This window comes from Mugil cephalus, chromosome 17 (assembly GCF_022458985.1).
Source record: "Mugil cephalus isolate CIBA_MC_2020 chromosome 17, CIBA_Mcephalus_1.1, whole genome shotgun sequence".
NCBI lineage: Eukaryota > Metazoa > Chordata > Actinopteri > Mugiliformes > Mugilidae > Mugil > Mugil cephalus.
In genome coordinates, this window is record NC_061786.1 from 12206057 (window position 1) to 12278145 (window position 72089).

The window sequence follows — 72089 nt, forward strand, 5'->3', positions numbered from 1 at the left end:
TTGACATTCACCATCAGCTTTGTGGCCATATGTGCGCATGGTGGTTGAGTGATGAAAAAGTTGCCCGTTTTCATATTCAAGTCTGACATATTGAGGGATGGAAAGATGCTCGTGGAGTGCTTGTGGGCAAAGACAGTGACATACGGACGCAGTTTCTCTCTCTCTCTCTCTCCTTCTCTCTCTCGTCAGATACACATGCGCACACAACTCTTGGTCAGCAGCACAGATGAGTTCTGGGAAAACAAGCAGCTGCAGGAGGAGGAAAGGACCATACGGCCGGACGGCTTGCCAAATTTCATCATCTATTATGGATTGCCTGAGATGCACACTCTACTGCACGTCTCGGATTCACACGCAATCACAAATTTGCGCGCACGCACATGCATGTTCACGCACACCTTTAGATGTTCTGTGGTGCTGCTTTTCAAACTCAAAACCCGTCGGAACCTAAAAGGTCAAACCGAAGCTTCAGCGCCACCCTGAAACATAATGTGTCGCTGAACGTCACCTTCTTCAACTTCTAAAGTGTTCTCCTTGGTAGTGTAGCATCCAAGAGCAAAAACTACTTCAGTTTTAGTTTCCACAACAAATTTCTGGTGTATTTATTCCCTTGAATATTTGTTTTTAACTTTTTTACCAGTCTACTAAGTGAGAAATTTTCATATTCAGATTTAAAGTAAAAATTAATTATTGCGATAAGTGACTCCAGCACAAAACAAATATGTCGAGACACGCAGCTATTCTTTTAGTGCAGCTGAACACCTGAACAGACCACTCCACAGAAAGACACCCACACGTGATAAAACACCCACAAAGCGTTTGTGCCAGATGTTAGCGAATCAAGATAATTTGACAATAAGTGAGTGACTCATGGATAGACTTGTTGCACTACTTCTGGGACAGCGAAGCAAATGAAAAGATAAATTAAACATACTCCACAAGAGGTGGGAACTATTATTACGTACAGTCAACAGAAGATTATCACTATTAATGGGGTACAGAAAATACTCTCCTTAGGGTGTTACTTGTGGGAGAAGTTGTGATGTGTGATAGATGCTAATTTTGCTTATTTCCAACTCGAGGCAGGTTTAGGTGAAAACTTTTTACTAATCTTAGTGCCGCGATTCGTCGTATGTCGGGAGCTGTTGTTCCACTGTTTATGTTGCTGCAACACAGCTGTGCTCATTGCAAACCTTAAAATTGCTCCTCGTTGCTACGTTACAATTAATGAGAAAAGTTTGTTTTCTCCAAGCCATGAACTGTAATGCATTTAATATCCTGACGTCTATAATCATTTGCTTTAAATCAGTCAATTGCTGAATGTCAGGTGTACAGCTGTGTTTACTGTTATCAATATCGGTTCTCTAGACTTCGTGTTGCCTGCCATGATTGGAGGTGCCATGAGTGTTTAATTCTCACATAAATAGGTGGTAGGTGGGGCCTAACACGACAGCTACACAGCGTACATATAGTAGTCTACAGCTGTGTCTGATTTAGTGGTTAGGTTTAGGTACTGGTGTCTTTGAAGCTCAGTGAGGTATGTGCAACCATTGTCATTTTGATGGTGCCTGACTCCACCAAGCTCTTGGTTTATCCCAAAAAGTTGAATGTCAGCTGAGGACGGATGACGCGCAGATCTTACTTTCCTCCAAAGTCAAACACCTGGTTATACAAGTAACATAATTTATATAGCATTTTTATAACGCCCAACCCCACAACCAACATGAAGACTTAATCAGAAGTACTTGTTTGGTGGAAATCCCTCCTGAATACTCTGTCGTGTGTCTATAACAGTAATAATAGCTCCCTGCTCTCTGTTTACAACGGCTATGGACAAGGTTGACGCTTCAACATGGTAGGATGTTAGTCTCGTTTCTTCTATAGTGTGTTATCACCATCCTGAAACCCTGAGCTTTGGTCCATGCATTTGCTGACTGGCAGGTTTTGACATAAAATACACTGTAAATCACTTTTTCGTGCGTCTTGGAAAAACAGTTTATGCGCGCTAGGTGTAGCACGAGTTCAGATTTTTTCTGTGTGATAAAATAACACAGGATAAAAACACAGGAGAAGGTAATGCTTTGCAACAATGAAATCTGTATTCTTGACCTGAATGCATACGCTGAGAACAGACAACTCATGTGCTACATACTGTGCCTTGTGGATGTGTATAGTCTGTATAAAACAGGTTGCAAATTAGCACCATTGATTGTATCTGATAGTACTCCACAGTGTGTTGTGGATGGGGCAGTGTAGCCGGGTAAAAAAAAAAAAAAAGAAAAAAAGTCTTCTCCATGTTGCTAAAGGTCGAATAACAAATTGTTGATTTAGAGATTTCTTCTCTCTGTTATCACAGGGCGTATTGAGAGAAGGCGTTGAGTGACTGCTGTCGAAAGGACTTGGACCGTTCCTCTGCTAGCGGCATTCGATATCTTTTCAGTGTGCATTGCAGTAGTACTTTTGTTGTATTTCAAGACTGACTCACATATGACTTACATATTTTGCATGTCACGGTACTATGGGCTTCATCCTTAGTGAAGTATTTCCATGCGCTCGATGAACCACTGCTAGTTCGCTGCAACGACTGATAGTTATTGTTATGCACCACCCTGGCTTTGTAGCCTAGCCGTGAAGTTGATAAACCGACTAGTCTGTAAAACCCCAAATGTGCAAATTTGGACTTGGTCTTGGTGGATTTTTATAGATCACTGAAGTACAGAATTGTTTCTTTTTCCCCCTTTCCTGTTGTAAACAATCCGTGAAACGTTCTTGCTATTTTATTCAGTTTTGTTAGGTCTAGGACATTCGACTTTGAGGTGTGCGCTAAAGTAGGTGCCTTGTGGGCCTCGGCAACACGATTGCTCCTCCTGTGTTTGGTCCTGGCATTCTTGGTCCCATCTTCAGAAAAGGAAATGGGATAACTTGTTGTTGTGCATGTTTGTGTATCTTTTCAGAGGGAACACTTTGGCAGGCACCATTACCGCCCAGCAGTAAATTGCCTTGTAAATTACAGTGCCGGGGTAATAAAGCCAGATTTGTATATCACCGGGAGTGGAGACTGTGTCTGTCTTGTAAATTTAATTAAACAGCAGGTGCAAAATCAGGTCATATGGCTTTGATGTGCCCCATGTGAGAATGACAACCAGACAAAGATTCTAATACGAGCAGCATTTACATATTTTTGCATGTGGCGGGCGGCTTGTACGGAGGTAGGGAGAGCCTCGCCTATCACCTTGTACTGTATTGAATCCCCCCTCCCCACCCTCCCCGCCACCCCACCACACACACACACCCCACCCCCAAAATTAAAGATTCAAATGAGCCTTCACCTTCAATTTTAATGGATTTACAGCAAAATAAGTGGTTAAGCTCTTCAAAAAAATCAGTCTATTGTTTGTTTAGAGTGCGCATAAATTCTCCCATTATCAACACCTCGTGAAAGCTGAAACACTTTCAGACTAATTGGCTCTTATTGCTTGTCTACTATACATTGCACGACACCAGAACCAACCTGTTAGAATGCAATTAAAATACTTATCAGGAGCTCCGGCTAAAGAAAACCGTGCCTGCATTTCAGTACATCAGAAAACGGATGAGATTCTCCAGCCAACTAGAATTGCATTTTTAATATAGATCTCCTTCAGGTTGATGTGCACTGAAGCCAAAAATCATCCTCTTATGGCCGTGCTTGACCTGTGACTCTGTCAACGTGCTGTCTGGGCTCCAGAAGGCCCTCCTCCGAACATCGGTTTGAGCGCTCTGCCAGAGAGCCTACGAACGTGTCAGCGGCATCAGTTGACCTGTCTGCAACACCTTCGCTTGTTTCCTTTCTCTTTTTTTTTGTTGGGAGGAAGTGGTTGATAATTACCACCTAGGATGTAGCCATCTGTGCCGCCCTTTCACGGCCTGTTAAGCTCGCTTTTCAGAAAGTTTACTGTTGACAGAGGGCACGCGAGAGGAGTGAACGCCAGAGCGTGTTAAAAAGACTGCACACTCAAGCAGTATTAAAAGCAGCGCTAAGGAGCTGATTTACTGGCAGAGGGTGGCGGAGGAGGAGGAGGCGAAAGATTACAGGGGGTGCTCAAGTAGAAGAGAGGAATTGTTGAGGTTGGGTACACTCATTAATAAACGCGCATCGAGAATCCTCGGTACATCTCCGAAGCGTTTAAATCAGACGAACGCGGGGTATTCTCGTTACTGAGTCGGTTTCACAGTGACCGCACACGGGTTCACAATCCGTATCTTGTTTGTGTCCCAGCATGCACACTTTCCTCTTGTTCCAGCTCCGTAACTTTTCATCAAACCCGTCCATCACTCAGAGCTGCCTATTGTCATCACCCGTGAGGGACACCTGTGTTTCTGCAATAAGGCAGCAGTTATCATCAAGCTGTCGGATATCTGTCACTACGGCAGGATCTATGTGGAAACCTTCACTGTCAAAACCTGTCAAATTTCACTGAGTCTTTAATGAGAAAAAGCCAAGTGGAAACCACAGGCGCAGACGTGTGTGTGGTGTGTGTGTGTTTGTGTGTGTGTGTGTGAGTGAGTGTGTGAGTGAGAGATAGAGCAGGCTGAGGGAACAGGTGCATGGCTGGAAGCTGTGGTGGTGGTGGTAGGAGCAGTAGGGGCTCGGTAAAGCACGTCATCTCAGATAGCTGATGATTTCAGTCCCACTAATCAAACACACATCAACTGCCAGTGACTAAAAGACACATGACCGACGTTACATAAAGAGCAATGGGCTGGAAATTGATCCAGCTCCATTTTGCTAAGTTCATGTCATAATCACAGATGAAAATACTTCTTTTTTTCTACCGTAGCCTCGGGTATTGTTTTTTTTTTTTTTTTTTAAAAAGAAGTTTCTTGCTAAAGCGAGTGTAAACTGAACAAAATTTCCCAGCAGTTCTCTTTACACCTGGCGATATCCTCATCGGTTTGCATTTGACTGCCTTTTCATTGCGCGCCAAATCCCTGAGGGGCGCCACCTTTCTCAGGTATGTCAACATGACAGAAAACAGAGTTTGCTAAGCTTTCCCCGCGGCCCTCAACAACAGCTATCCTCAACGGGCGGGCGGGCGGGCGGGCCTGCCGTCTCGGGAGGGCTTTCGGAGGCCAGGTGAGGAGGCTCAGGTGAATGACCCCGGGCAAACTTCTCCCAGATAAAAATCGAGACAAAGGAGGGCGAGCGGGGAAAGAGGCAGGAGGCGAGTGGATCAAGAAAAACAAAAACAGCCATTGGTATTGACTGTTGACATTATGCAGCAGCAGCAGCAGCAGCAGCAGCTTGTAATAAATCAACTAGGAGTGACAGAATAGTGTTTTACCTTTTGGCAAAATGGATTAGTCATCATTTTCATACGAACATGCCTTTTTTTGCCCAACAGTTTTCTTTCTCTGTGTTTATTCAAGAGTTACAGTGTAGGACTTCAATAAACGTGAACCTGTGACCAGTTAAATTAGCATAACGACTGGAAGCTGAGGGGAAAATCTATCATGTATCGGTCAAAAGATTTGAGAAAAAAATAAAAAACATTATTAATACACACAAAAATCTTGGACGGTGGCTCAGAACTATCCATTTGCCTGGCAATCTCACAGTGACGAAAAGCCTCCCTCAAGACACTGTGGTTTTTTGTACAAATTAAATTATTTATCATGTTGTCTAGTGAGCTGGCAGGCTGATTTCTCGAAAAACTTTCAAACACTGCCAGGCTAGCTGTTTAAAGTTTCCAGCCTTTGTGTCGAGCTGCGTTGACCGCCCCCTTCGTCGTGACCACAGACAGGAACACGCAGACCTCGGTAAACCTCCAATTATTCCTTTAATGTGATCGAATCTGCTAAAATATTTTGATTCACCCCAGATTCACTTCACCCAGTGCTGACAGCTACTTACTCTAATGGATTTTTTCCCCAGTCAGAATCTTAAGAGAGTGATTGTAAGACTGTCGACAAACGCGCCGATTGTTTTTGTTGATTTGACAGACCAGAGCCCATCTTGTTGAACCACGGGACGCTAATGAGAGCTAATAGGTGTCATAGGCTTAAGGGACAATGAGCAGTGCAACTACATGCTGGGATCGAATAGATCAGAGGCGGGACCCTGTCACGTCATGTCAGTCACTGGCTGACGTACAATGGCCCCTGGCCACAATTAGAGCCCTGTACGCCGCGTGCAAGTATGAGTGAATGCACATGCCTAATATTAACCCTTAACCCCCGTAGAGAGCTGGCAGGGAGCTCTTAGCTCTTAATGTCAACGTGTGTTTACTCCATTCCATCCGCGGTGGGGGCGAGCTCCACCCGTCAGCGTGACATGTCACGGAGGATGGAGGAAAGAGCCACTAGAGCTCAATATGTTTACATCTCGTTGTATACCGGACTGAAGAGTGTTTCCTTCCCCCCAGCGACACACGGGAAAATGAGGGTGCTGAACCATGTGGGGGTGATTTATTATTTGACCTGATTGCAACATTTCTGTCAAAAAACGGGCAAAAAAAAAAAAAAAAAAACTGAAAGGGCTGGGCTTCACGGTGGTATGAAGACGTGCGTGCGCGTGTGTGTTCCACTATGCACGGGCGGTGCTGTTTTATTGCAGCACTCTAGTTCCCTCTTCTGGCAAACGGATTTGAAACTGACATCGAGTGGATCGTGCCGTACTTCAAACGCCGTCACCAGACTTAGTGCTTTCTGAGTCTTAGCAGTAGTGCGTTAGAATTAAGAATAATCTTTACATAATCTGTTGAAACCGATTCTCAATTAGTTGATCTTGGTACTCAAGAAAACACAACTAAACAGAAGCAATTTTAATAAATCATGACTTCTGTCACTTTTTGACTATAAAGTATTCACTTGAAAGTTGTTCTGCATGTTGGACAAGGAATAAACGAATCTCCAAAGGGAACTGTTGCTAGATTCAGCACTGAAGACGTGCATCAAATATCCATTTTAATACTTATTCATACTAACAACGTGTGTCTAAAGCGGGTAGTCATCAGTCAAGTCATTGATTGTCACTTAAACCTATGGGAAACCTAACCTAACTCTGTGTGTCCGTGTTTTTTTTAAAAGGTGTCTTTCCTGTGCCGAATGCTGATTGGCTCCCAGGAGGTAAGGTTTCCGAGTCACTATCAACTCTTTCAATTCTCGTGAAGTGTAAGTGGTTCACAGCATGTACAGAACTCCACTGAAGGTCAGGCTAAGGCGTCATTTCATTCTGCTACACATGGTCTTTATTTGTATTTCAGACTTTTCTTCGTCTTGTCAAAATCAAGAACAGTTTTCGTAGCTTTGGGCGTCAAAAGAAAAATAACACAAAAATGCAGTTTAATCACAAAAAGCTGTCCGTTGAAGTCCGTCCAAAGACCTGAGCTGTGTCTTCAGTAGTCGGAAACTACCGGACTAACCACGTCCAGAGGATGTTTACTTGAGCCCAGCTCCTCGGATATTTTGAAGTCGACCAGGCACCCCATTCGTATCACTATTAGCGCTCTCATCTGCATTTCACTGGACTCCGTAATCATCATTTCAGTACATTCTTGATGTAATGTTAATTATATAAAGACTGAAAGGTTAGTCTGTCGGTTGGCGTAGAGCGGCGGAGGAGAGGATGCTGAGGACATCTTGGCAGCAGGGCGCTGGAAGGTAAAGCCGGAGCCGACCAGCCTGATGGGCCTGCAGCCAGCACACGTGTGATAGCGCAGCCTTGTGTTTTATACAGAGCAGGTGCAAAGGCCTTGTCTCTTCTCTTCCATCTCCTCCTCGGTGCTAGAGCTTGGCTTTCCGTCTCCGACCTCTCTGAGGTTCATCTCTTTGTCTTCCAGGTGATACGCTCTTCCCTGTCTCTCTGTCCATCTCTCCCTTTCCGTCCCCCCCTCCCTCCCTCCACCTCCACCTCCTGGCACCCCGTCCCTGCATCATACTTCATTTGCTCCAGATAACACATCAGCTTCCATGCCCATCCACAAACCCCCGTCACCATGGCGCCCACAGATGGTAACTTCCTGTGGTCCTGCCCGGCGATTGGTGGAGAGACCTCCAAACAGAGAACAGCTGGTGAGGGATGATATATCACCGAGCGTTTGCACTTTCATTTTCAGGGTTGTCTTGTTAATGCTCCCAATCCAGCATCTGGCAGGAAGTAGACACAAAGGCAGAGAGAGAGGGAGAGAACAACCTGTTCTTTGGCAGACCTTAACAAAAGGCTGACACATGTCTGATGAACACAAAGAGCAGCGCCGGGAACAGAGAGCTGCCGTGAATATGAAGGAAAGATGCCTGATGCAAGTTAAACAAAGGCTAGATGAGAGGGTGTGAATATTTTCTATGAAAGGTCATTGTATTAACGATACAAAAAAAATATATTTAAAAAGTCATTATATGATTTAAACTGTTACAATTGAACGTATTGTGCTTGGTGACAACATCAGTTTGTGATCTTGTGCTTGTTTTGCTTGCCTCTGTTTATGAATACTTGCAGTATTATTTTCTTGACTAAACAGCAAAACAATTCTTTTTTTTTGCAGACTGACTTAAAATAACTTATTTTATAGCTGATCTTAATGATTTATGCACACCTTGTACTTCAGATCCCTGTTAATGGAAAGCGGCAGTATACACTTTCATCACCAGAGGGCGCCATTTCACAACCTAAGACGCCACAAAACATCATCGGGGTAAGTTTATTTCAGGATGTAAAATAAAGAGGTAGAAACGGATCACAAAAAACAACAACCTTTAATACCGGGTGTCACAGTGTTAGTGGAACTGTAGATATACTGAGATGCTGAGTCTAACGTTGTACAGAGCTGATTCAAATATGCCATTTTACAATGCTGATATCTTCCAAGGTCAGTTACCTCTCAACTAGCGACTCAACCAGAGATGCTGTTTACCATCTCTAAATAAAAAGTCTTCGAGTATGGACAGCAGTTCCTTTTGGAAACAATCCGTCTACTGAGGTGACTGGTAATTGTCGTTCACTGATCAATCAGGTCTGAAGAGTTCCGCTCATTTAACAGTTAATACAAATACATAAACTATGATGTAACATGGGTGTAAAAAAAGAAAAAAAAAAGAAACAAAAAACAAACAAATAAATCAACAAAAACAGACACAAGAAAGCCCGTCTACTGGATGTTGGACGGCTGATCGACACTGTATCATAGGGCTGAACGTCATATATTTTTTTATTTTCTTAACAAAAGGGGAAAACAGAACAGAAGCTGGATGACGCGTTCATCGATGCTACCGTTCCGAAGATCTTTAGAGGCTACAGTATTAGAATATTTAACATGTCAGAGAAAAATCATGCAGCTTCATCTCTTGACACAACAAGTTATAAAATATAAATCGCTGCACGTAACCAAACCGGATCTTAGGATAGTAGATGCTGAGCGCTTGGAATACAAACTAATATCATTATAACCAGAGATCATTCTTTTTCCCCCAATACCCGTGCTGATGACGTATGTGAAGCAGTTATATTTTATAGGTCAAAAAGACTTATTATGCAATGTGACAGAGCAGTGGTTGTAGCGTTTGGCCCTTGTGTTTGTTGCATAATACGGTCTGTAGCTGTCCAGCTGTGTCAGCAAATGAACGAGTAATCAAGAAAAAAAAAAAAAAAAAAACAGGAGTGGCAACGGTTTGTCAGTTTGAACCTCCTTCGGGACTTTAAGTGAATATTCTGGGCGAACTTTTCCAGGCGATATCAGACCCTGACGCATTGAAGTGGGAAAACCCTCTGAAAAGCCCAGTTTCCGTTCCATTAAAACACCATGCCACGCACGTCACAGACCCCACCGAGAAGTAAAACAATTAAAACCCACGTACAGTGCAGCGCTTACATAAAGAAGCATTCAAATATTTTCCCGCCCTGTTAAAAACCGTTAATACATTACAAATACGGATGGACTGGTCAAAATGCACGTACTTTAAACAGCTCAGTTTCCACATCCCTTCCAGGAAAAATCTGCTTGGCACGATTGTCATAAAAACAACTAAAGCATCAGGAGTTCGCGGGGTACCTCAGAAAGGTAGGAAATGGAACTGGCTTTCATATTAAATGATCGTGCTCATCATAAAGGAGGTGAGGTCAGTGATAGCAACACAAGCTACAAGAAATGTACTTAAAAAATAATAATAATAAGGCTACTAATGAGGATTGTTATAGTGAATATCAGAGCTGTATTTATGAAGACAGGATCAGATGATTAGCTACTGTTTAATTTGGATTAGCTACTCTGGTTAACTTCAGATCTCTCGGTAACACTTCTCATGAAATGCTACATGAACTCCGCTCTTGAATGACACCAGAAGCGAACTGATAAAGTAAATGGCTTGTCGAAGGAAATGCTTGGTTGCAAATCTTGCAAATGACCGGAAATGGTGGGAATGATCTCACCGAATTAAACATTTCTGAAAAAATCTGTTAAAAAATTATCACTTTTTTCCTTCCCTCTTAATCAAAGACTGTTTTTGGAAAACCGCTTAACTTTCAAAAGAAATTTTAGAGAACTAAATCCTGTCGTGCAAACCTTAAAAATAGCTCCAATAGAGTGAACACCTCCCCGGTTAAATTAAAGCCATGATATGCGCGCGTGTTGTGACATTCTGAAGCTCTCGAGACGTAATCCTTCTCATGACTTCTCATGACCAGTGGATAACCTTGTAACAATGCTAATGTACAAACTTGCATAGATAAAGTGATATAGTACAGAGCAGCTTAATACTCGTGTGTCCAAAAGTTGAACATTCTTTTATATTTATTCTATAGGCTTTTTTTTTTTTTCTCTGATGTCCCTGCAAGGAATAGCTGCTTGTTGTTGGAGGTCTAACTAAACAAAACATGGACCACTAACATATGCAAGTTTGCAATTTTGGCCAAAGGGGATTTTGTTACGTCTCAGAAAAAAAAGCGAGATCTGATCTGAGTTGAGCTCTGGATCGAACAGGACGATGTTGTTGCCGATCAGTTCTCCCGCTTAAAAGAGGCCTGGAAAATACAGGCCCCAGGTCACAAAGAACATCACTTTACGTTGTACGTTTTTTTTTTCTTTACTTTATGGCTATTAACAGAGTGGTATATGGATGACATCATAGAATCATCTGGATATAAAGGGCTTCACCGACTGACTGTAATGCTTTAAAATGCTTCTGCTTTCCCTGGGATTATTAGGATTTGACTTTTGACATTTTTTTTTTTTTTTTTTTTTTCCAGGGAAATGCCTGATTTTGGCCCTTCTCAATTTAAGGCTATTAATTTCTATTTGGCTAAACCACCACCTAGGGACTGAGAGTTAGAGGAGTGACATCTCTTTTGGTGAAGTATTAAAATGGTTCCACAGCATGTGGATACAAGGTCCTTAGGATTAAATAAACGCTCACATTAAAGGGGAGCACCACTCTGCTTGGGAAATGAATGTCAAGATCTGTAAGTAATGAAATAGTTAAATGAAGGCGTATGTAAAATAATCCACTGAAGACAGTATCAATAACGAAAAAAATAACATTGGGGTATAAAAATGTTATCTTTCTTTTCTTTTAAATTTGAGTGGCAATCCCCTTTAATATGTCAGCCTAGCGACTGGAAAACACTCCGAAGTACAACACACAGACACTACTCTGAGCACGGTTCTATTAAAAGCGCAAGATTATAAAACATTGACATCATCGAGAGGACGTGCTGTACATCGAGCTGAGAGCGACAACAGTCTCCCACCTCTACCTCAGCCGCAAACATGTCAAAGGGTTCATGTTTCTATGTGCAAGGCGAGTGAACACCAAACATGCGTGGTGCAACTCTATTATGCTACTGACTGAATCTGTAGAGCTACATCGGGTGTGGTGGTCAGGGGGTGGGAAAGCTTTTTGTTGCGTACGACAAACCGACAAAACAGAGCTATAAAGCAAAAGTTCTTTCCGACGGTGGCTCCTGCGCGACACAGTTCGTACAGGAGGAGAGCATTTCTTAAAATGATCTGTCCTCTGTTTTCTAATGCCCCACCAATGACCGCAGTCCTAAGTGGCGTTATCCTCCACGCCCTCAATCCACCGCCACGGACACTGTGGTCCCTCGACAAGTCCGAGCTGCGGCCACGCGCCCTCTCTTCAGACCAACGTTTTTCTGCCATGCCTCCCCTCATGCAGAGCGATGGATCCCAAAGCGGCTGGGGCTGCTGCAGGCTCAGCCCCAAAAAATTAAGCTCTCGAAGCTGGTGGGAGGAAAAGAATGCAAAGGGGTGAAAAGGACAAAGAAAGATGGACCATCCTTGAAGCGGCTCTCCGCTCCAACTTCCGATGGCGGGTTTAGGTTGGCAGCGGGTCGTCGTCGCCTTTGCTGCACTTGCACTTGCAGCAGAGGACGATGGGGGTGGCCAGGAGGAGGAAAGGGGAGGCAACTAGCAGGAGCAGGCCGAAGCCAGCAAAGATCCCCACGACCTGCAGAAGGATGAAGAAAGAATAATTAGGAAGTTGTTAAATTCAACAGACCTGGCACAGGAGCAGCACCAGAAACACAGAAAAAAAGCACAATATATTTATTATATAAGAAATTAGGAAGTCACCAAATTAAGTATTGTTTTTCCTAATCGTACTAAACATTTAAATGTGTTCTCCAGCAATTGCAATGACCCATGTTGGCCAGCAGATGTCACTCAGTGCTTGACAAAACACCAAACCTTTTCAACGCAGTTCTTAAATGTACTCTGGATAGTTTGGTCTTCCTGCGCAGTTAAATTAGGTTTTCTCTTTTTAACTTCAGGAAACCACCACTTTAACTGTCAAGTTATCATGACATCAAGTGGAGCAGCCTAGAGAGGAAGCACACAACTCGGGCCCAAACTGTCAAGACGCAAAAAAAAAAAAAAACACACACTTAAACTAGTCCAAGTAAAGTCCTACGCATAATTCAGGCAGTTGACTCACAAGCAGCATTGCTTTGCATGAAATTTGTTTACCAGTAGTAAACTCACGTGTGTATTATGAAATAATTGTGGGATCATTATGCATTAAAAGAAAAGTAAAGTGGTGCAGAGCTAAAAATAAAAATAAAAAATATTTAAATATTTGTATGTTTCTGTGTAGCTTTAATAGCGTTGCAAGTTGTTTGACTGACCACACGGGGGAGCCAGACACCATCAAATCCAGGGCCAACAACATGTAATACATAACAAGCAGTCACATGCGGCAGTGACTTATAATAGCACAATGCTTTTCTTGCTTTGAGCACAAATCTGTGCATTTTTGGAGGATCATTTCGCAGGCAGCGCTGTGCTTGTCATTAAATATTGCATCACTACTGCTAGTTTAGTCTAGTCTTGTAAACAGAGAGGGCTGTAGTAGAAAGTGAACCACAATTTGGTCCTATTAAGAGATCTCCATGGTGCTTTCATGCGACCTTCCTTCTAAATGTTGATTTGTGTCATTTGTAAACATAGACCACATGTCGTCACATACAGACAAGGGAGAGAAAGTGTTTTTTTTTTTTTGTTTGTTTTTTTTGCCACACAAAATAGATTCATCTTGGTACATCTGGTATTTATGAGTGAGGCTTTTAAGATGTGAAAGAGCAAAGGGGGTGGGGGGTGAGACGAGGAGAGCAGGGGGACAAAGACACAGAGCAGCGAAGCAATAGCTGGCTTCCACCAGCTGAACTGTAATCATATGACTCAGCCTGCCCCACTAGGCAACAGATGCCAATGTGTATGCTAATGCTGACAAACTAACAAGTATGTTGGACAAAGCGACGTGCCAATCCGCGAATAGATATTTGGCTAGGAAATAGTAAGGAGACGTTTTGGGAACACAGAATCTGCGTCACGCAAAATGAAATACATTATCACGTGTGAAAGTACATGTCTTCTCTAATCCTTCATATGCAATTTCAGATGTGGGGGATTACACCTCATATCCAATCCCTTACATGTCATTTTATTTAGTTGCCTAAAGGTGAAGAAGGGGCAACTGGTTATGTAAAGGTTTAAAAAAAGAAAAAAAAGGTGCACGTAATGAGTTTAAACAGCAGGACGCCGACCACCAGACACTCGTCGCTGCATGCGGATCAAGCTGTCATTTTGCTATTGAGCTGTCAAGATAATAGTAGTTCACCACTCAAAGCGAGTACGAGGCAGAACCAGGGAACAGGGGTGTGACCACATGCTGCTGCATGGCTAAAAAAAAAAAAAAAAAAAAAAAAAAAAAGAACGCCGTTGGGAGGCATGGCTGTTCTCACCTGTGTTCTGTGCCAGATAACAGACGCCCTGGAGTGGCCCAGTTTGTTTCGACAGGGTCCTTTGTCATAGTGGATCAGGAGAAAGTCATCCTGGCACATACACACAGATAAAGATTCACCGTTAGAAGCCTGAAAGACAAGGGTTGCTATTCGGGGGAACATGGTGGTCCGGCTGTCTGCACTCACACAGTTAAGATTACATAAAGCACTGCTAGTCATAACTCGCCCGTTTTTAATTCAGCCTAGGCTGCCATTTTCATCAGCGTTATGATGAATTTTACTTGGCGGAAAAAAACAGCTATATCTCATCCTATTCTTATCAGTTCTCAAGGTTAAGCTACAATTTCCTGATTATGGAAGGTATTGCTGTCACAGAGAGACAAACCTCTACATGCAAGATTATACAGTGCCAATGCATTATTGATCTGTAGACTTTTTTTTCCAGTTGGAATAAATTTTATGATCTTCCTGCTTTTATTTCCCCCGGTGCATATGAAGGAAAATAAGATTCTACTCACGTCCAAGGACTCCAGACAGTACCAGCAGAAGGCATGTTTGCAGTTCTTGCACATCATCTGTGCACAGCCCTCGTCCCTCTCAATGTAAACTTTACATTTGGGACAACGCTTGATTGGTGCATCGTCCTCTTCATTTTTGTAGAAAGAGCTGTGAAAAGACGAAAACAAAGTGAATTTGGTTTGTTTTTTTTTTTACTCATAAATTAAGGTTAAATACAAAATAAGTCAATGCATACTGCCTTTTTGACACAGCTTTGGTCCAGGAGCCAATAGTCAACCTAGACAGCACTCCAAATCACTAAATGGCCTTGACCTTGTTCCTAGTCTTTTATCCCGTCGGTGTCAATCAGTCTGTTGCCATTTATCCTGTGCCAATTCCTTGAATCACGGTGTGAGCAGGAATCTGTCATTTGGGGCCTCATCGCGAGGTCGGGTATGTGAAATTTAAATATATTATAGCACATTATAGACACCTCAATAACATTGCTCTAAATCTGATTAAAAAAGCAGAATCAATCAACCATTACTTGCAATTTCGGTAAAGACTTCTACTAAGACTTCCTCGAAGCACTAATAAAGCCGTCTGAATCTAGCTTTCATTAGGGACATACTTGAAGTGAACAAGGGTAGTTCCCACACTTGACAAGACTCTTCACAACTAAGAGCAGACCTTTTAATCCTCTAAAAACCCTCCCTCCACTGTGGCCTCTGAGCTCAGTCCTGAACTTGTGCAGGTAGAGGAAAGCTCCGCAGAGCTAATGACATTTCCACAGTAAGAGGATATTGCCAGGAAATGGGTCAGTTGATGTTTCCGGGACACCTTCTTCTACCGTCAGACACTTTCTACGTCTTTAAAAGGAGAGACAGACCCATCTCGGCTCGCCTCCCTGCAGTTTAGTTTCAGCAGATAGTTTTATGTCTTCCTATTAATTTGGGCCTTAGTGTTGGCTGATGTTCAGCTGAGCAGCAGCCGCCAGAGGACACGTTCAGCGAGTCCTGCTCTACGCTGATAAGTGGTCCACTCCTCCGGTCAGATGAGCTCAGCATATCATGGAGGTTGCTACTATTGCAGCTGTGAGAAAGTGCACGCTATTATAAAGTGCTGAATAATATTTAACAGTATAAAGTTTAAGTGAAGCACGTGCTACTTAATGGCGAGACGCTGTTAGGTTACTGGAATAGATAATACATTTTAAATATTGGTGTAAAAGTTAAAGGTACACCTTTTTATATAATAATAACAACATGTCTCCCATAAAATTGTGAGTAAATGCCATCCCATTATTGTCCCACTATTATTATATTTTCTATCGACCATAACGAGTGTGTCTAGACAAGTCATTCAGATGTTTAAGACCACATAATGGGAAGGACAATTCCAGCAAGGGTGAAGGGGCAACAGGAGCAGCTCATTCACATTTAAAGCTACAGACACTGAAACGGCTCGTTTGAGCAGGGCTGAGAAACCAGGGATATAAAAGTATGGTAGAACAAATGATCAGTTTGTTTTTAAGAGCTGAAAAAAAAAAAAACATACTGGGGACATGTAGGAAATACATTACTTTGTTAAAAAAAAAAAAGGAAAATATGGGACCTTTAAGTTGGCTAACAACAACTGGATAATATTACTCAGCTATATCATGACTAGAATTATACATTTTATTCCATTTTGTGTCCTAAACTAGTTTTCCAACTAATGACTATGGACCATAAAATGTTGGGAGGAAATAGTGGACAGGTGGACAAGAGTTTCACACAAGTTGCAGCTCACAGTAAACTTAGTAAAATTTAAAGTAGTACCTATTTTCTCCTGGTAGGAAGGAGGTAATGGGCAGGTTGTTCTCCTGGCAGGCCTGCCCGGGGTGCCAGTTAGCCTTGCAGGCCGAGCAGAACTCGAGAGCACACACAGCACATTGGACGAGCTGGGGCAGGGCTGGAGAGTCCGCTTCCTTCAGTTGGCACACTGCCTGACAGGTCGAGGAAGGGCACCATGTCCGGCACGGGTCCAGCAGCACCTCTGATTACACGGAAGAAGAGCTAGGTCACAGACAGTCGCTCTCTCATCGGGTCAGTTCGGCCAAATCAAAAACCAATTAATGAACAGTTTTTCTTTGGACAGTTTTCTAGGTTACATATTTCCAGTGAGCTGCGGTGAGCGTTAGTTACACCGGGACAATCAATTTACATCCGACATGGAGGGTAACCTTGCAAACTGGTAAAAGCCTCATACATATTTTATCATGTATAGTTTTCAAGGATCATATTTGTGCACGGGTACACTGAAGCATTTCATTCGTAGAAATGTTCATCGATTTTGCATCTGTTTGTTACCTTATGTCCGTGACTCCTCTCAACACTTCTGAACAGTCACGCTACTTTTTAAGATGAGTTATTTTGCCACTTCTATAAAGCACGATGCGCTTGCCCTTGTATCCTGCCCTACCGTCCTCTTAAATCTCTGCCAAGAACTGTGAGCACACATTCCACATGCGCTCTATGCTCAGCCTGAGAAATATGGAACGGCTACAGCAACTGTTCTGCCTGACTGGACTGGGACATCGATGAGACGGCTGACTGCCCTTATCCAGGCTGAATCAACAGCTCCTTCTGAAGATTTTTTTTTTTTTTTTTTTTTTTATTCATTTGCGCACGCACCCAATCTGTGCTCATAAATACGCGTTTGTCTTCATGTTCATGCATTTATTCCTGCAGGTGCTGTTTGCATGGTCTGGGTACAGTTTGTGTTCCTGCGTAGGTGGAGAACCTGCAGGGTGAGCACCATCAAAGACCGATAGCACAGCTTGGATACTGCCGTCTCCGGTAGAGACACGACTCTAATTTTACCGATTAGCAACGCAGACCAGTCGTTATATTTCCAGCCCTGACATCCAAGCAATTCACCCGATAGCTAACATTTATTACAGTGTAAACTGCAGACATCCAATATGCAGCAACACACTGAGGAAAGAAGAGGCCTTAATGAAGGGTCTTGCTGTGATAACAGATTTACTTCCATCAGAATTTTAGAACAAAGACATGGGAGGCTTTTCCCTTTATGTTAATTTAATGGGAGCTGGTGCTAGACTATGATGAGGTTAACAGGGTTGAGAAATATTCCCTGCAGGTGGGTCACACACAGTAACTGGGCTTGAATCTATAAACAGAAAGCTCCCTGTTTGTTCACCGCAAAGTGCACGCAAAGAAAACAGATGGCTTGCCAACACCTGTCAGCGCCGAAGACTGAAATTTAATGGGCAAACAACGATGGCTCAAATCTTTTCTATTGGCTTACACCCCACGGTGTAATTCAACAGTGAAAATGTCCGCAGGGGGTGGATGACTGCCTCCACACAGAGCCTGCAGCAGTTCAGCTGCACGTGCAAGACGTCTCCGTCGTCATCCTTTTTTGTAAGTCACTGTAAAGTGTAGTATCTCTGGAGGACGGACGGGTCCACGTGTGTCTGCCTTTAACAGTCACTGCCCACACACATCACCCACCGAAGAACACGGGAGCCATCGCTGACGTGCTATTGACTCACCCCTTTCAAACTGAAGCTTCTTGTATCTCTGCATCATCTCCGTGGCCACCATGCACTCAATCTGCAGGGAGAGAGGAGAAGGAGCAGGACGAGGGAAATAAGCAGGTCATTGTGTATATTTATAGACAGATGCTGAACAAAGCAATTATACACTTCCAGGAAAATCTCACTTCCAGAGCAACGTCCAAATCTAATTTCTGCGAGATTGCTGCAAGAGCTTGCTGCGTTGCTTATCAGAAGGGCCACTCACAGACAACACACGATCAGAGAGCACATACTCAAGGTTGAATGTACTTGTAATATGCTAAGAAATGAACGGGTGGGATTGTTTTAAAGAAGACCCAATCACGAGCTCAAGGTGTTCCTGGTGGAACGGAAAGACTGACCAGAGCAGCTAAGGTCTGATCAAAGCCCGGTGATAATAACTGATTAGAAACATGAGGCCGCGGTGGGCTGAACCACAGTTAGCACCTCACACTGGCTTTTTCTGTGAAAACAGGAGCACTCATTATAATGGAATAAAGACGCAAGCAGGTGGAGACTCATCTTGAGCAGAGTTGGAGCTTTGAGGGATTATAAAAGTGTTAAATGAACTGTGGACAGGTTTTTTTTTTCTGTGTACCACTGTGAAAATAATAAGTGTCTATTGTTCATGAAAATTGCTGCTCTGACCGACAAATCCAGCCCTAGACAGCTGCAGACTTTTGCACTGGATAAGTTCATAGAATGCTGCAGGTGATGTCCTAATGCTCTAATACAGGAAACCAATCACCAAGTGAAAGAGAAATGAAAGTGAAGTTTTTTTTTTTTTTTTTTTTAATCAATACCTCATTTTCCTGCAGGTGTCCTCTTTTGGGACAGGCAGAGTCTGGACAGCTAATTGCAGTTTCAAGGCCTTCTTTAATCAGGAGCTCCACATACTGCTTCAGGCACTGAGGAGAAAAAAAAAAAATTACAAAATCCAGTCAGTGCATCCAAGAAAAATAACACACCATGCACCAGACAAGTCGGTAAACACACACTGACCAGATTATTGATCACTGTTTGTTTAAGATCTAAACAACCCCTCTCTATACAACCAGTCCAGACAACATTAGTGACTACATGTGAAAAGCATTTAGTATTTAGTAAGATATTTGCTCCAGGATTTTGTTGAAGCTCAGATACGAAGAGTAAATATTAGAACTTAATCAGCTTGCTGGAGCATGTTTAAAGATGGCTGCTTTCAGTTTGTCTGTAAACCCAGATTACCCAGACGCCGTAGCTCTGGTTCCTACAGCCTAGTCTGACGTGAACCTCCCTTAAAATTGTGGCTAGCGGTGTTTGGTTCATCATGTATTTCCTTGTTTACCTCAGTGGTCGGACAAAAACAGACAATTCTCCTGTGTCCAGCTTCCTACAAACCATTTGCCAGTTCCAACATGAGCACACCACCTCCAGTCATTATTGTGTGAGGAACATGGAGAAACAGCTGACTAGTCACTAACTAGTGTTTTAGTGGGGTAATTACAAAATAATGCAATTATATTCCCTCTTTAAGAGAAGATAGTGAAACTATATTACAGAGATCAAAATCCACAGTACTGAAATTTAATTAAAAAACACAATATAAATATATTCATTATCAACTGGTATCTTAAAGGGGTCATACCACTCTAATTGTGCTTACATTGTGGTTGACCTCTGGAATGAACTGAACTTTGACAATTATGCCCCCACCCAGACTGTGTTCTAGGAAGTGGCAGCTATTTATAGTGGTCATTCTCGGCATTGTTTCCTCATCTCTGACATAAACTGGCCTTTTTTCTTTCTTTACAATTTCTGTCTCAGCTGTTTCACAAGAGAGATTTACAACAGATCCCGAAGTCATTACGGATTTCAATTCAGCAAAACTCCTTTACGCCTTTTATTGGGTCTGTTGGACAATCACATTTACTTTGATGCGGCTGCAGATCTTGCGCCGCGTGCAATTGAGACTTCTCGTCTTTTTAGCGCTGTAGCTTTTTCCCCTGCATCAGCTTTACGTACCGTTCTGTGAAATCAATATCCTTTCATCACACTTTATGGTTTGTCTGAAGTTATTCTGCGGTTCATTTATTTCTTTCTTTACTTTTTTTTTTAAACTTGTCCCCATTGACGTGAGGGAAGCTCGCCAAGTGAAAAGAAAACTAACCAGTGTGCAGAAGACGCATTGGCACTGTGTGATGGTGGTCATCTGCTCCAGAGGGAACTCTCCAAGGCACAGCTTACATGACACCAGGGGGTCCACGGCCAGCTCCCACGTGGGACGGTACCGTGCCGTCGTCATCTTGACCGCCACTGAGCTGCAACGTGACAAGCAAAGAGGGGAAAGGTGTGACATGGTTAATTAAACTCTGAATGCAAAGTTAGACAAAGAATACTGCTGGTGCATGACTCTTAATATAGTAAATGCAACAAAAGGTTTTTGTCCAGCACGGCTGCACACACCAACAGCCCTGCTGTCTGCAAAATTACAGCAACTCTCTGCCTAAATGGCCGCTGTCAGCTGTGCTCCTTTTTATTCGAGGCCTCATGCTTTCTGGCATTAAAGAAGCACAGTTCAAAAGCCCCTGAAACTCCTGCAGTTATCTACATCCGCTCTCCCGGCTTCTTATGAAATGTTCACTTGGAATGAAGTAACGCTTTCTTTTTTCCCTTCGCCGCACGTCATTCCGTCTCCTTTGTGAGAGTAAGAAAAGGGGTTATTTTAGGCCGTCTCGTCTCGCTTTCTACTTCTCCGCGGCGGGGAGCAAAGAGCACCCACTCGGCTGTTTACAGGAAGCGGCCCCGCGCACACACACGCGACGACGTCAACAGTGTCGAGCTGCCCCTGCACTGCTTAGCAACCGGCCGGAGGAGGATTTTGGAGGTGGAGGGCGCGCGCACGGGAGGGAGGCGAGCGTGGAAGGAGGGAGGGAGACCAGGGAGAAGTCGCAGTCGGCCTCCGTGAGCAGCTGCCTGTTCGCAGAGGAGGATGGTGAGCGGGAGGAGAGGGGTTGAAGAGTTCATGCGATTGCTCCGTGGACTCGCGTGCTGCGTAAACGTGCTACTCCGCGAGTAGAGGGGACACGATTATATATATATATAAAAACATGAGGCACACACGGATCAGTTAATGCTGTAACTGTCTCATGGCAGACTTGTCTCTCAGAGGTATGGCGAGATCAAGATATTTTAATATGCCGCAGCACTTAGAAATCCCCAAGGTAGGATTTTCAGCACATTCGGAAACAAAACAAGTGCTCCTCTTTCTATTAAAGTGATGAGGCGATGCCGCGTGGAGGCGCCAGCAAAGGTCAGGCTCTGCTGGGGGAACAGGCAGCTGAGCTGAGCTGAGCTGAGAAAGATGGCGACAGCGAGCAGTGGCACGTTGCCCGTTTTGTAGTATGATGATAAATGTGAGCCTCGAGATGATTTCTTCCTAGAAGCGGTTCATTAGTCACATGATTTTGTTCAATTACCAGTCTGCCTCCACCGCCTCCACCACCATCACCACCACCACCACGACCTGAAATGAACATATCCCACTGATGTATCGGTTTCCTCTGCAGCAACAAATTTCACTGTATCCACGAGGGACAATATATGAGGGAAGGATACTTATTACTATATGTGGTGGTGAGCTGCATCCCCAGTAGCTCAGCTTTTACAGCACAAATACCAGTACCGTACATTCAAGTGAAAAGGTAAGGAAAAACTAGATACCAGACCAGCCTGGTGTGTTCTTTCACTAATAAATAGTCTCATTTAGCTGATTTTTTTGACCCATTATAATGAGCCTCACCACATTGAGGATTATTTCCAATAGAAATGACCGCCAGTTAGCATGATTAACTGCAGATGTTATTGTTAAAAAGGCACCTTAACCAAGATAAATGGTTGTCAGAAGGCGCAGGTTTAAGTGCTTATATACAAAATATTTCATCATCTAATTTGTGTAAACGAGAAATCAGAAACTCTCCAGTGATGTTCTAATAAAACTGGGCTGCCTTGAGTCCTTCCTCCCTCCTTCACATCTCTTCATCGTGTCTTAAGTAGGAGGACAGAGGAGGAAATTGCAAAGTGAGAAACACAGAGAGGACAAATAAGAAAAATTAGATGCACCTCATGTCTGACTCACTCAAATCGACTGGCATTCATCCACCTATCCACAATCCATCGCGCTGACCAAACAGATATCAGTGGAAAAGCTCTATTATCTAGGTGCTGAACTTTTAAACAAAAGCTCAAATGGCAATTTGTCATTAGAACGGAGCCAAGGATGTACAAACATGACCCTTGGGGAATGTGTGGGTGTGTGCGTTGGTGGTTAAACAGAAAAGTAAAGAGGAACTTTTAAAGCAACTCAACACATTAGCCATATTTACTTGATTACTAATGACTGGGTCATTCAAGAGTTGCTGATAGATCATGTCTGACAGTCACTGGCTTTCTGCAAGTTCAGCAAGTCAAGGATTTTAACAACCTGTAAAAATAAATGTAATTTCTGGTTCATTAAAAAGTTGGACCATGATAAACAGCAGATAACCAATGAAAGGTCCACACAGTGTCAGAAGTATGCAAGAACAGTTCTGAGTTTTAGTTATAGATTTCATTTATCTGTCCAGTAATGGTTAAATATTTAAAGCTACAATGGAAAACTTGCAATTGCACAAATAATGGTGACGCTTCAGTATGGTGTACGCCTACAGTCTCTTCTTTCCCCACTGACCAATGAGAAACACTAACCCGTGTTTGCTCTTACCATTGATCATTTTTTATTTTCAGATTGCAATTTTTACTCTGAACTTAAGTTCTACTTTGAAGCTTCCAGGCTTCTATATTATTCTGCCAGACAGCCAGAAACTATGAATTCATAGAACCCAAGTTACATTAGTAACTCCCATTTCTCTACCTTCTTCTTCTTCTCCTCTAGCAGGACCTTCTTATATGGTGTGTGCTTTTACACTTCAATCTGTTTCTCTCCTCCCCGGCTTTATATTGGCTGTGCAAATGCTGACAGACTGGGTCGATGGGGACAAATGAAATAGTTCTATAAAGATGGCCCGAGGAGGAGAGAGGGAGCGAGCGAGAGAGAGCGACAAAGGATAAATGAGTTTTCATGAGAAAAGGTGGTGCAGTACGATCCTTCTGCTGCATTATTAACTAGATGGTCCATTATCACTGAGGAAAACACACACACGCACAAACACACATATACACAGTGCATACCAAGTAATGGCTGTACAGTGGCTGTGCTCTCTGCTTCCTCATTTCAAATGTATCCTTCCAGAGCACGAAAAGATCGGCTCAGAGTGTTAAAAGTCAATGAAGTGGGAGTCAGAAGTCAAACATCTGTCCTGAGCAGTGGTCACCGTGCGTCAGTCATCAGCCTGAAAGGGCTTCGCTTATAGCCTAACTGGCTCAGCAGCATTCATGCTGGAATGACTCCACATCCAAGAGACACACACACACACACATGCAATAACAATCCATTGCGTAACAGGGGTGGAAATGGTCTTCACTCTGGAGCTGGGAGTGAAAGGGATTTCTTGTTGCAGCAGAAAGTATATGATTTCACCCATTAAAGTTTTCATTTTTTCAAATCTACATCACATGTTGCGTAAAACAGCAATCAACTCCAGCATCACACGCACTAGCAGAGGTTTTCAGTCGCCTCTGATATAAACTCAGCACAGCATGAGGAAAATCTGAAAATGTGCGGCAAGATTGTTCACTAATTCGACGACGTCACGACTCGTGATAGATCTTCTCTCCTTACTCAGCCAGGGACGAATATTAATCAAAAGGCAGCTGAGAAGCTGGCTGAGGCGTCACGCTCAAATGTCCGTGTGCTGGCGATTTTTCTTATTCGTCACATTTCAGGCGGTCTGTCAAAAAGTGCGTATTGCACACGTTCATGTCGCGGGGATGATGAGGACGATGGAACGCTGCACGGTGAAAGGAGCTTCTGGAATACCGTGCATGGTCAAAAAATGGAAAGATGGATGAGCAACACAATTTGATTCCATAAAAATGAGCCAGTTTAATACGACACCATCTGTGTCCTTTTCTGCTACACTGCTATGCTGCTATCTGGCCCATAAGCAAAAAAACTATAAAAAAAAAACGGAACAATTAAATGCTAATTCTCACCTGAATAGCCTTATGGAGAGATTGGAAGTGAGAGCACATTTTCACATCCCACTAAATGAAGCCTCACGCTGCATACCAATGCAGGCTTTACACTCATTAGGAACTAAACTCGGCTAACAAGTCTCAGTCCACCAGTGTGTAAAATCGCTACCTTGTCATCTGCTTCTATGGAGGAGGACGAACTCTGAAAGAATGTAGGAAAAACAATCCTTCGACTCTCTGTTTTCACCAGGGTTGACAGATTCCATTGTGTGTAATTATATTATGTCACATTAAAGTATTGCGTAAGGCTCTATTTATATACTCTATCTCACCTAAGGTTAGCGTGGAAGAAAGCCAACAACTATTAAATGTTGCGGGAGTGCGAGCAGCCTGCGCATCATCTTCCTCACACACGTGGACTTGCTTTCAACACATGCTGCACAAATATGTCCTTCAGCTCATTTACAGGAACCTGCTGGTGAACAATTACAGAAGTAGGAGAGAGTGAGATGAAGGATGAACAGCCAAGACTGAATTGTGTTCAGCTAGAGATGGAAGAAAGACGCTGGTAATGTTCCATCTGATATCAGGGGACAAGCCAGGACACTAGATGTTCACTTGTGTCATTTTTTGCCCGCAGCCAAATTAAATTTAACGAGAGGCGCGATGTGATACTAGCTGATGCGAAGAATCCCATGCCCTGACCGGCCTCATCAGCGAAACCTGATCGTGTCGCGAGTTTAGTCTAGTCGACATTTCTGTCTGACATACGGCTACAATCGTTTCTTTGTCGTTGTTCGCTGGACTCTCGTCTGTGACTGTATTTTACCTGATTTTATGTGTGTTCACAAAGCATCTGATTTATTTCACATCTATTCCATCTTCTGGAATCACAGTACAGTGAAAATCAGGAATAAATCGTCATTATGTAAAGAAAAAGGAATCTCTGACTGGCCTGTGTTCAGAAATCTTGGGCTTGGTACTTGGTGATCCTGCCGTCTGTCCCTCCCCTGTTCCTTCCTGACTTTCCTCCCCTAACCCTGCTCTCTGTGGCCACTTAACAGGGCCTTTAGGTTTCATTTATGTCATATCCTCTTGTTGTCCCCACTGCTGCATGACCAAACCCCAAGAGATCAGAGGGGGTGTTGGGTCGTATGTAGGGGTGGGAATTGAGAATCGGCTCCAAACTGTCCGAAACACAGTAACCATGTGTCTCCCCGAAAGTACCCGTCCCTTTTACCAGTGCCGACAGGCTTTTGTCACAGTCGCACATCGTGAAACTCTGATGTCAAACTTGTAGGTTTACGCTGCAACAAGAATGAGTAATGACGACAGCAGTGCTGGCTGCGATGTCTGTTAAAAGCTCATTTCAAGAAAGGATAGAAACGCCAGCAACATTGGGAAATACACCAATCAGCCTCAACATTAACAGACACGAGAAGTAAATAACACTGACCATCTTGTGACGATACAATGTTCTGCTGGGAATCTTTTGGACCCGACATTTGTGTGGATGTTATTTAGACACCTAGACCAGACCGACACCCCACTTCACAGCAATGAGACTCCTTGACTTCAGCAGCCATCCCCAGCAGGATGCAGCCTGACACAGAAAAACAGTTTAAGAACAACTACAAAAACAAAACAAACAAGAAAAAAAAACAAAAAAAAGCACGAAAAACAGTACAAAGTGTTGACCTGGCTTCAAACTCCCTAAATCCCAAACCGATCAAGTATCTGTGGGATGCTCTGGAACAAGCCTGATCTACAGAGGTCTCTCTTGGCAGACACCACAGGACACCCCCAGAAGGTCCATGTCCACCCTCTGATGAGTCACAGCTGATTTGGAGGCACAAGGGAGACCTACGCAATATTAGGACGGTGGTGAATGGTGTTTCTTTCTATCCAATATATGGTTAATTTCCAGGAACCCTATGTATGAGACCGTATGCTACACGACTGCCACTTCTTGTTCACAAAACAACAGCAAGACCGTTAGTGAGTGCAAATGCCTTCTAAGTAAAATTTAGAACAAATGCTGCAACAATCATTCGCTCATAAGCACACGGAAAAATTATCACGAATCAATAAAGGAACCAACAGAGCATCTGACCAGTGAGAACAATCAATAATGGCGCTGTGATCAATGAAACTCTCCCTCCCTAGTCGTGTCATGTTTCCACTTGTTTTCGGTATTGACCATTTAAGATGAATTGCAGGGGTTGGCAAAGTGCAGATATTTTCCAGCTTGTGACTGGGATTTATGGACTTTTATGAATCTAGTTATACAGTTAGATATCAATAAAGGGAAATTATTTTTCCCCCAACTGTAAATCGACTTTGCATCTCAGTAAAAAGCAGAGACACATGGTCGCCACAGTGCTGTCACATTCTGAGGCAACACATTGTACTACTTGCTTTTCGTGGCGTTACATTTCACAAGTTCACTTCCCCGGTGACCGTTTTAAAAGCATGGTGGGTGAATACTGAACTAAATTAAACCAACATTAGACAACAACTGCAGGGAACAACAACAAGTAAACCCTGTTAAATCCATTTTTTTGGTTCAGGGGACCTGGGGAAATACCAGTTAAGATTCAGAAAACTTCATTTGTCCCAGGGGTGCAATTTAAGGCACAGTGAGCAGCATGACGTGCAAGTACAAGACACATGACTATAATTTCCCAGAACTATATCCATGGAAACACATCTTCTACTCATGAGAAATATTTAAAAGGCACAAATTCTGTCCTCGCCTTTCACAGTAATCAACAGTTTCTGCACTATTCATACCATTCTCCTCTCAAACAGTAAAACTGAGTGGATGTAGTAAATGTACAACTAGCTTTACTTAAATTCTAGATTTACTTTATGTGCACTCTACTTGTGTGAGATATTAAACTCCATTTAGACACACATTCCCTGATTAATCACAGCGTCATCTTTTCTGAAGACAATGTAGTCATGAGTGTCCACGGGCCCGAGGCTGATTTACATCACACAATAGCAAAACAACGCTTTAACTCACACTGTGCACTGCCATGCACCCAGCACCTAGGATGACTGTGTCGTGTTAATGTTTCAATGAACCATCAGCTAACCTACATTTATAACCCAAACCTCTCGCTCACACACACACACACACACACACATAATTTATTTTTGGGCAGCCCAATTGCTGAGGGCGGAGTGTGTCATGCCTTCGTTGATGGACAGCGGTTGGGGACAGTCACCGTCTGTCCTTGACATGGAGGGAGAAAGCTGAGAGGGTAGCTAGGAGTGGTGATAGGCTTAGTTTTTCCATGCCCTGAGGAGTTACACAATCACCCAAATGTATTTTGGCATTGTGAGGGGTTGTGGAGAAGCTCTGTGTATGTGTGTCATGGTGTCTAGCAACAAGTCAAAGTCCATGTTGCAGTTTGGGCTAAAAAGACACCGACAGTGGTCATGCCATAAAAAAAAAAAAAAAAGAAAAAAAGGAAAAGAAAAAGCCTCATCTCATCTATTTGATCTGCTGCCAAAATCCTGCTGCAAAGTTGCCTCGGGTTAGTATCTTCTCTCTATGCAGAATAAACAGCTACTGCAACAACTGGGACTGGGTAGGTTGCTCAGTGCTCACTTTTATTTGCCCGAAAATGTTAACAGCATGCTTAATCTCTTTTTCTCAGTTCCACAGGATTAAGTGTAAAAAGTAGTACAATTACTTTGGTTGTACAACGAAGGCCTTCTAGTGCTGCAGCAGGGATACTAAATTTCTAACTAATCTTACTAAAGTTTAAACCAGTCCCTTGCCTGGAATAAACAGACTAATTTCTTCGAAGAATATAAGTCTTTCATTACGGGGTGAGTTTCAACCAATACAGAGAAAAGATACCTCGGCACCAAACCGCGTAGTCCTGTAATCAATCAGGTCCTCACATGAGTTGACTGGCAGAATATCTGCCAGGGCATAATCAGTTCCTAATGAAGAGACTCCAGACTAACGTTACACTGCAAAGGTAATTGTGGGCAGGAGAGAACTGGGCTGGTTTCCAGGCTAAATAAGTCCATAATTAAAACCTCTGAAGAACAATCACCATATGTCTGTGAAGGTTCTCAGTCATCCAGGTGCATCCAAAAAGATTAAAGAAAGGCAGCTGGACTTGTAAGGACATAGTGTCACCACAAGTGACATTTTACACAGTTTTTGGTTCATGGATTCCCGAAACACCCCAAAAGACAAAATATGCAGACAACGCAGAAGTGACATTATGTTTGTCACCTGCCATTTGTGACGGCGTCAGTAGCTAGAGGAAATGTTACGGGTCAAGATAACAGTCTCAGTGTTTATGCTACCCAGTCAGAAATAATGCACAATAATAAACATGACATTAAAAAAAAAAGAAGAGGAAGGAAGGAAAGAAGATGGGCAATTCCGAGCGAAATGGTTGAAAAAAAGAACAAAAACGAAAGACTAATGATTGGAGGAATAAACGCACACACAAAAAAAAGTTAAAACCACATCTTTGTAAGCCTCTAAAGTGAACTATTAGCCAAGTAATCTTCAGCACTACTTAATGAGCGAACATAAATATTCATGAGAATTTGAAATCTTGTGTGTTTTCGAGATGTAAAGTGTTTACTTTTAATTTGTCTGCATTGAAGAAATATTTCCTCACTGGACTCCCCCCTCAAAAGTGAGGCATCTGGGAATGAGCTAATTTCCTGACCAACTCAGATGATCTCCCAGTACCTGCGGGAGAGGACGCAGATTGACGCATCCAGCTGTTCTGATCTCACAAGAAAGACGGAGACTGGAAACTCAAAGACATAGTTGTGAGCAAACAGCAAAGCATTCAGTCGGGGGCTAAAGCAAAGGGCAATTCTGCCCACAGAGTCTTATTGTCTGACCTGACAACAGCATGACCGGACTGTACTGAACAAATGACAACATACAGTCCTTCCCAGCACAAACATTAATAACAACAACAGCTGGAGCGACGTTCTTGTATGAGGCGGCCACGTCCCGCAAAACTGCTTAAAACAAGGCAGTGACAATAAGCTCGCTCTCCCCTCCAGAAAGCCATCGTGGCTCAAATTATTATCTAAGAAGCTAAGTGAAGACGACAGGCATGCCACGTTGAGTCTATTTCTATTGACAGAGGCAGAGAGCCTGGGCAAAGGGTCGACTTTGCTGGCAACGTGCTGTCACTCACAGCTTTACGGCTTTAGCCATTATGTTTACACACGCTATAACTAGATTACAGAGAATAATCAGACTCAACTCTGAGGTCACGACTGTAGATATCAAGAAACAATTCTTTAGAGTTGTTTACGTCTGCGTTGGTGGAGGCTAGTAATTACAATACTCTCGGCTTCATCAGAGAGAGAACATTTTTCTGATGGTGCTGCTGAGATGGATTTGAACATCCGTGCTGACATGGGGAGTTACTTCGAGTTTGTTATTAAAGACATCCAGGATTGTCTTTGCACATTCATCCATACCAGGATACCAACAAATATCCGCTGGCGAAAATCCCTCGGATAATTTAACTGCATTATGTTTGGCTTTTTCTGCTAGGCTTCTATTTTAAACATCAGATTAAGCTTTATGTGAAATAAGACATTGTGAACCCAACTGTGAGACAAACACTGCAGTATATTAATGGTGGCTGAACAGATTCACTACACGGACAAAGTCTTAATTGTCATGAATACAGCCAGCGAACACAAGGACGCACCACCCACTGAGGGTGCTGAAAACCAGCAAATAAAGGTTGTGTTTAGAAAGTGTTATGTTTCTGGCAGTGTCTCTGAAACAAAATGAAAATGCCTCATGCTTACTGTCACTAATCGCCTGACTTTTGTTGCATTGCTGAATTTTAACTAATTTGAATTGAATTTCCACCAGCGCTCATCGTGTGGAAATAATGACTATAATTATTGAAAATGTGCTGATTAAATGAGTGGGACCCAATAAGGTGCACACATTGTGAAAGTTAAAACCTCCCACAACATTAGCACGATCACTACGCAAGAGACTCATGAAGCAACACTTCAGACACCAGCATCATATCTGGACTACCACAATGAGGCTTGATCTTTGGGTTCTGATCAGTGCTTTGGAGTCGTCATTTGGATCCTCATCTATTTTTCCAGACAAGGGCTCCATAAAGACCTCCTTAGATCAGACGCTATCACTATTGGCATGTTGCACATAGACCTATAAAACTAACCAACGTTGTTTTCCATTAGCGTTGCCCTCTGAGACGGTGTAAGCAGATGAATGACGCAGGTGCGGCACGAGCAATTGAACGTAAGACTTACTATATAGTAGACATCAGCAGCCTCAGGACAAATCCACTTTCCCATATCACAATACTGTTTCTACACATGTGAAGGCTAGAAGAACTGAAAAGACAGCAATGAGCTTTGCAGTGAGCAGTTAGAAATTTGTACCATTTCAGCTAAAAGTGGTTTCGTGTCTGTTCGAGACACTCAAAGGGAGTCATGTCATATCAACTTAAAGTACCCTTTACTTAAAACTACATGGCCAGTGCTAAAATAACAAGCGTGACTGCTGCACGACGAGGGCTGCTGTCACGCCGCTGGACAATAGAGTTTTCATGGTCACAGGAGGAGAGAGAAGCTCTCCAACAGAGAGGCACTCACAGTCTAATCTGTGGGGTATAGAGGACACTCTCACCAGCAGTGGCCTAAACAACTCACAAGCAATTTCAGTAATTGCTGAGTTAAGGCAATGCAGGCAAAAACAAAAGTGCTCCGAGTCGGTGTCATTCCAGGATCTCGTGTACCCACTTGACCATCCCCACTCTATGCAGTCTCTCCGTGGCAACTGCACTGCAAAATATCATCTTTCACGGAGCGCTTTCTCGCATTCTCACAATCTTTCTTTGCATCCCTCCAGCTCTTACCTTCCTCACCGTCGGTGAGCTGCTGCCTTGTGGAGCGAACGCAGCCTCTTGGTCGTGCTGCTGTAGAATGGGAAGGAGGAAGCCCCAAAACACTACCTTAGGAAATGCTCTGACATCCTGTTGTTGGGTTTGCCGCAGGATCACAAAGGATGTGAACCCGAGAAAAGTCAGGAAAGAAAACCCCTTCAAAGGCTCCGCGTGACTTTACATATCAAACAACTGAGAAAAACTTCACAGTGTCACATTTAAAAGCGGCACAAGCTTGATATTTGCCCAAGCTACCATGTTAGAGGCACTCACTGACAGGCCTGAGACATATTATAATACTTCTGCGATGTCAAACAATGATAAGCAAAGTAGGAAACAATTACCAGATTTAGAGATAACCTCCTGTTGTTTTCCGATAACCTGACAAAGGTGTAGTCCTACAATCTCTTTTTAAGTCTTGACATAGCAGGTCAAAGCTAAAGAACACGGCATGATGCAGGCAGCAAACGCCCGGCCCAATTTTCAGTTTTCTTGCATGTCAAAATACCTGCATGTACGACTGCAGTCCAGAAATGTATGTGTAAGACCATAGAAAGTCTAATAAAACTTGCATCAGTGTTTCACAAAACCCAGGTTCTAATCCTTTGGAATTTCATAAACTATATATGAGATTATTTATGGTCTGCATTGCTAGCAATCACGTTCCAGTATATTTACATGTATATAGCAGATTTCATCGAATGTGTCATTCCCATTATTTATTTAAAGCTCCCAATCAAGAGGTATAAAATAACAAAAACAATGTATAATCCAACACAATTGTATTTCATTGCTATCAAACCCACTTTTAAGTTTTTACTTTTGTAGCAGGCGTATGACCGCACAAGCTGTGGCTTTTATTTTGAAATACCCACAGGAAATGAAAGCATTCTTTACCACATTCTCACAATATAGGCAGCACAGGCCCTGACTGGTTATCAAAAATGTGTCAGCAGCAGATCATTTTTAAGTTGTGTCGAAAAAAGAATGCTCAGAAGCAGCCGCAGTGAGCTGTTAGATGAAGAGATGTAGGTGATAACCACACACACGGCAAATGCATTGCAAAGAGCATACTGACTGCCCTTCAGCTGGATTCCCAACACAGTAGCTGCTTCTGGACAATAGTGTTAAAACATGCTTGCTATAACCATGGCAACACGCCTTAAATTCTTGAGATTACAACTTTAAATCCAACAAAGGACTAGCATGAAGTTTAGATTTCATGCCCAATGAATGACAGCATGCCAAGTCATAATTAAATCCACACCAATATGAGCATGTGATATTCATCAGCTTCTCTTCCCATGTGGCATTAGTTTATGCTTTATGAAATGCCAGGTTGCACCAGTCTTTGGCTTGCTGCTCACGCTCCACGGTCCCCGCCCCCTACTTCCTGACACTTCGGTGAGCAATATCCAACATTTCTGAGAATAAGTCTGAGCAGATGACGAACCTGAATGTGTTCTATATGTAGGTGGAGAGCGTCGGTGATAAAGGCAGACGTAGTAAGAGCAAAGGGCTGGCTTACTCCCAAAGTGAACTGAAGTGTTAGTTGTGTCCTTCACAGAACATGAAACGTGATTTAATGTTCAACTAAGAAAATTGTGGGAGGAACTACTACCTCCTCCAGCGCCGTGCGTCTTCCTGACTCTTTTCCAAAGGCCTGCGAATGCGTGGCTCACATTTAAAATTGTAAAACTTCACCGTTGTACGTGCTCGACATGACGATGAGATGGGCTCTCAGTTGGGGTAGGGCATTGTTTGGATTTGCAACTCAGATTTTACTTATCGACCCCAGCTGTTAATGATTCTCAGTTCCAGTTATTTGAAGGCTGAGGTCTAAGCAGGTCACATGGTCATTTGCTATAATTGGCATGAAATTGGCACATGTCCCCGAAGTGCTCTGGCCGTGGAGATATTGAAAAATGTAAAAAAAAAAAAAAATAATAAGTCCAAAACCCACTATAATATGACCAACCCATAATAGTGAGCTCATATATGTACACCAGTAGTCAAAAGTTTGGATATACCTTATAATTGTGTACCAAATTGCAACTTGTAGTGTAAAAAAAATGCCATTTAAAATGACACAGATGAGTCTTTTTCTAAATTAAATGCCATGCTGCTTGCCTGGTGTGAGGCTGACTCGACCCTGAAAACTATCTGCGATGTACACATTTATTGAAATGCTAAATGTTAGAAAGTGCCAGATGGTCAGCAGATTCTGCAGGGCGTTACATAACAGTGTCTCACTTTACTACCTGTCTGAAAGAAAGGAGCCTAAGAGAACGGTTCAGAAATGCCGAGCGGTCGCCTGGGAGAAGCCCAGCACAAGGCACAAGCATCACATAATACCCTCATAACAATCCCTGTCTCATCCCAACACAATCCTAACTGGCTGGATACAAGCCATAACACACAGGAGTTAAGTGCTCTCTGAGCAATGAACAGCGTTTTCGGGAGCTATTTAGGACTCAATGGATGCTATTGTTGACTGTTTGCTGTGTACACTCAATCCCCGGCCCTACAAACACACACTGTACACCTGGAGACCAGCACCTCCCTGAACACTCACTTAAAACACCCCGCCGAAATGGCATTTAAGCAGTTGCATAATCCTTGGCGACCTGACAGCACAAAGGCAGAGTACAACCCCTGAAATCAGATTACAGTGAAATGACTTCTTCTCTCGAAATGTAAATGTTACGAGCATAAAGGAGCGATTTAACGAAAGCGCATCGCATTAATGTACTGTACAACTGAGACAGCTAAGCATCTTTAGAAAGCCCGGTTACCTAACCACATTTTAGTTTTAGGTTTGCCAAGCCCCTACAGACCTTCTTCAATTTCGTGATACCTTTCAAATGAGACTCTACAGGCAACAACGAACCGGCGGTAATTGAGTTTTAATTACTGCTTGGGTATATTTACACTAAATGGATATCAGTTCGCAGATCAAGTCCATCTCAGGCAGACTAATCTCCTTAACATTAGGTGCTGCTTTGTGGCCTAGAGCTGACCAAACTAGGCTAACAGCCCCCTTTTTCCGGACATGGAAACTTGCCTCCGATTGATTCAGGCCTAGAAAACCCAGGATCTTTTCTTGTTTATTCCCCTGACACACTTCTGTGATTACATCAGAAAGTAAAACGACACCCAACAAATCAAGAACCGGATGGTATTTTCCAGCACACACGTATAACACACATTTCTAATAATAACAAATTTGTTCCACTCAGTGGCCTAGGAAGCCCTCTTCACGGAGCCGATGTTCATAAAGGAATACGCCCACCTTTAACGTTACGAAATGAACCCGTTCTATTCCTGCTTTGAAATGCCAAAATGTGTGACAAGGATTTATTAGGTCCACTGATATAAGGCTACTAATCCATGATCAGTCCCTAAAACTACAAATCTGTTGAGTAAAACACTGTAAAGATTGCGAAACAGCCCAACCCAATCTTGGGCTTGGGAATATTTTGTTAGGGATGCCTTATTTTCAGCACCACACTAACACATTCCTTTTGAAAGAACACGGCAGTAATATTCGGTACATAGCAATGCCAAGGTCAGGCAGACCTCTGAAGAGCTTCTTCTTCTTCTTCTTTACTGGGAGAGTCCTTACACAGCGCACGCCATACGAAGCCAACACATAACGCCAGAAACAATCATGAGCCTAGCCTGTCTATATAAAGAACCCCTTCGTATGTGCATGCCTGTGTACGTATATGTTTCCTTGAGCATGTGTGGGCATGCGTCTTCGGCCCCGCGCGTCGACTTGAGAGCCGCACAGACACCTGGACATCATAACCTCATTCCTTCCTTCTCACTGTTAAGCAAAAAGTCATCACCACCCTCCTCTGGGAGCGCACAGACCGCCGCCGGTCATTCTGAGCAGCGCGCTGTCGTTTTCGTGCGTTTATCCCTTTTTTGCCGAACAAATCTGTGGCAAGCGAGTAGAAGGGAGGGAGCAGAGTGTTTATTCCCCGATGGGAGCGAGCTCTTCCTGACAAGGGGAGCTTCACAACATTGCGTCTGCGAAGCGCCAAGTCAAATATATGCAACATTCCTTCGCTGTGTGTATTTGTGTGCGTAAAAAGGAAAGGGCGTTGGAGTGGAATTTGAGAGGGAATCAATAACACATGATGGGAGTGATCTTAAAAGCCTGTTTATAGCAGGACATGCATTTCTATACGCTGAACGGAGATGTATTTCACCACGCTGTAGTCACTTGCACTTGCAAAATGACACTGTGAAAGTTGAAAACGACAGGATGCTGGCACTATTTGTGGACGGCCCTACCTGAAAATTGTATAATTCAAGCCTCAGATGGTCAGCGTCAGCCTCTACTCCACTAACTGAGTGAGGAGAGGACACCGTGTACAGGTAGCATAGATGTTGGTAATGGATTCGTATAACGTGCACACGCCTCAGAGCTTTGGCAAACACTTACTGCAGGAATGCTCAGGTTGGTTGTCTGCGAGCCCCTTTCCCTAGCTATGTCTATAATCTGACTGTACCCTGAGGGGGGACCTGCTGCTTAAAATGGAAATAGCAGGTCACAGAGTGACCTTTCAGAGCTCAGCGGAGCCATCCGTTCTACAAATGTTCCGCACGGAGTTCAGATAAAACCCTCTGCAGCTGTTGATAGGGAGACAAACATGATCTTAGGCTGTGGGAAAGAACACCAACAACTAACAACTACGATCCACAAAGACAAGACAAGAACAAATACATCACTGGCGTCATTGCTGAGCAACAGCCTACAGACAGCGGTTTTGTTTGGAGAAGACTACATCTGTTTAATCTAAAGCAGGCCGATGAAGAGTTAAAATTAGACTTGGGAAGTCATCCCAACATTCAAGCTGGCCGTGAGCCAGGTAAGCATACCTAGGAGGGGAAAGAATGGAGAAAATGTGCGACAGTAACTGGTTGAATCAAAGCACACGCACACACAAAAAAAAAAAAAAAAAAAAAAAAATCCCTTACCTGGCTTTCTGAGACAGCGCCGTCTTGATGGTGTAACCTCAGGAAGGGTTGAAAAGATGATCTCCTGAATTGGATTAACGAGGACGCGGACAACCAGTCAGGCGGACGATGAGGAGGAGGAGGAGGAGGAGGAGGTGGATATCTCTGAAGGGGTGATGCCCATGTTCATTATGTATCCCTGAAACGTCGGGGGTGGAAACATTTGACCCGCTACTGCCGCCTGCAGCGCCTGAGTCCGGGCCCTGGTGAAGCACCAACACCGACAACCGCCGACGAGAAGCGAAGCGCGCCGTAGATAGACGAGCGGAGCGGCGGGGAGCACGGGGCAGCAGCTGACACTCTCCGGTCTGTTTATCTTGACAGTGGGATTGTTTGTACACCGGAACAGCGGTCCACTCTCGATCAGCGACGAGTGCGCAGCGTCCAGTCCGTCAGCCTGCTACGCAAATCCTGCAAAAAGCAAACAGGGTATCTCGTTGCAACGAAAAAAAAAAAAAAAAAAAAAAAAAGAATCCGGGGGCGGCGTGTTTACCTCTCCGCCGTCCCCGCTGCCGCGCTCGGTATGAAATCAGCTGCTTCGCACTGGAAGGACGCCATTTGTCTGTGAGAGGATTCCAGTCTGTTGCCCTACGCTGCCCCCTAGAGGAGAGATCCGCACTCGCCGCCTTTTCACAAACAAGAGGGCCCCCTGCTGTCCAGATGCTGCACTCGCCCTTTTCCGTCTACCCATGCAGATCATTTGGTGGAAACCAAAGGCTAAAAGCCCCCAAAATATATATTTTAAAAATAATAATAATTCCCTGAATGAAATACATCAGCACCATCTAGGGTTAATACACTTAGCTAAAACAGAAAATAAAAACAACCACATCAACACTGTTATCAGCTGCTATAATGATAAAAACCTAGACAAACAACCAAACAAATAAATATATACATAAACAAATTCTGTTTATCAGTAAACTAATTGGAATGATATTGTGCAATGAGGAGGTATTGTAGACGTGTCTGTTAGACATTATTCACTCATTGCTTGGTCACAGTTGCTTGGTTGCACATAAAAAAACACTCTTGCGAACCACAGATAAAAAAGAAAGATACAATAAAAATTAAATAAGATAAAACTAAACAAATTTAAAAAATATAGTGAAATAAAATAGTGTAAGTAAAGCAATTATGAAATTTGCATTGAGGTAAATATAAAATATATACACAGGAAGGATATCTATGGTGCAATAATGTGCATTAACATAATGTGTTTCTGTTACAGAAATATGAGTTGTTGTACAGCTGGATTGAGGATGGTATGAATTAAGAGCACCATGTCTACGTACATGACTGTGAGTGGTCATAAAAGTTCAGGTAAAACAACTACAATCCAACTGAAACGAACTAATGCACATAAGCTGAACTGAAAAACAAAATTGACAATGAAATAAAAAGAAAGTAATGAAAACTATAAAACTGTAAGAACTCCATATGGAATCTTTGACGGTCACAGCACTGGCAATTTCACTTGGAAAAAAAAATAAAAAGACATTTCTTTCCAAATTGAGTGTCCTTGACCATCTGAGCGGTCCACAGAACTCACAACTAACTATTTTAATTAGAGCTACTTCAAGGTGGATGAAATGCTGCTGAACAACTGAACAACTGAAATACTTTTCTTTAATTGCAGTGAACCTGCCCTTTACAAATATGCACTCAACTGGTTTGTAGACTCCTAGGAAAAATTAGTTTCATTTCTGGTAATTACTCCAACATGAGAGGTCTGTTCAAAGTCAACATTGTCATTGTCAGTCACTTGTCACTTATCTGTTGTTGTGGTGAATGTGTCATGTGGTGTCTACACACTGAACTCATGGGAGTAGGCAGATTAGTTGTTGGTCAAATTGATGGCAAGGTTTCTTTCTATTGTCTAAGTTATTCTCAAGTGCAGCTGGACTTCCTTTACGGGAAATTATTCCAAGAGTCAGTGTGACCAGTTTAGCAGCATTTCTATTCTACACTGACTGGAAAATATTTGATGAAACTATTGCCAGAATTTTTTTATGTGCTTTATAGAGCAACACAGAAGCAATCAGGTATAAAATTCAGTTTTATTTTATTTTTTATTTTACCAGTCACAATAAAACGGAACAACATTTTAGTTTTTCTACAATCAAAAACATTAAATTACACTTCATATAACATATGTATGTAACATGCTGCTATGTTTGTTTTTCTGACATTTACAAGCAATAAAGTGAGTTATGAAAGTGCATAAATAAAGATACAAAAAATCCTTCAATGCTCTCTGTGAAAATACTTGACGGAGGTGAATCAAAACGAGATTCACCACTCCAGCTTCATGTCGGCTTTGGTCCACACGTATTTCCCTCCTCTCTTTAGAAACATTTTTTCATCAAAGCCGCTGAAGCAAATGGCCTCCTTCACGCCGACATCGAGGATGGATTTGGATGGGTCTTTCCTTCCCTCTCGGCAGTCCAGGAAACGCATCTGAACAACAAAAGTAATGGGAATAAGTTTGGGTTTTACGCCTTCTAAACACTGTCAGAACAGTGGAACAGGGGCGGCGCAAAATGGGAACTCAAAAGTTTGAAAAGTAAGAAGAAAGACCATTTTAAAATAAATTCTTGTCAGTATTAAATGTATTAAATACAGGTTGGTTCAACTCGAATGTGTTCCGAGCTCAGTTCAGTCACATTTATATCTGTCTCAAATGTGGCCGGAAAGACTTTTACTTCAAATTTTTACTTTAATTTAATGGATCAGTCAGAGTTACTTTTATAAAAACAATATAAAGTACTTACATATTCATCCAGGATCAGGTAGGAGTTCCTCATCTGTGAAGACAACAGAGACGACATACAATAAAAGCTGAAACTAGGAAAATAGACCTGTAGTGTTTCTCAAGACATTTTACCACTCATCTGAGGAGCTTCTTCTGTTTTCAGAGTCTAGTGGGGAGTTGGGGTTTAAAAGGAACACCTGCTGGTGTTGCTCATCAGAAACTCGCATCGCTAGTGTCCATTAACGACCAGATCCTTGCCTGTAGTCGGAGGAAACGGTTCGATACTGGTTTCCTTCTCCAATGAATGGTACTCAGACGACCCAGAGGGGTTTTCAAACCATCTGCCTTCTCTGGTTGAAGTGGGTACATTGTTGTCCTTTAAAGGAGCGTCCTTCAGTTTGTCCCTCAGATGTTCCCACGTTGAGACTTGCTGATAATGGGTTGTTGGAGTACCATTCATTGGACAAAGAAACCAGGATCGAACCGTTTCCTCCGACTACGGGAAAGGATCTGGTCGTTGACAGACACTAGCCATGCGAGTTTCTGATGAGAAACACCCACAGGGGGTTCCCATTTAAAACCCAACTCCCCACCTGTCTTTAGGACAGAAGAAGCTACGTGGATGCAGCAAGACGTCTTCAAGAAACCATACAAATCTAGTAACCCCTGTTTCGACTATTTGGGGGGCGATAGTATGACCTGGATGATGGCAAACCTTCACAGACAGCAGAGACAACAAATTAAAATAAAAATTGTTGCTACTAGATCTGGCTTTCAGTTTCCAGCACCGCTAACAACACTGCTGATATTGTTTGACTAACAGCTAAAAAATGTTTGACGAGATTCAGGGTGAAACTCTTCATAGGTGACATGACAAACACGCAATTTCAGTACATGGAGAAAAGATCCCTGATGCCATTGTTCCCATTGTGTCTTGAAGTATGTGTAAGAAAGTTCATAGATGAAGTTATTCTGTGCATTCCAGCCGTTTTCAATCTCATACCTTCTCATTGGACTCGGGAACGAGGCAGGAGACGTCGCTGTGTCTGTCCAGGAACTCCTGAAACTGCTGGTCGCTGATGACAAACCTCTCTGCCTCTCTCAGGGCTGCCTCTCCGGCGTTCTCTCCATCAATCAACAGACACTGGAATACCTGAACGTAAGGATGATGAGAGGATGAGTACGCTCGAGATGACAAAGCCGCGCGCTTTCTGTGTCCGTCCGTACCTTCCAGCGGACGGGATTGAGCTCCACGATGCGCTCCGTCATGTCTTCGTCGATGTTGAAGGTGTTGATGACTGAGTTGATTTTGAACGCAACTTTGTACTGCTGGCACCAGTTGCGAATCTTGAACAGGTTGTCCAGGTGGCTCTTCCTGCCTTGGGCTCTGCCAATCAGCTGGTTGGTGGATTCATCAAAACTGTCACAAGAGATGGCAAGGATGTCCAGATAGTCACCTGGAGGGAAAAAGAAAATGGGGAAAAAAGCACAAATTTAAATAATTTCCCCTTACATTTAACATCAAATCTGCAAAATAATATCATAATAAAATATCATAATAAATGTATCCAGATCGGCATATTACCATATTTCTGGAACCATTTCTCTTTGATCATGCTTCCATTGCTGACGATGCTGACACTGGGGAGCTGCAGGTCTTGCTTACAGTACTGAACCAACTTCCCCAAAAAGTCTCCCTTCTCGTGCAGGAAGGGCTCTCCTCCAGAGAAGTTTATCTTTTCCATTCCTGTTAAGAAATATATAAATAAATAACTTACTACCTTAACAGCATGAATGGGGTTATGCACAACATAAAGCAACTAATTTGCCAGTTTTACCTGATTCCTGAAGAAGTTTGAGACCACGCTTGGCTTCTTCCAGAGGCAGGACGAAGGATGTCTTTGCTGTGTGGAAACAGAATCCACATTTATAATTGCACTTGCGCGTAAAGTGGTAGTTGACACTCGTCGGGGTCGTGGCAAGTTGCTCTTTGCTCTGATCCCGTTTGTCATCAGCAGCTGCGGAGTCGACGACTGGGTTTGACTCCTTGCAGGCTCCTTTCGTCCAGTAGCAAACTTTTGAAAAAACGCTCGTAAAAACGCACTGGATGGTTCTGGCGAAGAACTGCAAAAGCAGCGCCGGAGACGCGATTACCGAAGAGAGTTGCATCTTCAGATGAGTCTATCACACCTACAATGTTTTCACTGTGTCAAGTGGCGCAATTTCATTACAGGGCTGCAGGGCGCGTCTTAAATAGCTGGGGAGAGTTAGTCAGATGAGCAGCCGGACAGTTTCTGTTTGCAAACATCAAAAACGAAACCTAACTCCAACACTGGATGGAAATATTTACAAGCGAAATGACTCACCATAAATGTGCAATAAATAGTGGCCAAATGAGTACTCAAGTGAAGATAAGAGTTTGCAATGTTACATCAGCAGAGAGAGAACAGCAAAAAAATAGGGAGGAACATTAAGTGTGAACAATACAAACGTATAAATAAGAACCAGTATAAAATAAGTACTAGTAAGTATTAGACACTAAATATTGACATTGTGATTGAGTTATGGAGTGTGTGGTTTACTGGGAACAGCCTTAGCGGCTGTAAGCCGTATGTCTCCTACACATATTGGAGCTCCCTGGTGCTCTCAGTGTCCCATCCACGTGTTGGATGGGACATGTTCTCTGTTACAGATGAAAGCTTTGATATCATCTTCCTGCCACCCACCACATTCGCTAGGTCAAGGGGTGGGGGGAATCCCAGGGCAGAGCTGGCCTTCCTCATTTAGTGAGCGCATTCCTGCCTGATGATGCTGCTGCTCCAGCACACCCCATCATGGTAGGCAGCTGACGCAACTACGGTTGACACGACGAGTGTCAAAGGTAGCACCCGAGTGTCATCAGCAGATAGAGTCTGTTCAGTCATTTCCCGGGTAGTGCACCAGTTTTATCAGTCCAGTCCAGTGTGTTATCAAGGTGGACACCGAGGTACTAAGTTCACTGCTTTTATATGCTGCTTCGTATTTCCATAGCACTATCTTTATTTGACAGCTTTAGGAAATCGATAAATGCAATAAATGTTCGACATCATCTCTCACCGCCTCAGACTGAGCTGCTGTACCTGTACTCAAAGTACTTCCAACATACTGCCCTAACCTCCTGAGACCCTGCGTCCTCATACGGGGACATTAGGTTTTATTGTGGCAGCTTGTTCTGCTTCATTTAAACTTTTATCCTCATAACTAGATCCTAGCTGGTGTAAAAACAGTCATTTCAGCGGATCCATTCTGCAGCCGATCACGTAACAAAAGAGCAAACATGCTGATGCTAAATGCAAAAAACCCACATCACGTTTTCCCCCAAAACTACTTCCCATTCAAAGATGATGCTTAGTTTTTATAGTTCTTAGGTCTTACTCATCTACTCAAATGCACACCAAACTAAAGCTCAGGTCTCAGGACATTAAGCATTGGTGCTTTAAATAAATTTAATTTCCAACAACATGAGGGGCCTTTCATACTAGACTACACATGCAGGTTTAAGAAGGCATACATTCAGCTTCTTTTTACTACTAATACTACGTACTGTTGCTTAAGTATGATAGTTTTGTGTACTTGTAATGTAGTGTCTTTACACTGACGTTGCGGTTAAATACTGATGCTCGTCTTGCACCCCTTACAAACGCTGCAAAGTGCACAGAATAAGCACCTGCAAATTAAATGCCTTCTGCAGATATGCATTTGCATCTGACGCATCCTGTCAGTGGGCTACTGCACTTTCCAGAACTAAATAGTAGTGGCTTTTGTTTTCACTTTTGGTGCCTGACTTTACTTTCGGAGAAAAGTAACTTGGATGGTAACGAGGGCAGCATTCCTCTGCATCAACTAGGATAGTCTCCTTCGCGGCGCAACAGCGTTTCACAGTTAACAGTAAAGTTTCGTTTCTCGTCTCGCTTTCGTTTTCCCTGCAGCTCGTCTGACGCGTACAAAATATGCGCAGCGGCGAGCGCGTCTGGAGCAAAACATGGCGAGACGCATGATGTCCCTTCTTCCAAGATGGTCCTCTCGTGTTTTTTCAGTGGAGCTCGACGGCGCGCCTTTCTATTTTGCAATTCAAAAGGAGCACCAGGGAGAAGAAGTGCCACGCGTCTTCGCTAATATCCAGAAACATGACAGGTGTTACTCTCTGCTGGTCTGCAGCAGGGACAGAATCCAAAGAGCCAAGTTCTACGGGGAGCTGAAAGACAAATTGTTGAGAGACCTGCCTCCGGAGTGTCATTTGTCTCCCATGTCCTCGTTTCTGCCAAATGTCAAGGATTCTCTTATCAAGGGCTACTTCGTAAAAGGCAGCCCCGAGAGTTCCTCCCCGATAGAGCGACTTTTGAGTGATTTAATACGACATGACCCGGTGCTGGTGTGTTCATACATGCGAGGTGAAGATGGCCTGCAGTGGACTCAGCATCTGTGGTCAGACACAGAAAGCCAAGGGATGGAAATGCCAAATGATTACTATGTGGTGCCGTCAGCAGCGCCAGATTACCACCCGTCTACTCTCAACATCATCAACTCTGATGTTTTCTACAGCTTCAACGAGGCCTGTGATGTTTTAAAAAAGGTGAGTAAAAATGTAAAAAAAAAAAAAAAAAAAAAAAAAAAAAAACAGTTTTATAATTGTTTTAAGGAGCAGTGTTGTAGAAATACAGTCTAACTATATTTGACAAATTGGCGCACTCTTGTGGGGGAAGAAGGTATGGCAGGGAATAACAGGAGACACAAAGGGCTTGTTTCTTCCATTTATCTCTCAGGGCCAGGTGGCCCACAGCAGTGCCTGTGTTTATGTGCGCGGCAGTCTACGACTCCCTCCTGCCTCCTCTCACAGCAGCAAACTGATTTTGTCTGTCCTGCAGTGTGGTGACATCATCCCAGAGGCGAAGTCTGTGCTGGAGCTGCTGCCCAGCAGAGCGGAGGCCAGAAATAAACCAGACTTCCCTGTTATTGTCATAGAGGGCCTGGATGCCACAGGTTAATGCCATTACCTCATAAATAAATATGTGATCAGTTTGATGTATAGATGTCTTGCTAAAGTGATGGCCGGTTGTTCTCTGCTAAAACCATTATCTGCCAGTGTGCTTGGCCTAATGGAATATCATGTGTCATGACCTCAGAGAAGTTACATCACTATGAAAATGGTTTATCGAGTAGCTTGCTCATTTAATACTGTTTTCAAACCTCGTGAAAACTCAACTCATGGGAGTTTTATGTCAACTTTTCAAGTTTCCATTCAGTCCCTTATTTGATTTAATAAAGCGAAAAAGGATGAATTGCACCTTATGTGCTTTGTGCCCTTTCCCCGTTTGTGAAGTGACTCCTTCTTCCACCTCCCCTTGCCATCACAGGTAAGACGACTTTGACCGAGTCTCTAAGGGATACCCTGGGGGCCACGCTTCTGAGGTCCCCTCCCCAGTGCCTGTCTCCCTGGAGAGCCCGCTTTGATCAGGAGCCACCCCTCATCCGCAGGGCCTTCTACGCTCTGGGGAACTACATCACTGCGGAACAAATAGGTCAAGAGGGCATGAAGGCGCCCGTCATTGTTGACAGGTAAAGACAACTGAGACGTTTTGTAACCTTCTTTTCTCTTGTAAGACGTTGTGGATCCCGCAGAGATCAACAACTGTACAACTCAATATTTAATGTAGTAAGTTGAAATGCTATTCATCCGTCACTCACCCTTAAACCCACAATCTATTACCCGCTCATAGATTTTGGCACAGCACAGCCGCTTACGCCATCGCCACAGCAGTGAGCGGCCAAGTCGCGAACCTTCCAGGAGAGGGTTCCGAGGTGTACCGGTGGCCCAGTGACCTGCTCCAGCCCAGCCTGGTGGTCTTACTCACCCTGGACCCCGAGGAGAGGAAGAGGAGGCTGAGGGACAGGGGACAAGGAGAGACCAACGAGGAGCAAGAGCTGGATCACAACCAGCTTTTCAGACTCAGGTGAGATAGCTTTAGCGCATGTACATAGTGTATTTGCTGAATGTGCACAAGTTTAGTTTAAGTTAGTCATTTAAAATAAAGAGGCCTGCAACAGACGATCATTTACATAAACAGTTAATCTGTGAGTTGGTTATTGAAAATCCACAATTACTCATTCAAATTAAAAACACAATTAATTGATTTAATTGTTGACATTTAATTTTCTAGCAGCCAGCTAATCCATTAATCACCGTATCTTTTCAACACCAATACAGCTGTTTAGAGATTACTTGAACTGTATTGATAATAACAGGTATTTGTCAAAAAGGAAACACCCGTTTAATGACAGAGATATCACAAATTTACACCAAAAGATGAAATAATTGGTTTAGATTTAGCATTTTTTTCACACTTTTGTGTGATTCCAAATCCCCTAATAAAAATTAAAATTTTGTATAGTAGTCATACAGTGCAAGATAAATATAGTTCTTCTAATAGGTTTGTCTCGCATAACTTTTTACTTATTTGTCTGAGGTCCACTCTGATGACACAGACAGGAGAACGACCTGTTATGCATATGTGGACAAATGTTTTACATACTCTGATGTAGGAAGCTCTCTTTCACTGTGAAAGCGCAGACGGGTGCAAACTGTACTGTACATTCACAGTCAGGTGGACTCAGTCTTAGTCAGATCCATCAAACACTTAACAATCAATTATTCTCCCGCGGGAGAAGCAGCTGATGAGAAAGATCAGGTGATTAGTTGCTGAGCTGCCGTGCTCCATTAAGCTGGTCAAAACTCGGCCCAGTTAGTCGCTGCTCAGACGGGTCGATGGCTGCTTTCATTCATCCTCCGTCCTGACATAATGGCCTTTCCACACGGGACGGCCAGATGTTGGGCCGGCGGAATTAGAAAACGGAGGGAGTTGATGGTTTGCCTCTGAAAGAATGAGAGATTCCGCGGAGTGAGTAAATCACTAACACAAGGACAATTCTTCACTGGTCCCAGGAAGTAGCTGTACCCTGAGCCATCTGTGTTATTTCACACAGATGTAGTTTATTTTACACCTTACTGTGCAGCAAAGCTGCAAGCAATCAGAATACTTAAGAGTTGTCCTGTTTATATTTGTAGTTTCCTCACTTGTTGACCAATGTCTGTGTGTGTGTGTCTGTGCAGAGTGGAGGAGGCTTATCGGAGGATCAGTGGCCCAGCTTGCGTCACTGTGGATGCTAGTCCTTCCGCAGACCAAGTGCTCCAACAAGTGCTGCTTTTAATTAGGGGCAAATGCCACTTGTAAACAGTTCTCCATCTCCCCTGCTGGCAGCCAAGCATCAAGTGGATGCAGTTCCTCCTTTCGCCACTGGATGCCAGTAAGGTGCTGTGAATGTGACAGTCGCTGGGCCGGAGGACAGATTGGACTGTGGAGAAGAGATTCTATTCGCAATGAGTAAAGGTTGAATGGCCAGGGGCCAGAACCACATGCTACAATCAGAAATACATATTCATGCAGACACTCCAACACACAGACACAAAAGTATTTTCGAGAAGTGTGCATTCAACTGCTGTTGTTGTAAAGCCTTCAGACGCAATGTACTGCGGCTGCACTTTTATCTGGACTGACATTGAGGAAATGGATAGAAACATCCATATAAACACCACCGAGTTTGATTTCATTTAAGTGCACACAAAAGAAGAACTACGGGACCCATTCTATTTCCAGCAACTTTGATTTTGCTAAAAATGTTTCAAATTAAAAGGAAATTACGGTCAACATCTGTTTGCGGTCTCTCCTTGAGCGATAACGTCTCCCACAAACGTCTCAAACAACTTTGCTAACAGTGCGCGCCACATGCTTGTGCGCTGGCGTCCTTCCATAAGTGCATATAAACTTTATATGAACATGTTGCTTCTTTGCACAGGCACTGCAGATTGCTATTTCCTTTAGTTCTGCTGTGGGATATAGACACAGCTGAGGCCACTTGTACTTATAATCTCTCACAGTGCAAACCATTGAGTGAGATCACACAGCGCTGTTTGGACTTGATGTTCTCATGAGCGCATGCACATTTACTAAGAGCATATACTGTAACTCATTTATATAGGGAGGAAGTGTATATTTGGCCTGTGTGATGGGAAGATTAATTGGGAGTTTTAGTAATTATGAGCTTGGCAAAGCTGCGGGCTGGGGAAGACAGAGTGACCCATCTCTTTTACTGTGATGCATCAGCAGAGCGCCAACCAATGCAGACCCTATTCATATGGCAATTAATGGAGCGCTGTATATCAATGTCATTGCATTTGCTCCCCCACATAAGCGCACGGATTACTCCCACAGCCAGTCCCGGCGATTCAGTGTTTTACTGCGCGGAGAGGTGCTAGCGGACTGAAGCCGCACCATCGCATGTAGCCACATAAACCGACCGAAGGTGTCGTTACGTTTATGGACCACAGATTCCTGCATGAGGTATCCGAGCACAGTTTACTGAATTCATAAGCTGCCTGGCGAGTTTGTGGAGTTTTGATTACCATTAGGGCAGACATACCTGAATGCAAAGTTGCGTGTGCCTGCGGTGTCAGCCATATTTCCCTGTCAGATGTTGTTAGCGTTGATATTCTTGGCAACAAAAAGTGTATAGTGATATCATGCCATTACTTGCCCCGCAACACGGGGGTAATATGACATTAATGGCCCATAATCACAGTGCATTACACATGCAGTGAAATAATTCGCTTCACATTTGTCACAGTGTTTTCTCCTTCGTGGAAATACTTGCGATTTTTTTTTTTCCCTTGTTGTTTTTGTCACTTAGCCAGGATACACCCAATAACAACACATCCACACGCTGAATGTCTGTTTCGAAGTTGCGGTTTGAGAACTGAAGTTAATAACTAATGCAGCCGGCTTCTAATCACGTGGCTGCTAGATAAAAGTCCGAGCCGCATTGTAATGGAAAAAACTAAGATCCGTCTGACGATTAATGCATTAGAAGCTTGGGCCTTGCACTCAAAGTCCAAACGTGCAAACACACCGTACAATTACAAAAGCAGGGGAGCAGAGGACTAGACGTGCACACGCGCATACACACACACCACCCTGTATGGGGCCACTTTGCACTACACTCCTCAACTTCAATATTTCATCTGCACAACAGAGAAGGAGCAGCAAAGAGGAGGAAAGCCCTCCATGAAATAATTAAAAATCCAGCAGGGATGCAGCAGCACAGCAGCCGCCATCCCATCCTAAGTAATAGATCAAATGAAAGCTGTCCCTCAGATCATTAATAATGAGTGTGGTATGGAGACTGTAGGGGTAAGGGTGGGAGGGGGAGTGGGAGTGGGAGTGCGTAGGGCTGGTACAGGTTGGGGGAGGGAGTGAGGGCATCGGGGAAGGTGTTTTTATGTTTGAGTGTGGCTGGGTGGGGGTGCTGAATAGTAGTCTGAGTCCCCTGGCAAACACCCCAGTGAACCTCACTTGGCAGCCACATGAAGCGGCATGGCAAGAGGAGTCATGCATATGATTTGGCACAAAGTGTCTGCCAAACTCTAAAGACCCAACAGCAACATCTATATATACATCCCGTGTCAAATAAACAACATTTTTACAGCGGGAACGGGCAGGTGAACGCGCGCTAATAACGCTCCTTTAAATCAGTGACGCCCCAGAGCGGCGATGTGATGGTGGATTTTTTTTTTTTTTTTTTTGGGAAAGCCGAGTTAGACGGGGATGGGTTGCCAGTGGTGGGGGAGGGGAGGGATAAAAGGGGGGAACGGGGGGCCGAGGGGGAAGACTGAAAAAGGAGGTGGGGGGGCGGCGAGAGTGACGGGAGACGCTGTGTATGTTGCGGGCTCAAGTCCCTGCAGATTCCTCCAGCTGGCAGGTATAGCGTGTTTCCCCTCATCCTCCCCTCACCCCCAAATGCAGAATAAAGCATTCCACGAGAAGCTTCAATCACGGTCCAAGGTGTTACCTAAAGACAACCTCAGCCTCCCCGACGACTGGCAGGTTTGGCGTGCGCGTGGGAATTACACGAAATTGGATTAAAAATGATTAAAACCGAGTTACTGCAGAAACAAAATTCCAAAATGTGTTTACACGGGGCATTTAAGATCAGCGACTAAAATAACCCGCTCTTACTTTAAAGACATTTAAATGGGATTAAGGAAAAGTAATCAGATTATATCACAGAGTTTAAGTTAAGAGGTTGAAATAAAAATCTTATTCCCTCCTATTCTTCCATCTGAGCCTTATTTCCAAATAAAATCTCGCCTTCTCTACACTCAGCGGGGACCCCATAACTGCGCGCGTAAACACACCACATACGTACACACCACCACCTCTATGGGCACAGCAGGTGGTGGCAGACGCCCGAGCGCTGTTTCGCCGTGAATGATGGGTGGTTGGATGTAAAAACACGGGGGATCCCGGGAGCGGGAGAACTGATCGCTGGTGAAACGTTTCTCAGAAAAAAACATACAGCGAAAACTCAAAATGAGGTGGAAATTGCAAAAAAGCGAGGCCCGAGACGGGGGAATTACTTCGACGGGGCGAAAAAAGTTTTGAAAATATCCCATCAAGAAACAGATGTATAATTCAGCAGCTTTTCATCATCATGCTCACCCATTGTCATGGCGTCTGAACGCGCATTTGCAGGGGCAACGGCGGCGTCTCTGTCGGTAGGTGCGGGTATCAGGCGCAGCGGGCTGTGTATTCATAATGCCATTATATATTCAGGTTGTGCTTATTTTCTGATGTTTTCAGGGGATAGGTTCTGTATAGTGTGTGATGATTGCATGAAACCTCACCAGTTTTGCCTGGCTGCTGTTGGGGAGGCTTCACCAGGAACGGTTAAATATTTAAACACTGCTGTGAGATCTCATTAAAAACGGCACATCAGCCCCCATAAGGCCCCTACAGCACTCCCTCACACACTCCCCAAAACCCAGTTAGAAGTCGGTGGAGTGTGACAAAACAGTTATTGTCTATTTACTGTGGAGAACTTGTGATAAATCATCATCCTGTCAAATAAGGCAGCTGGCAGTCGTGTTGACGAGTGGTAAGTCGTCATACTGGGGAAGAGAATGATTGAGACTCAGTTCTGTTTGACAGCTGCAGACAAGCAGAAATATGCCAAAAACAAAATAACATGACAACTAGACCAGACTAATATTTCCATAACACACATGCGAAAACATGGCTCAGAACAAACTTCGGCTCTCTAGAGCCTTCCTTGCCTCCTCACAAAATCTGCGCAATTAATTCCAACACTATTGTTCGGGGCTTCCCTATTTTTAGCCTGGCTGCCCTCTCAAATAAATTGATTTCCTGTGGCAAACTTGCAATGTTCCTTTTCCCCTCTCCCAACACACATACGCCGCTTCTCTTCCCCCAGAGGAATAAATCAAAGGCAGCGCTGCCAACTTCTGCGCAGCTTTGTATATGCATCTCTTTTTATACTTGAGAATGGTTTATTTTTGTTTCAGTTCCATTAATGCTTAGGCATGTCTCCTACTTCATCAGGCATCAGCAGACAGCTGAGAAGCTGCTCGCCTGACAGGCGAGTGGATGACTGACTCTCAAAATACCTAAACCAACTGGCTCCCTCTGCCTTTCCCCTCGCGTTCTGGTCTTACTTTTTGATTTGGCCTCTCCTGAGACACAAGAGGTGTGGTTTTTTTTTGCGTGGTCCCTGGCCATAAAAATAATGACTGGGTCAAAAACAAGAATAAGCTCTCACATTGCGGGAAGATATTTAAACGCCCTGCACCACACATAAATAAAAGTAGAGCAACTTGATCCTGGATTCGTGTAACAGCGTCAGGGGAACCACTGGTCTTTGATGAACACTACCAAAGACAGATGCATCGCGGATGGGGGGGGGGAGCTGTGCTTGCAGGGGGAAGAAGAAATTACAGTGCTTAGACTGGCAAAGAAAGTGAGAATGATACTCGGGAATATAAATCATTAAGCAGAGCAAATGTTTGCTCAACTTCAATGGGACAACTCTGTAAAAGTGATCATGTCGTATACCAATTTAGTTTTAATGATGCACCAAAGGCTTGCTTAAGTTCTTTTACAAATTCATGAGTGCATTTTCCCCAAACCAGATGACCAGGGATTTGGAGAGGCTTACGCTTCAATTTTTGTTACTCACTGCCGTTGTCACAGACTGCAGTGTGACAAGTAAAGGATTGTAAATAAGACCTTTGGGGTGTGAACGCACATAGCGGTAGAAATGGAGAGGGAGAGGAGAAGAGAGAGGAGCAGAGACGCAAATAAAAGAAACATACCCCTAGATCCCAGTTCCTTATCCTGACTAAGCCATCTGAATCCCTCTACACCCATTTAGCTTGCTCACTCTATGGCTCTCCTGTGCGAGAGCCGAGGCATTTGCCTACTTTACAGTCTCCTCACTGCACCGTGGAAAATATTGAGTTTATAGCTGCTCATCTCCATAATCAACTCCGTGTACCTAGCAGCCAACAGGAGGGACTGTGAACTAACAGGGGAAAAAGATTCACTCTGGCTTCACCTCCCAACTCTTCCCACGAGTCACTCCTCCTGTCTTGTAAACAGAGTTTAGTGAGCAGACCTCGGGGGCCGCTTTAAGAGCAGAAATTATTTTCATGAATCTCTCACTTTGAAGCGCGCTCAGAGCTGCCCATCGCCGATAAGAAAGCTTTAATAGTCAAGGATGTGGTCAACTGTGTGTAGAATACATTGTGGAGAATGGGTATTATGGATTTTTTTTTTCTTCAGTGTTTTCATGTTAGTCTTAAATGTTAAATGTTTAAAAGTGCACACTTCTACATATCTGCCCTGGACAGAAACTAAACAAGTAGGCAAAATTTTCAAAAACAAGATTCATGAGAGGAACATCAGGTAAACCACACTGTAAAGAAAGAAGTAAACAAAACAAACAAAAAAAAAACTCTTACAACCCTTTGGAGAGCCAAGTGATGATGTAGCTGGCTAAAGCCTGGCTGGAGCAGTTATCCATCTCGCCCTGTGCTGCCAGCTGTCAGAGTACACAGCTCCAGCTAGCCGCCGGTGGCAGGTGTAATCAATATGGACTCCACAGAGAGTTGCACTACCAGAGGCCAGTCTCCACTCTCTAACCCATCTCTGTCTCTCCGGGGGAAACAGTAGGCAGGCAGGCAGGGAGAGTACGTTTGATGTCTCCTCCGGGCCAAGATGGAGCAGCCCACTATAGCTCTGTTTTCAGGGAGATGATTAATCCTGCCTATTGGATGCAGCATCATGTTTGAGTTAGAACAACCTGTTTTTATCTGACTGAGGTGGGTATTTGTGCTCCTGCAAGAAGTTGTCTTGTTAGAGAGACTGTATGGTTTTACTTACCACTTGTAGCCGCAGACAAATACAGCATTACTTACATTTTAGCACCCGGATTTTCTTTCTTTCTTTTTTTGTTTGAACTACTACCAATATACTCCAATCATATGTGTGGCAGAGTTTACTTTGTGATTTTGCTGTCACTATTTTTGTGTGAGCATATAGCGTCACTATTAAGATCTTGGATTGTAGTCAGTTATTAAATATAGTCAGTCTAAATATAACACCAGATGCATACATCGCATCCTTATCCCGGTGATGAATGCAGTGCATTATATTCCACAGCTGATGACACCGCCTCTAAACACTTCTGAGCTTCTAAGCTTCCTCATGCATTTCATTTTGTACGGAATTAATCCTTCATTTGTTCTCTATGAAGCCATTAGTATTAATGGCAATATACAGTGACAACACTTATTAAAGATCCACCATGCTGTCAAGTTGTGTAGGAGTTCTGACTGATGCATCATTAACATTAATTTGAGGAGGGGACAGACGGACAGACAGACAGTGTAATAAACCCACACACACAGTCACTGAGCGGCGCCCCTGAAGGTACTCACCTCCCCACCTAATTTAAAGCAGTCGCGCGGCGCCGCGACGGAGGAGAATAAGCAGCGAATTTAAAATGATCTTTCATTTTAATGACTTGTTGTTGTCTTTAAAAAATCATTTTCTGAAATGTTTCAGGGGATCCGCGGAGGAGTCAGCTAATTTAAAATAATGTATATCTTGCCTGGAGTCAAAAATGTTATGTATTTGCATGCATGCACACATATAGACACACACAGAGGACTGAAACATTTAGGCAAGGGAGTTGTATTTCTTTTCCGAATCCAACTGTGTCTTAGAGGAATTTTGTACTGTAATTACTGCAGTTTTTGGTTTTGCTACTTATCAAGAAAGTTACCCCTTCTCTTGGTCTACGATCGTACTCGCGCTTAACATCTACAATGCAGCAGTGGCTGCAATAGTTTTAAAGTTAACGGCTTTAAAGTCGGCTCGTAGAGCAGATCGACTCAGCTCCACTGCATCGCGACGGCAGAGCGTTCCACGAGAGCTCTGCAAGAATGGCACTAGATCAAAAGCAATTGAGTCAGCTTCACAAAAGAGTTAAAGGCAATTGCAACTGGTAAATCTCAAAACCACCTGACAAAGGCTGACCCCTGGGTTACCCTGGAGGAAGTCTAGCAACAAAAGGCAGAGATAGTATTACAAGGTTAGGTCTATCTTACAGATGTATGAGCTGAACTCCACATGCACGCAGGGGAGGAAATCTCTGTGACAGCCATTCCATTCTGAAGTGGAAAACGTTATGTATAAAAAAAAAAAAAAGGAGTGATAATCTAGTGTAAGACATAGATGTAAGCAAAACCCATTTTACATCAACACTCCCACACTAATGGATTTTCACAAATAGGGAAGAAACCCAAAACACCCTCAAGGTGTAATATCCCTCTATCTTGGCATGATTAATACCCACGGTGCCGTGTTTTAATTTATAAAGTCACTGGTCCATTGGATTTCTCTTTTACGGCCGTGTCAGCCCCGGCGACACCCAACCCCGCTCTGCAGGAGTTACACGACACCGTGTTATTTGGCCCAAAAATGTTAACACATCACTCTTTTATGTCTGGTAGCTTTAAAACACCTTCTGTCCTTTTTTAAAAACCAGCACAGTCGCTCTTTCTTGTTGTGCAAGCAGGGAGACGCAGCCAAAAAGGCGAGGTTCACAGCTTGAGCGCGAACGAATGGAGAAATGAGCGGGGAGGAACAGAAATGATTTATAAATAAGAATATTTAAGGACCTCCTGAACTTGTTTGTGTGTGTTTGGCACTGAGAGACGGTGTAGCTGTTAAAAGGAATGAGGTGTAAGTTGACCTTAAAAAAACTGATTTCAGAATCCTATTATTCACCGTGCGCCTAGATTCTGAAGTTTGGAGTATTTGATCACAGACACATACAGGAACCTCAGAAGGTTTACTCAGCCTCTCCGATGAAGACACTGTAGCTATGTGTGTGTGTGGGCGACATCTTTCAATCACTTTCGCTTCTATCTTCGCACACTCCCTTTTCCTCCTTCCCTCTGACCTCGATTTTCTCCCCCTCCTGAACGACTGATCTTCTCCTCTGACCTCAGACTGGCCGGGCCGCCCGGGGAGGGACGGATCAGAGCAACGCGGTGGCCCATTTAAAGTTAACTCCTCTACTTTACAGTACGTCTGATGCAACGCGTCAGCTGCGCGAGCGAAACAAAAAACTCAAAGCCGCTGAGCTCATTTCAAATTCAGACGGTATTCACGGGGCGGTGCGCGGCTTTAAGGCGACCATGATTTGGATTTATTTCAAGAGAGTGTGCTGCTGCAGCCTGTAGCACAATCCCAAGCTTGATGTCTCTTATTACTTCTAACTATTGTTTGAAAGCAGACAGGCAGAGATCACACCTGTTCGCATGGTGTAAAAAGACTTACTGGAGGGTCGTTCCCGACTCTAATGTTTATTCCATCCTCTGCGCCGTCCCCACAGGCCACTGAAAACGTTGTGGATTATTTAATAGCGCTGTATACTGATGGCAGGCTACAGTTTCACTGCCACTTTATGATCTGAAGCTGGGAAAGCTATCTTTCAGCTGAAAATATGGAGAATGCTAGAGGTAGAGACATCACTCATTGCTATATAGCGTTCTTTACACGCCGTCGCAAGTCCCCATTCAGAGGTGTACACAAGTCAGGGGGTAAGACAAGCTCGGCGCGCACATTAAATCTAAGTTTGCAGACAAATTGGTCAGAGCTTGGCCGGAGATTGCTTTGATTTATGGGGTAATTACAGAGTTTTGCTGCAGCATTGATATGCCGGGGCCGTCTGCGCTTCGGGTTCTTGTGTACGGTTAATAACAATGAAGCTGTCGGGCCTCGGAGGCAAGCAGAAGTCTGATGTTACCGGTGGTATGATGTGTGTGGTGGCATATCTCATGTAGCAACCACAAGTCATATAGAGGCAATGTTATATTACACTGCAGTCTCCAGTCTGTCTGCGCATCCCGGCTGAGAGAGTAATCAGATAAGATAATGTAGTCAGGAGAGAGAAAGAGAGAGAGAGAGGTGGGGTGGGGCGGGGTGGGCAATAACTATAACACTCACTGTCAGAATGGGAGTGCATCCCTGGGAGGGAGGACCTAGCACTCTCCGCACACACGTACGCAGTCACGCCTGACGCACACCTACACCCACACGCACGCACGGAGTCGAAACTGCAAAGACGGGGCGGCGAGGGCTAGCCATACGGGGAGGATGTTTATAGAGCTGCCGGGCTCAGTGCATCTTTCAGGCTGCATTATGGGGGCTATCCTAATTGGTGGCAGCGGAGGCAAGAGGTGGGCCTCATTGGAGGTTCAACCAGGGGCTAGCAGTCTCACAGCATCTCAGCAGCTCATATTTCACCGCACTCCAATGTGCTAAGAGGGTCACACGCACGCGCGCTCTCGCTCGCTCGCTCGAAAAAAGCGCGCAAGCGCCGGCGCACGTGCAGATTTGCAAATTAAAGTTTGCTTTAACATATACACGGGCAACTGCAAACTCTTTCACACCCTTACAGATGCCCCGCATATGGGCCAAGATACACATTTGAACACGCACTCCCAAGCTCCCAAATTCCTCCCACTGTAAGCACTAATCAAGAATGATCTAATGCCAGCAAAGTACTCCCTTAATCAGGAAGATGAGTGACTTAATTTCCTTTTAATTGAACTACGATAACATACATTAACATGTAAATATATAATCCTACTGTTTACACTAACCCTGTCTGCACTTTAGCCACTTTAGAATTATTCACTTTATTCCTCTATGGACGCTTTAAAATGTTTCATATATATATATATTGTGTGCCGTTCTGTTTTTCTTTAAAGTGTCTTGTTGCTGCTCACATGTGCCTTAACTTTGGCCCCCGGGGGCAAATAAAGTTTTTTCACCTATTCATCAAAGTGAAAACCTGACAACATGGTGGAGCAGAGATTTAATTCTAAATTTGGATTTCAGTCTATTACATTATGCAGCAAAACATCTTATTTTCCTCTGATGAGTTAAAAAACAGAGTTGTCTGTTCATCAGAGCAAACTCCGTGTTTTGGTTATTGCATTTTGAACAACACTGGCAGATATGATTTGATTAAAGTCAATCTATCTGGCCCTTCCCTGTGTAACAGATATTGTGCTGTCACAGCTCCCCAAGGATCTGTGGAGATTGAGATGACGCTGCTTTCCAGTTTCCACTGAAGCTTCGAAGACCCTCGGGCCATTCTCACGCTACTGCAGACAAATTTGGAAAGACTTTTTTCTTTTACTTACTCAACATCTTTCAGTAACCGCAAGCATTATTTTAACAGCTTTTCCGTCTCATTAAATACACCCAAAACAATTCAAGACTGGTTTAGCGTCTTCTTCTTCTCCCCTTCCTCTCTTTTTTTTTTTGGTTTTCACACGATATAATTGTACAGCCACTGTGTTGTGTAGTTTTGTGGGATGTGTGGTAGAAAAGCTGCTGCAGTTAGAGGGGGCAGAAAAAACATTTTTATTTTATTTATGTCATTATTTTATTCAGTTTATTCTTATTTTTATTTTATCTTACACTTTTTTTCTTTCTATTTTCTCCCTTGTACTTTTTTTTAATGCAACTGAGCTACTGTGACCAAGCTCTTTCCTCCGTGGATCAATAAAGTGTGTCTAAGGCTAGGTCTGAACATTGAGATTACACTTAAAAAGAGACAGAAATCACCTTAGCCCGGTCATCAAGCCAAGTGAGAGACGTGCTACTGGAAAATGTTGCTTATTATTTTGGCCTCTGAGCGAGACGCACACCTGTAGGAAACAGACTGCACATACTAGACTTTCAGGCCTCTGGCTGTTTCTTTGAATGTCTCATCTTAACTTCCACTATGGATGAAGTTTGCATCAAATACCCCCCACCCCCACCCCCCTTCCGCTCTCTCTACCAGCTAGTACTTTGCTCTAGTGCAAAGTGGAGCTCTGTCTGATCACTGGGCTGAGCAGATCCCACTGCGAGGGACTTGAGGGGCTCGACTGTGTGATTAAGCAAGCCTGGGTTCCACCAGCGGGCCACCGGAGCAGATGTTCTCATTAAAAATGCAGGCTCTGTGAGCGAAGGAGATTGCCTTGTTCCAGGCAAAACCTGGCCGGAGGTTGAAAGCTCTCATTCCTCTCACTTGTGAGGCCAGCCAAGTTTCAATGCCTGTACACCCTCTAAGCAATGTGGCAACCACAAAAGAATGAATTATTCCAACAGCATCATGCAGTCTTATTCCCCTCAATTCACTGTCAGAAGGAAAAAGTATTGCTTCAGCTTCTGTGTTAAAAATTAAATTTAAACTGCGGGCTTGCGGTCTTCCGCTACGTCTCTGACTTCCTCGTCGCTACTTTGCGGATCTCAGTGGGGTGTAGTTGTTGAACATCTCATTTAGTGACTGAAGAAACGAGAGGGAAACATTTTAGCATTTTCAGCATGAGCATTAAAGGGCAGATGAACACTCTGGGTTTTGGGACTTAAGAACAAGCTGCTGATGACAGCTTGGGATATTCCATCCTTTCCAGCTGGCACATAGATGAAGGCTGGTACAATTAGCATGAAACCACAGCACACTAAAAAGTGATGCAGCACTCCAGAGGGTACAACTACACCTACAACACGCAGCTGCTTAATAGAATCAGGGATATCCATCAAAAGCTTGTGTAAACCCACAGTGAGACAGCGGCGGTCTAAAATCTTTGTTGAACCCTATGGATAATCCCCTGGGCATTAAATATTGTCAACACAGACACAGTTTGGTCTATAATGCTAAAGTTGTTGGAAAGTTAAAGGGGGATTTGTGTGATCTGGAGGGGCATTCTGGTTTTCATCAAACAACAGACGCTGGGCTGGGGGTTCCACGCTGGTGTTACCCGAGCATGTCAGCAAGAGTGTGTTTATGTGTGCTTGCTTACATGTACAGATGCATACCCCGGCCCTATGGTGTGTGTGTGTGTGTGGGAGGAAAGGTTACTGATGGATTATAGCCCTCACCTTTGAGACTGACCCCATTACTGCCCTTCACCTCACCCTCCCTTCACCTTCCTCACCACCTCTTATCCCTCTGTCCTCCAACCTCCTCTGTCTTTTTTTCCACCCTGTTCCAACACACGCTCAAAAAAAAAAAAAAAAACCTGTCTGAGCGGCGGTTGCCTCGCCACACGAGTGCACGAACATGCGAGCTGTTGGGTTGAAGAGCACGCATTTAACATGCATATCAAACAGAGGTCCTTCCCTGCTGCTGGGGGCAAACCAAAGAGGCCTCAAATGTACCAAATGTCCTAACACCATTTCCAAAGGGGTAACAAATGACTTACAACGAGGTATCGCATTCTGCATATTTGTTCAGCGAACAGCGTCAGTAAGTTCCAGGACACACCACCAACGTTTCATTCGGTTGAAAGTGTCTCGATAAGCGCAGTAGATACTGTAGTCTGCACAAATGAAAGACTCTGAGGGTGAAGGAAAGTTCAGTTGCTATCAATTTCTTCAGGGGTTTCGTTTTTTTCTGTTCTTATTCGCGTCCAGTCATTTCTCGAGAGTGGTTTGGGAAGCACTTTTATGCAGCAGAAAGAATAAAAAAATTGTTAATGTGATGCCTCAATCAAAACTTACAGGATAGAAACTGTTGATTTCGCTTGCGAGGCACGCAAAAGGTCACCAAAAACTAATGCCTTAGGGTTAGGGTTAAGTTTAGGGTTAGGGTTAGGGGTTAGGGTTCGGGGTAGGGGTAGGGGTAGGGGTAGGGGTAGGGTTAGTTTGAGACTTTTGTTGATTGTGAGTAACTTTCCCTAAACTGTCAGATAGTGGCCCAGAAGGAAAAACATATCAGCATCACTAAAAAGTTTCCTGAGACTATAGTCTAATGACAGAAGCACACACACACACACACACACACATGCACAATTATAGACACAGAGATTTATGAAACATTCTTGTTTGTAGCAGCAATCTCAATGATGCTCTCTAATGATTTACCATAGCAATATGAGGTGGGAAATACTGCCAGGCATTTTACATAATTCACTCCCCCCCCCCTTAAATATGGCACTGATGTCACTTTATGGATTATTGGGGAGGGAGACAGTTCATTATGCTCAGCTATATCTCCCCGTGTCCTGTCTGTTGCTTGTGAGTGTAACTCTCCAATGTATATAGTCCATAAAACAAATGGCGGTTGTGTAGAGCAGATTGTGTTGTTAAAAGAAACATTGTTGGTAACATTCAATGGCGAGCAGAATTTCGACATAAAAAGTGCAATAACCTGTATGTTAGGGAGATTTATGCGTCCCTGGATGGCGTGCTTCCGCCATACTGAGGATTGCCAGGTAGTAAATTAGGAAATGCCTTTTGGCTAAAAGTGTACTCTCTTCCTCTCATACACACACACACAGACACGCTGTAATGTATACGTATTACTATGCACAGTCACAGGCTTGAGGAGCAATATTGCCAATATCTAACAATATATTCGCATGGATACACACAAGCGGGTGTACATATGGGATCGCACACACAGCGAAAACAAATGCACAGAAAGCGGATTCTCTCTTCAAGCCCTTAAACACAACATTCCCTCCTCGCGTTATTTTCAGCCTTTTAACAATCCAGGGCTTCACTCTTTTTTAAGGACCCCTGACGTCACTGAAAGGGGGCTTAGAATCACAGTCTGGAAAAACACTCATTCCTCTCTCGTGCACTCACACTCAAGCATGCACACAGCCCTGAGAAAGAAACCATTATGACACCTGATAGGGGAGGGAGATGTTAGTGACACTTGGTCAAGTCTTTAAAGAGTTAATGCGAGCTGAGAGCTGTTGTCTGTCACATACACATATGCACACACACACACACACGCACACACATGCTATAATTCCCAGTATGACTATGCTTTATTGATGGAGAGACAGGGCTGCATATCTAATGGGGGTAGCAAGTGAGAGTGAAGAGGCTGCTGGGTATGATCCATTTATATGCATGCTAATAACAGAGCACATTGGGCCTGGGACGAGCCAAGAGATCTCTCTATAATCGACCATCCATCATTAAGATGTGACTTTCCCATCAGACACAGCGCATCATTACTCTGCACACACCACAGGCACACGCACGTACAAACACACTCACCCCAAAACATTTTTTTTTTTTTTTTTCCTGCAGTTGTGCTGGTCTTTCATCACCTCTCCCCACACTGCGTATTTGTATCAATCAGGAGGAATCAGCTGCACAGACTGGAGCTAGTGAAAGTCAACAAGCTTAAACAATGGCACCCCTCTGCTCCGAAGGCTCTTTGCGAGCCGCACTTCTTTTTTTAGTGATGAAGCATGTAGCAAAGCCAGCTCCCCTCTATAAAAGACAGTGACCTGAAACCACACACGAACATTAGTCTGTGCACCACTTACGAGATCACGCATGGAGCAGTGAATTCCTGGCACAATAAATGTCATCCGCCTGTTCTGAGCGAGGGTGGCCTCGGGAGTCCTGCAGCGGTTTGGGGGTCACCGTTGAGGTTAGGGTAGCTGGTCTCCAGTGGCCCAGTGTCAAACCTCAGCTCTCACGGCCGCTCGCCGCTCTCCGAGGAGAAGGAGGAGGCGGGTTTGGCTTTTTGCCCAAAAAAGTAAGGGCACCGTGGGGCCCTTCCGTTCCTGGAATGCCACTTTTTTTTTTTTTTTGGAAGCACTCTAATGCACCACAGCGCACCCACCAGAAGAGAAGACAAACCTAATTGTGTTGGCTTGAACAAGCATAGTTTGAGTGTGATTTCATATATTTTACCGTGGCTGGCCTCCTTGTTATCTTTTACGCTGAAAAAGGGGCAATTCATTCAACTCTTACTTAAGAATTATTAATATTTTTCTAACTCAGCATCAGTGACGTTCAGATTTGGTCGCATATTTCTCAAGATTGCACAAACATGATGCTTGATGGTAAACGGTTCTCATCACAAATCCAAAGCAAATAATTGCTGGAAGAGAACATTCAGACACCGGTGCGCTCATACAGCACTCGTCCATGCATCATTAAAACACTGAAACACATGCACACAGTCACACGCACTAACTCACAGAAAGACCTACATATGGCAGGCTGCGAGCAGGCGAGTTGGGCAGCTGGCCGGCATTAAATTGGATCTCTGGGTTCCCCACTGTTCAGTGGGACTTAAAGCCATATTAAAGGCATCTCCTAAGGTTGTGCAGCAGTGGGAGAGAATGGACAGTGGCCAAGGAAAGCAGCCTGGTGCCAGCCACACCCCTGGAGGACTGCATCTGCTCTCAGTCTCAACCGTGGCCCCTTTATGTTCGGCATGACATATCGTCCCGTGTGCCCATATGCCAGTCGTTCCACACTACATGTACTTTAGCACAGGGCCATGCTGCTGCACGGGGGCAGTGCACTCAAACGAATCACTGATTATGTGAATCAGTTCATTATGTGACTTGGAGTTCACCTTTATCGATTTATGGGACAACGTATAAATGATAACCTTGCGTGTAGAGCTTTGACTCCATCTTTTGGAATTTATGTTGGGTATTATTTAATCTGTTGAAGCGTCAGTACGGGAAGGGAGTGTGTTTGTGCTTCCAGTTGCCGCTCGCGACCGGCCACTTGGTGCGTTGCAGATTGCGTAGGCAGATGCTACTTTATGTGCCAAGCTCATTTTTATCACCAGCTTGTACTATACGCCGTTGACATAAAGCTAGTGGTGCAGTCATGCCTGAAGAAAGTGAGAAGGGTAGCTTGTGGAATCATTTCCCTTTGTATTTCACACATAATTGAACTGGTCTCATTTCCTGCAAAAAAAAAAAAAAAAAATTCAATACAGAGGCTACATTTCAGAGGTGATTAAAATCTCCCATGAAAGAGCGAGAACGCTCCAATGAATGAGTATTATTCCAAATGTTTTATGCACGATTCTCTGTCTGATCAAAATAAACATGCAAGGGTGTAAATGCCCGATTGGAGTTGAAGAAACGCTGTCTCTCAAACTGCCACTTTGGCAGTAGCCCTGAGAGACAGGAAGGATAATGGGAGTAGTCTAATAAGTTTGTTTGGCTTGTTAGTGTGATTGTTTTCTCACAAAGCTAATTAACTGTCTTGGCCCCAGGGACCCTCCATTCTATATCCCGCTATCACCACCCATCCACACACACCCACACACATACATACACATTCATCTATCCTTCCCCACCTTGCCCCCCCCCCCCCCTGAGCTGCCTCCTCTTTTACCCTCGCCAGCGACAGTTCTGTGTCTCTGTCTTCGGATCCTGTCATGTGTAAATTGATGGAGGGTCTAGTGATTGTCTGCATGGTCCCAAGGTGCCTTTCCCCACTACACAGGCATCCGCTGGATTCTTTCTGGTCCACAGTTGATTACGATAAATCAATCTGAGGGGTCAAACACTTGGGCTGGGGCAGTGTCATCTCCAGTAGCCGTGGGGGTAAGCCGGACCCGGGATAAGAGGGCGTTTCCCTGAAACCCTATGACCCCCTCGACCACTCTTGTTTCCGCGGTGAGACCTTCATTAAGGGACAAATCTGTTCCTGGAGAACAAAAAAAAAGAGGGGAGGGAGGAGAAAAGTGTGGGATGCTCTTGTTTTTCATCACATCTTTCTAGCCTCTACCTCTGGTGGCCTTATTTCTCTGTCTGGTCGGGCTGGAAAACTGACAGGTAACGGCAGAGCAGGGCAATAATGCCATTCCCCTGGCCTGTATAGCAAATAATGCCGGAGATTTAATCAATGGTCGAGAGGAAAAGCAGGGCCAAATCAATAGAAGCCTGGCTGTTTGCTCCCACTCCTTTGAAGGTGAATCCGGGCCTTGCTACATAAATTGGACTAATTGAAGTGCATGCTAGGAAACAAGACCCTTACAAAGCATGTCTGTGTCAGCATGATACTTGTATGTGAAATTCATCAACCCAGAATTGCAGGGGCTGAGATAATAAGCTGCTATAAGCCTAGATGGAAAAGTGGAAGGGATAAACACAATATTAGCTGCCTTTGAACTGATAACAGCAATTTGTAAAGCGTGGGTGTGCTGCAGCGGCATCAACCACTCGGTTCGCCTTGTGGAATTAAAGCTCATATTTTATTTTAAGCAGTGTGAAAGGGTATGTTTCATGGCTCTGCGTACTGTAACAAGAGTGTTCCCCTTCATTTATCTATCACAGAGTAGCATCAGTGATCTATGTTTCCATACTGTACTGAACACATGTGAGTGTTAAAAGGGCCCCTCTGCAAGCTGAGCTGAGGACATAAATCCAGTGACAGTGATACATCTCATCAGCAGAGACAACAAATTAAAAACACTCAGCCATGAGACACCGCTGTTCAATAAATTGGCCTTATTTTCAGGGGGGAAAATGGGGCATTCCTCGCACAGAACAATCAATCAGAGTAAATGACCCTGCTATTCACAAATCTGTCACAGCGGAGCTTTGTTGTATTAACCATCAGACCTATCTGATGGTCAAGTTGAGATCTTCCCCGAGCCCTCATTCCATCTCAGGTCTCTCTGGGGAGGGGGTGGGGCCCTAAGGTCTTGGTTCTAAGGTTGGCCTTAATTAATAAGTTCTGTCGTAATGGTGAGAACAACAGGAGGTGTTAACCCTGTTAGCAGAGTGGCATGTTATAGCATTAGGCGCTTCAGAGGGGGGAGGATGGGGCAGGGAGGAATTAAAAGATCTCCACTGTGGATTGGCTCACAATGCACCAGGAAGGAGACCTGAGCCCAAATGAAATGATTGTATCAGATAGAAATCGATAGCAATCCATGCCTTCCTTAATCCTGCACTAGCTCCCAGATCACTCCCCGGTGCAGGCAATCTCTCAGCCATCATTACGACACGCAGATCGATAGCGGGCAGCAAGGCCTCTGGTTAAGTTTCTGGCTACACTGCAAAAGTATGGGAGACGGGTGTAAAGGAGAAGGGAGACGGGACAGGATTATGAGAGGGGCCCGCGTTAGGTGTCTGACAGAGTAGAGCTGCATGGCTGTTGTTAGAGGTAATTAACAAGAGAACAGGAAGCAAGTAAGCAACCTTGCCAAAAGAAAATCTAAAAAAAAACAACAAAAAAAAAAACAAAAAACACAACAACTTTAAATCCTGCCAAAGCTCCGAAGCACAGAATCTTTTGTTGTGTTATTATCTCACAATAGGGGATTTGAGTTAAGCGCCAAGCATATTCCGCTTCAAGAGATGGATGATGAAGCCTGGAACTGTGTTTTATGGTTGTAATCAGAACAGGTGCACGTCATCTATCAAGGCGTAATAAAATTTTACAAAGTGCTTTCTTGTCTGCAATGCTCTCAACATCCTGTTTCAGTTTGTGCCACAGCCAATGAGAGAGCCCATCTCGCACGTCTCACCGGCGACACCGGGCGAAGAGAAACAGGCTTGAGTTAGCACGGAGATTTGGGCTGCGCCGCCGTCGCATTAATTTGATGCAAAGCAAGAGAGAGAGATGAAAACAAAACAAAATGAAAAGGATAAACCGGAAGCCTCGCAAAGTGGAGGCGACACCTGCAGAGAGAGCGTCGTGAAGTAAATAAAACAACTTTGATGAGATGTTTGTGCGCGATCTCACGGGGTATTTGTCATGCGTTTTCCTCTTGAAATATTAATTGGTTTATCGTTAACACCGGTGGCCTTAACAGCGGGAGGATCCATCATTAACACTAGTGGCCTGAGCTGCTGAAAGCACAGAGAAAGCGCCTTTAGGTTGAGCCGCTGCTTTCTGTGTTTTGCAGTCAAGTCACAGTGTCTGTTTAAAAACCCTCAATTAAAAACGGCGAGTTGGGCGCTGCTTTAATGATAGCTGTGATTTTAATCAGGAGCGTCGTATTCCTAGTAGGTCCTGGAGGTCTGGAGGCCTCGCTGCACACATCAACTTATCTCCTTCTTAAAGCTCCCTTTTTTAATTTCCCACCTCAGTCAAAGTCTGCTCTGCTCTCCCGGTGCTGCCTCCCCCCCTCCCGCCTTCCCCCTCTTCCTCCACTTCTTCTCTCCCCCCAGCAGACCTCGCTGTTAGGATGCACATATTGAAAGGAGAAACACCACAAGTAATTAATTCCATTAGCATCAATATTCTACTCATGACGGCAAACACAGACAGAGCGCGAGCCGGTACAGGAAATCTCAGTGATGGAAAGCATAGCAAGAGGATATGAGTGGGAAGATGGATAGAAAGAGAAGGATTGTTTACTCTCTCCCTATTCTCTGTCTCTGTCTTATCATTTTCTTCCTCATCTTTCTTCCTCTCTGATGAAGGCGCAAAGGAACTTCTCCCAGCAATTAAGAGGGGCCGCAGACACTCTGCGTAATTACCGCCGCACATTGCTGCTGTCACAAAACTCAGCTTGCCCTCTGGTCATAAAAAAACACACTGAAGAATATTTAGAAATGAATTATTCAAAGTGATTGTTCGCACTCAATTATTCATGGGGCCCCAGCGAAGGGAGATTTGCATCTCAACGCTGTAAATATTATTAATCTTGCCAATTACAAAATTCTCCGCCGCTCCGAATTCTTCAAATGATGTTCCAAATGTGTGCGGCGTTTTACAGCCTTTAATGTTTAAGTGGCTTGAAATGAATGTGTTGCCACTTTTACAAATCATCTGGAAAACAAATCAAGCTCTCTCTCGAGTTAGATTTTTCAGAAAACAGAGTTGCAGCGAGTAGCTGCTGAGCGTTAACAGCTCAGTCTGAGTTCCGTGTTCAGCTCAAAGAAGCACCACGTGTGAAAATAGACGACTTATATTTTTCCAACTGGTTTTCCAACTGTAAGTCAAACTGATGGAAGCAACTGAAATAGATTTACAAAGCACATTTTAATGGCACCCACTAGTATGACATGTGTCACGGCAACAAAGTGATCCGTTGTTAAAGGCGCAGTTTATAATGTCTGTCTTAAAACGCAGGCAGGTGCAGATGAAAACTTGTTTGTTGTTGCCATGGTTACTTTAAAAAGTTGACTATTTGTCAGTGGTGTTTTAAAATGAGCCACCATCCATTTTTTTAATGCTTAAACACCAACAACAGCCGGGTAACCATTAACTCACGCATAATTAACAGGCTAAGTTAGCCGGCTAGTTACTTTTAGAACCCGCATTAGAGAATAAGCTTTGTTAAAGTTAATCAACCAGGGCCACACGCTCAATTAAAATTAGACATAATTTACTTGACCTGTTTACTAGTTAACAGCTAAAGAACCACTGAGATCCTTTCCCCCACTTGCAAGAGACCGACATTAGTTACTGTCGATAACGTTGCCTATTGAGCTGCAGATAATCTAAGCAGTCTAGATCTACTCCGGCAGACGTGTGTGAACCCAATCTCTGAGCACTTTTATGGGTTTTCACGGTAGTGAGTTAAGAGCGTTTGAAGGATCCAGTTTGCATCCAAAACTCTCCAGCGGTTGACACCAGCTGGTATATGAAAGGGAGCCTCATTAGTTCATCCAATACAGTATTCCTGCAGGGGAGCAAAAGTTATATGCAGCGAGCAGATGTGGCCGTTTTACAGGGTCAGACGCAAAAGCTTCGCTTGTAAGGTTTGTGTTTTCACATCAAAAAGCCAGTGGTGTTTTGGCTGGACACCAGCGTTAAACTCCGTACTGGTGAAAATGTTCGGTGCAGCGTGGTGGGCTAATATGGTGCTCATTCAAATAGGCCTCCTCGTTGAGTTTCACCCTCACGAGCATAACTCAAACCGAGGAGGCGTTAAGAGAGACGGCTTCAGACAGACGGTCATCACGTCATCTCACCCTCCCAACCTCATTTGACAGGCCCACATGGTGCGTGTATAAATCTGCCGTCATCGCGGGGTGAAGGATGATTTCAGAGTAACTGAGAGAACATTTCCCCGCGCACCTGATTCCTGAACTAATGACATCAGGTTATGTCATCGGGACATGTCGCTATCAATAACTCTGACGTTAAGGAGGTGGTGGTCAGACTTAACCCTCCTATTATCTTTGGGCTCAGTTTGACCCCATGCATTGCTTAACGTCTCTAAACATACGATTAACATATATATATGACTCATTTAACGTAGACAATGACATATAGTTTTTCATACCAAATGTTGTAGATAACAAGAGTATGCACTGATAAATAATATAAAGCCACTTTCCAATTTAAGGATCAGTGAGATTTTATGGTGATCAGGACATTTCTCCAGAGTTGTGGGGTGGGGTGATTTGTTTTTATTTAAAACCCTACATAGGTATTGAAAATACCTGACACATAAACTTGGGGAAAATGATTTAACTGTCATAATTTTTTGGAGGTTTAAATTGCTGGGGTCTACTTGACACCAAAGATAAAAAGTTAGAAAAATTGAAGGTAATTGGAGGCTTAATATATGACTTAAAGTATTAGGGGCAGAAGCAGCTAATGTGAGCAGTTAGTATTAGTAAGTATTTGATGAGAACATTACAACAGGCAAATATAATCCATGTTAGTCTGTTTTCAATTATTCTTTATTATGTAACAACCATCTGTTTGGATTTATTTTAAACACGGGCTACCGCTTGCCGTTATCTTTCATCTAACCTCTTTCATTCCCTGCAAATGCATGGTGGAACATATAATTTATGAAATGCAAATTGAGGTCCACGTACGGACACTTAATTAAATTTATGTCAACTTTGATATTACAGTAAGCCTTTCTGTTCTTGAACAATGTCACCGAGTGTGATAAATGGAATACATGCTGGTCTATAGTAATAATCTGTCAGGCCCTTTGTATTAGGTTTGGAGGGTTAGAGACCTGCGTTTGTCAGCCTGGACGTATTTAAGGACGGAAACGCACTCAGATTTCAAATAGATACGGGTTTGATCGCATTTCATCCCTTTATGCAATTATGATGCAAATGCACGTAACAAAAGTTAAGATTTAAAATAGAACTGATGCATAAATTACATGGACTGAGGAGGAAAACACCCTCAGGTGACCTATAGATTAAAGTCTTTACTTGTGGTTCATGGCAATGTAGCAGCTTAAGTGACTCCATAAAAGATGGCCTTGGAGGAGCATTACTGTAAAGCTAAAGGAGGGCGCCTCTTGCTAAGTCAGATAGTCCAGTATCCGGCCAGCTGCATCAATCCATTCATAAACGCATCCATCCTCGCTGAATCGTTGAGGACATCGCCAATCTGGATTTTAATTGTAATTCTAGCCTGCCCGCCGCTTCTCGGGGTCTCAGGATGAACGGGAGAGTGACACTCTGTAATGCTTTAGGCTGAGGAGCTTTTCTAATAGGCTCGGACTTAATTAGTGTTGGGACTCCACGGAAAGATAAAACCTAACCCCTTGATATTAAAGCTGCTGACACAAACACAAATGTAAATACATGATGGGCGCACACATGCACAAACAGATTCGGCGTAGAAGCACTGGCGTCCTGTGATGGACCGACGACCTGCACCCTGCTTCTTGCCCGGTGCCAGCTGGGAAAGGCTCCAGCTCCCTGCGACTTCCTATTAAGCGAGTATGACTAATGGATGGATAGATGGATGGATGGACGGATTGATCGAGGCAATTTTCAGTTTTCTATGTCCTTTGAGCTCCGATGTTCTGCTGATAATAGTCAAAAGCAATACAGACTCTCTTTCTTCTTCTTTTTTTTCTTTCTGTCCCTCCCTCCCTCCTTCCCTCCCTATCCCCTCCATCTTTCTCCCACTGCCTCTGCGGGCTGCAGAGTGATGTGTCACATTATAATCTTGTGCAGGCTAAATTACATTAAGAATATCCTCTCATTAATTAAACCTGATATTGGCAGCACCTGAGATAAAACAGATTATAAGAGCCGAGAGTGAAAACACAGAGCGCAAAAAGCCAGCGTCAGCACTTTGGTGTGTGTGTGTTTGGAACTGTGTGTTAAGTGTGTGTTCCTTAGAGTATGGGGAAATGAGAAAAGAGCATAACACGGAGAAAGAGAGGGAGAGAGAGAGAGAGACTGCTGCAGGATGAAATGGCACAGTTAACATCTTGTGGTGTGTTTTTGTCTATAGATGGTGCTGCAGCAATGAAAAAACACTCAGCGCACTCCGTACACTCACCGTGATTTAAAGCTTATCCTTTCAGAGTTGGTTTATTCATAACGGGATTAGTTTTAGGGTTAATGGACGCCGTTCGCATGGTTTTCTGCACTGCCTTCTGACACTCGGTATATAATAGAGTCCATAGCTAAACAACTTTCTATCCTCAACGCACACTCCCCCGCAAACTGTGGCACCAGCATTGAGTGGCTCCACAAATATATTGGAAATATATTTTCGTCACACAGCGCGGTTATTTGATCTTTCAACAGGACTGAAGGGATTATAGCGTTACAGACACGTAAAATCTGCTTTCTGCTTTGGTTTGCTGGGATCACTAAATGAATACAAAATTCATCAGCTTCAATATATTAGTCTGGCTTTGGAAAAAGTATTCAATTTCTCTTTGGGGATGGGGTAGAGTAACCGATGGCGGGGTCCGTGAAAGGAGGGAAATCAAAGCAGATACAACATTAAAATGTAGCAGAAATACCTCCTTCAAACAAAATTAATCATGATAAAACTTTGCATCGAACACACGCCTCTTGGTAGCTGTCAAAACTGATTAATGCATGCGAAAGCAAGAGCGAGAGGGTGAGGAGAGAATGAGGAGCAAAAAAAAAAGTATAAATATTAAGTGAGTCCGAATGGGAATGCGTGTTGTCTTTGTATGCGCACCATGTAAAGCCATTGCAGAGTTCATTCGGGTCCCTTACAAATGAATAAATCACTGCCTTCGGACAAATTAATCAAAGTGCCCAGCTGTTGCTGTGCATGGCTAACTGTCAGCAGAGCGGGGAGAGGCTGAGACTCCTTTCCCTGGGTGTATTCTCTGCCCTCCCTTCCTCTCTCAAAGCAGTCGACCTGAAGTGGCAGATTGGGTTTGTCTCCCTCTGAGTGATATAGTGCCACTTCCCACCTGATACTTTATCACCAGGTCAGATGTGTGTTACACCGTTACGCCTCTGTGCTTCCTCCCTAAACGATTCAGAGAATGGATTCGGACTTCTGTGACCATTTGTGGAACAAAACACACACACAGAACGTGTTTTTCGACAAATCTAATAATACAGATTTTTCTGTAGATATAATGAAGCTTTTTTTTGTTTTGTTTTTTAATGGGAAAGCAGCTAACGTTGAATGAAAATCAATGTTATTCCAAGGAGAGGCACTAATTTGTGGTACAATCTGAGCATTATTTGGGAATTCAAATTCAAATAATTACTGGAGGTCAATAAGCATCACCATTTAGCGGTTATTATTACAACAATGGGTGGTCCGTGGGGGCCCTGAGATAGGAGTCTCCCTTCAGTGGAGGTCATGACAGTTACAAACCTGACTACAATCTGCTGCTTAATTAAAACAAAACACAAAGTACTCACAAGCATTTTCAGCCTATTTTGTCAGAGAATGTTTCAATATTGGTAGAAATCCTATTCAACCGCAGCCACGATGAACCAGTTAGATGAAGAACTGCAACCAAAAGGCTCTTCATCACTGTAAGACCAGATCATCAGTGTCATTTAACATGCTGTCTTGCACTACAGAGAGAAATTTACATTGTGGGGGCATCGCAGTATCTGGGATGTGCTCAGCATGGGTTTTTACAGCATTAATATTTAACCTCCCCCAAAACTAATTCCAGTTTTTGTTATATTATTTCCATATACACCATGGGATTGATGGCCAAAAAATGACTTTTTTCTTTCGGTACTGTTTGCCTCTGATATTCAAATCTGTGCACACTTTTTATTCTTCATCACGCACCTGATTGGTCTCACGTTTACTCCACAGCGGGGGCGACCATCTCTCTCAAACGGAGTCTAAAGAACAGACCTCAGCAACATAAAGAGCGCAGAGTCACGCTGGAACAGGTGGCGCGGCCACCACAGAGCCCTTATCTCAGCATCACTGAGTCAGTGCGGGGGTCCCACAAAGAGACAGGAGACAGAGAAGTACTTTGGCTAGTCCTTCAAAATGCCTGGAGCAACTTGACAGCCAAGTACTTGATAAAGTGAGTACAACTGTAGCCGCTTCAAAGGGAAAGGGTGCTCACGAAAAATATTTCATTCAGGATTTCTCTCCATTAATTGACCTTAGGAAGTTCACTCATTTATTACCAAACCCTGTACATTATGGTATATTATATACCAAATGATAATGGGTGTGGATATATTATTAGCAAGACAGAGGGGGTTGAATGCTTACTGACTTATGTGTCTTTTGCTTTAGTTCACGCCCATAACCTTGAAAACCCCTGCCAGGATAACGCAACACTTGTACTGTAAAGTAAATTAGCGTGTGCCAGCATCACGAATGACAGTCATACATGTGACATGGCTGTCACCTGCTCTGCCTCCGGCGTCACCGTGCACTTAAGATAATGGAGACATGAGACATTTTGTCCCCTCTCTTGCTCTTCCTCCTCATTTTCCCTGAGAACATTTAATACCACCCCCCCTCGGCCAGACGGCGCTTTGGCTGTTGCCAT

At 43.7% G+C, this 72089-nt stretch overlaps 3 protein-coding genes across 3 annotated transcripts; 1 reads left to right on the forward strand and 2 right to left on the reverse strand.

The window, feature by feature from the left end:
• Positions 1-8714: 8714 nt before the first annotated feature.
• Positions 8715-38300, reverse strand: rnf144aa (ring finger protein 144aa). The gene is made up of 8 exons (XM_047610203.1): positions 36356-38300; positions 20461-20611; positions 19115-19219; positions 18288-18348; positions 16549-16765; positions 14749-14896; positions 14231-14320; positions 8715-12438 (listed from the first exon to the last, which is right to left on the reverse strand). Exons 2-8 carry the CDS (start codon positions 20593-20595, stop codon positions 12307-12309), a joined length of 888 nt encoding a protein of 295 aa, XP_047466159.1. The 5' UTR covers positions 20596-20611; positions 36356-38300; the 3' UTR covers positions 8715-12306.
• A 135-nt stretch (positions 38301-38435) lies between these two features.
• Positions 38436-41507, reverse strand: rsad2 (radical S-adenosyl methionine domain containing 2). The gene is made up of 6 exons (XM_047610202.1): positions 40988-41507; positions 40735-40896; positions 40377-40606; positions 40153-40302; positions 39169-39201; positions 38436-38854 (listed from the first exon to the last, which is right to left on the reverse strand). Exons 1-6 carry the CDS (start codon positions 41316-41318, stop codon positions 38690-38692), a joined length of 1071 nt encoding a protein of 356 aa, XP_047466158.1. The 5' UTR covers positions 41319-41507; the 3' UTR covers positions 38436-38689.
• A 1585-nt stretch (positions 41508-43092) lies between these two features.
• Positions 43093-46891, forward strand: cmpk2 (cytidine monophosphate (UMP-CMP) kinase 2, mitochondrial). Its single transcript, XM_047610201.1, has 5 exons — positions 43093-43761; positions 44054-44168; positions 44543-44744; positions 44906-45139; positions 46297-46891. Exons 1-5 carry the CDS (start codon positions 43171-43173, stop codon positions 46415-46417), a joined length of 1263 nt encoding a protein of 420 aa, XP_047466157.1. The 5' UTR covers positions 43093-43170; the 3' UTR covers positions 46418-46891.
• Positions 46892-72089: the final 25198 nt, after the last annotated feature.

Bases quoted from the DNA above. Each gene is read 5' to 3' on its own strand.
- cmpk2 (XM_047610201.1), top strand. From the start codon at position 43,171: ATGGCGAGACGCATGATGTCCCTTCTTCCAAGATGGTCCTCTCGTGTT. The intron at 43,762-44,053 runs GTGAGTAAAAAT...TCTGTCCTGCAG, and splicing joins CCTGTGATGTTTTAAAAAAG to TGTGGTGACATCATCCCAGA. The intron at 44,169-44,542 runs GTTAATGCCATT...TTGCCATCACAG, and splicing joins AGAGGGCCTGGATGCCACAG to GTAAGACGACTTTGACCGAG.
- rsad2 (XM_047610202.1), bottom strand. From the start codon at position 41,318: ATGCAACTCTCTTCGGTAATCGCGTCTCCGGCGCTGCTTTTGCAGTTC. The intron at 40,607-40,734 runs GTAATATGCCGA...TTTTCCCTCCAG, and splicing joins GAAATGGTTCCAGAAATATG to GTGACTATCTGGACATCCTT. The intron at 40,303-40,376 runs GTACGGACGGAC...CCTTACGTTCAG, and splicing joins TCAATCCCGTCCGCTGGAAG to GTATTCCAGTGTCTGTTGAT.
- rnf144aa (XM_047610203.1), bottom strand. From the start codon at position 20,595: ATGACGACGGCACGGTACCGTCCCACGTGGGAGCTGGCCGTGGACCCC. The intron at 16,766-18,287 runs GTGAGTCAATAG...CCGTGTAATCAG, and splicing joins GAAGCTTCAGTTTGAAAGGG to AGGTGCTGCTGGACCCGTGC. The intron at 14,321-14,748 runs GTGAGTAGAATC...TGTATGTGCCAG, and splicing joins ACTGTCTGGAGTCCTTGGAC to GATGACTTTCTCCTGATCCA.